This window comes from Alosa pseudoharengus, unplaced genomic scaffold (genome assembly GCF_046254945.1).
Source record: "Alosa pseudoharengus isolate Yale_2024_CS ecotype anadromous, Long Island Sound unplaced genomic scaffold, YU_APseudo_1.1 YU_APseudo_1.1_scf_6, whole genome shotgun sequence".
Taxonomy (NCBI): domain Eukaryota; kingdom Metazoa; phylum Chordata; class Actinopteri; order Clupeiformes; family Clupeidae; genus Alosa; species Alosa pseudoharengus.
In genome coordinates this window covers 40,083,531-40,145,379 of record NW_027468848.1, presented here as the reverse complement: position 1 = coordinate 40,145,379, position 61,849 = coordinate 40,083,531, and the positions used below count along the sequence as shown (strand labels likewise).

Here is a 61,849-nt window from a genome sequence, read left to right as displayed (position 1 = left end):
GATTCACTGATGTGGTACATGAAAATTTAGCTAAAAATTGGAGAATGCAATGCAATCAAGCATTTTGGACGACGTGGAGAGACAAGCCGGCAGCAGATTAAATGCTCGAGAGAGAAAAAGATGCTGTTTTAAAAGGACGTGCAGACCGAAGCTGCAGCAAGCAGGTGATATTTAGACATTTATTTCACAAAATCCAAGACTAAGAACAGACAGACTATGTAACTGGACACATTGAGGCCAAACATATTGAGAATTCTACAGGGAATGTTGAAGACGAAGGAGTGAATAGTGGCAAGAGGCAAGCCGAAGGCTGCTGACAAGGGCCCAACGCTATTGTAAAGCAATTTACAAAAGATTCACGGAACAAAAATGCTGATGTGGTACATGAAAATTTAGCTAAAAATGTGGAGAATGCAATGCAATCAAGCATTTTGGACGATAGGCTATATTGGCACACAGAATAGGCTAGGCAACAGGCCGATGTGCGTTTTATTTGGAGACTGTTTTGCGAGACAGAGACTGAGTTTGGAATATCGTCACGTTTCATGTTGTGTGACCTTACACATTTTTATCAACTACTTGTGCAACTGTATTTAAGTAGGGAAAACGTGGATGTGTTTGATTAATGCCATCTTACTCCCTCTACGGCTACGGCAGAGCCCGCTAGCATAGCAACATGCTAACACATTCGCGCCGCGCGTCAGAGCGTTTGAGTGCACATACGGACGCGGGAGAGGTATGACTCAACTCGTGAAAGTTAAGGTAAGAACATATATTACTACTGATTTTGGGTGGCGTGTTCCTTTAATGAAGTCACTGTTCAATTTAGCAGAATCAGCACCTTAATTAATGTCATTATTACCACCTGGGCCTGCTGTGAAAAAAATGGTCCTTCGTATAAGTATACTCTTTTGATCCCGTGAGGGAAATTTGGTCTCTGCATTTATCCCAGCCCTACATAAACCAATTATGCAATCAACATTAAATCCACCAAAAAATAAAAGATGTATTTCATTAATAGATAAAGAATAGGTTATGTTATACTGCCAATGCCATACCGAAGTCTAGCCTACTGATTGACTCATAGCCTATGAATCAACTCAACAATTATATTCAAAATATTAGGCTAATTTTACCGATGCAACTGACTTTAAGATTAAGCAAATAACAATAATAATACACACTAATAATAATACACAATAATAATAATACACATTACTTTACACAGTCAACACAAGCAGAGCACACACAGAGCAAGGTCATGAGATGAGCTTTGAAGAAAGGAGAGGAGGGACAGAGGAGGGATTGAGGGAATGAATACCAGAGCTTGGGGGCCATTCACCTTATTCACCCGGCTGCCATAACGAGGCTGAGGGGTACACTTGCCATTACACCTCAGTCCAGCAGATGGTGGTGGCCGCCAGGTGAATAAGGCGAATTGTGCTATGAAACCTGCCACCTAAGGTAGAGAGTCTGGTGAAGGGTACAGAAAGGAGATTCTGGTTAGAAGGAGAGGGATGGGGTTTAAGGGGTCAGAAGGTCACAGAGGTAGGGAGGGGCAAGGTAATGGAAGGCATTGGAAGTAAGAAGTAGAATTTTGAATTTGATTCGGGACAGAACCAGTAACTAGTGAAGCTGAGAAAGAATAGGGGTGATGTGAGCAGATTGCTTGGTGTGAGTGAGTAGTCTGGCTGCTGAGGTTTGATCATATTATAGTCTGAAGAGATTTAGTAGGGAGGTCAGTGAATAGGGATTTGCAATAGTCTAGACCAGGGGTCCCCAACCTTTTATGTACCATGGACCGGTTTGTTTCCTATTCTTTTTTCACGGACCGGCAGGGGGGGGGGGGGGGGGGGTCGAGGGTTCCATGTTCCATATGTGTTGTGCATGCATTACTTGAAAAGAACTAGCTCCAGTTATGTATGAACAGTGAAGGTAACAATCTCTTAAACATACGTGAACTTGAAGAAGTGAAAATTGAACAATATGAACTATGAATATTGAACAACTTGAAGCTACATCTATATAAGTGTGAACATGCTTAACAAAATATGGGAACAAAACATAACGTGCATTACGAATATAATCAGTGGGAGCCCTGTGCTTGTTTCCCTGCAACAAGAAGGTTCTATCTGGGGGTGATGGAAGACAGTGACATCCTCAGTGTGTTTGAAATGTCCAGTCGATTGCACAATTTGGTCTTAGTTGCAGTCATTGCCGAAAACCTGGCCTCGCATAGATACGTGTTGGGAAATGGTAGCAACGTTTTCAGCGCTTTTACGCCTATCTCGGGATATTCTGCTTTGGTTTTGATCCAAAAACCCGCCAGAGAGGTTTCCTTATACACACTAGGTAAGCGAGTTTTGACACCCAGTCCACATCACTAAAATGTTCAGCTAACGGTGACTTTTTTTCTGTAAGAAATCTCTGCAGCGGCTCTCGCAACTCAAACACTCTGGCCAGTGACCTGCTAAAGATGCTTGTTTTTTGTTGCTCATTCTAGCAGTTTAGCTAACTTCGTGTGACACTACCGTTTGCTAAGAAGGTGAAGTGAGCTGACCTGAGGCTGCGCAGCGCTGAAGGCAATACTGTATGTAAAAGTGTTGAAGGCGGGACAGACAGACATAAGAAAATAGACCTTGCAAAATGCAAACATGCCTGCATATAGGCCTATGCCATGTAAAAACGTGACATTATTGCGAATGAAATTTAATTTAGTTTGCATGCATTTTTTTTTAAACTCATGTCGTAGGCTACGGCCCGGTTAGGAATGTCCCGCGGCCCGGTACCGGTCCGCAACCCGGTGGTTGGGGACCGCTGGTCTAGACAGAATGTAATGAAGAAGTGATACAGGGTCTGTGCATCAGTGGTACAAAGGAAGGGGCGGAGGTGGACAAGGTGTTCAGAAGTGAAAGAATGCAGATTAGTGAGGGACTTAATGTGGGGATCGAAACTAAGTGAGGGGTCAAGAAGTATGTTGAGGTTTCTTACAACAGAAGCGGATTTGACAAGTGTATTAATGATCAGAGTGAAATTGGATGTCATCAGCGTAGCAATGGAATTGAAGGCGATGTGTACGGATGACTTGGCCAAGGGTGAGAATATATAATATAATAAGGATATATAAGGAAGAGGAGGGGCCAAAGAACAGAACCCTTGGGGACAGACCCGGCGGCAAATTCACGGGCATTACACCTTTCCAGGGGGGGCACGGGAACTTAAATTGATCACGGTAGTTTAAGCTTACACTTGACAAAACATTCTAATATGAAAATGTAGATGCAATTGTTGTAAAATGGTGCAGCTCCTTTAAGCCCCTGCGCAGGGATGGAGAGAGAGAAAGCGAGAGGGGATATGTGTGTAACTGAGATGCGTGTGGAAAAAGTAGACGTGCTGTTGAGACTGGAGCTAGTCATATTCAAAATAATGCAAAAATAAATCCGCAGATAAAACCAAAATCCTCGTTCATTTGCTATAACCACTTTCAGATAGAGTGTTAGGGAGTTAGCCCCGAAGTTACGGATAACTTCGGCCCTGGAGTGGTAACAAGCTCCCTGTTCTCCGACTAGGTCAGAACAAAAAAACAGTAAAGGTTAACGCTATCAAACAAACACAGAAACTACTAGGCCTACTTCTACTAACTACGATATGAGATATAGCCTACCTGCGAGCCGATAAGCTATATTTGTCATCGGATGACAGGGGTTAGTGCAGAAGTGAGGTAGACTGCGCCACGTCACCTCATCTCCATTTAGGTGATGGGCTTACCTAATGTTCCTGATTGATTAGCTACGGAATAATACAGATTTTACAAGTTTTATTTGCTACTTGCTAGATTGATAAACGTATAATATAGGCCTACATTTAATAAGTGTTCAAAATCAATCTATGGGATTGGGGTTGGTTGGAGCAGCCAAGCTCGTCCAGGGCGGGCACAGATGACTTTCAGGACGGGCCTGGCCCCCCAAAGCCCCCCCATGCCGCCGGGACTGCTTGGGGACACCACGAGTGACAGGGGACGTGGAAGACTTGTGTGTACCCAAAGTGACAAACTGTCTGTTGGAGAGGTAGGACGGAAACCAGTGGAGGGCAATGTCTAAGATACCAAGAGCTGACAGGCAGCAGATGAGAACATTATGGTTGACCGTGTTAAATGCAGCACAAGAGCGTCATGTCCAGAAGGATGAGAATGTTTGGTGAAGCATTACCAACAGACAGGCGGAGGTCGTTTACTACTCGCAGGAGTGCAGTCTCTATGCTGTGATGTGTACGGAAACCAGATTGGAAGTGCTCATACAGTTTATTGTCAGTGAAAAAGGAGTGAATGTAGCCTATGGCTTTACCCCGAGTGAAGCATGCAGTCAAGCTGCATGATAAGGTGCATTCGGACATAACAGTTCTAGGAACACAGTTCTACTAATTGGAGAGGCTACACTTAAAAACTACACAGAATAAACCTATTAGAATTAGCCTGATGAGCCAAACCCACATCAAGATGTAGGGTCTGGGAACTCACCATTGGCAGTGCTCAATCCAAGGGCGGGATAAACGGTTGTCTTTCAAATTCCCTCTGCACGCAATATGATAGCGCTACATCTCATGAGTCCCATGCGTTTTCCCACCAGTGGAACTAGTTGGCTAGTTGTTCAAACTTTTGCCAACTTAACAAAAAGCTTAACTCGAGTCGCCATTCAAAGACCGCTGTTCGCCAGCAGCAGCATCCATCTTCTTTGTTTTCAAGTAGCAGGGAATTCATGCAGAACCGTCGCTACTCTGCCGTCATTATGCTAAGCCCATCCACCGACTCTATACACGATGTGATTGGCCTGACCGAAGTTTGTTTTTTCCAGCTCGCAAGCCAACGGAGAGTTTCTAGACTACCTGGCTGCAAATTACATTTGCTGCCGCTAGGGTACATCTAGATTTCTAGGCTATACTAGAATTTCTTGTTTATTGTTTTACCAAATTAATTGGCCTTTGGAGACAGAGAGGGTATTATAATAATTAATCCTTTGTTGTTGTTTTGTCAACAATATAAAAGTTTGCCTTAGGATTTGCTCTGACTCATGGGTTTGTCTGGAAGGGAAAGGTGTAGCAACATGACAACAGTATAGAGACTGACAGGTCTGGTGGTAGGGTAGGGCTAATGTTATGAGTAGGGCTGTCAAACTATTAAAAAAATTTATCTAATTAATTACATACTCTGTGATTAATTAATCTAAATTAATCACATATATGATTTTTGCTTTGAAAGTATTTTAAATATTTAAATTCAAATGAATCGTTAAATAATCAGCATTAGTGACATTAAAGTTAAAAACTCTTTTATTATTATTTTAATAATGGCCATAATAATCTATGATATGACCTAATATGCTGAGGAAATAAATTTTATCACATACATTGCAGAGGACTTTATTTTAATCAACACTTTATTTTTATCAACACCATCAGGCCGTTTTTGAAAAGTAAATGTTCCAATCAATGATCTAGGCAGCACATTTTCTTAAATTAAGGTAAATTACATTGCATGAAAAGTGGGATTTCCGTCCCCGTAAACACCCGGAAATCCTAATTTTCGGAAGTTAATGACAATTTACAGTCGCGTTCGTCTGTGCCACATATTGTCAGAAACGAACTATGACGTATGTGGAGAACAGTTCCCCCACCTCAGATAAATTAATAAATAAATAAATATTCTTTCATACCAACGATATAGACCCTTTCAACAAGAAAAACAAAAACAACAACAAAAAACGTTGAAATGTTCCCAATCTACTTCCGCTTCATTAAGATAACATATGTAATATTAAAATGGAAGCCTTGTGGGAACAACTATGATCAGTCAATCGGTCAATAACGCGATGATATTGTTAAACTAAATGGTGAGTTAATTTTTCGTGTGTAGGCTATCGTCAAATTGCAGCCTGGCTGTCCCTCAGGAACACGGTCCATAGCACGGTCCATAACAAATCAAAATATATCATCCCCTGGCCACGCCTTCGCTAACACCCGTTATCCATGTTGTTACTTCCCAACGTTAGGTTCTCACTTCTCATGGGTCTCCTGTCTGATTTGAGTGCACGTGTCAAACATGTCAAATGCAGGGCGGTATATGGCTCTAGCTGTTCATCAGCTGGTCAATGACGAACGCTAGGTTAACTGTAGCTGGCTAGCATTCAAGCTTGTCAAGCACATCTACTGCACCTAAAAAATAGTCCTAAAAAACGGATCTTACCCTCTTTCTTCTCGATCGACTCCAAGCTCGGAACTCCTAAGCTTCCGCCTGAGATGCAAGGTCTGGTTGTTAAGGCTACCTGAAGCTCCTGCGTACTGTCTCGTAATAGGTCTTACAGGCAGCTGGAAAACAATTAAACGAAAGTGGTATGAATGAAAAAACGGAAATCACAGTAAAAATAATCAAGCAAGGAGAAAACAGTAAAAGTTACTTATACGCAATACCGTCATGACTGGCAGACAGCTCCGAGCAAAGAGAAGTTCACTCAGAGGTTAGTCTGTGAAAACAAAATGTACGGTTAAGATCGGTAGGCTATCTATTAACATAGCCTATCTATTTCCTTATACCCTACAGCAGAATGAAAGCATATTCTTTAAATCTTACCCTTGCTCCGGTTCGTAGCGCCTACAATTAGTCTCCGAGTGAACCCTGGTAGGCTACGGCTGAAGGCCGGTCTCTGATTTCCCGACGGCTGATGTCCCTTCACTGGACCGACCTGAAGAGGTAACCGCTTGTCTGGCACTAGATGATCCAACGCTCACCATTCCTCCAAGCAAAGGGAAGTGTTCGTTTCAAGGTCCCTCTTCTAGAAGGAATGAGCGCCGACGATCGTGGATGGGTTGTTTACTGTATGGACCAAATTCTTACGGCTCCTACACACACGTGCGTTGCAGTGCTGGAGACGCATCCCGTCCACTTTACATGGGCTTAAGTCATCCGTTGCCGAACTGAATTGTGGGTCCGTTGCGTCGCGTTGCTCCCGTCGCTTGCGTTGAAAAGTTAAACTTTTGCTGCAACCACAACAGAAGGCACCAGCCAATAAAATTACGGATATACTTCATAAGTCATTTGCATAGCTATCGTCAGGAACACCCACTGGCATGCATTGACGGAACGCAACTGTGTGTGGGAGCCGTAACCAAACTGTAGGCTAGCCTTTCTGTTTCAATTTGCCGCCGGTGCTGGGCAAGCCCACACTGACTATTTGTTTACCCGATCAGCTGTTCTACTGCATATTTTTGTTGAATGAAAATAGTGATAAAGACAATCATTTATATATTTGCCTCTGAAATTCTCATTGTGTTGGTGTGAAGGGAAAATCCAAATCTAAACTTGAGTCTATCGACTGTTTTAAAGGGGAACTTGGCAACTATTTCAACGTAATAAACCCGTTTAGAAATCATTTGGATGGTTAAATGACCTGTTCCGGTGAAAATGGTGACTTTCCCGGAAAGAGAAGTGAGAAACAAGAAACTCGTTTTAAATCGTGTTTCTTACCTTGTAGCATCCACATAGTTCTGCCAAACTTATGCTAACCGTTCGCTAGCTTGTAAACAAATCCATGTGCTTTATCGTTACCTTTTCCCAGTTTGAAATAGCATAATGCACAATTTCTCCAGCAGAGGGGGAAATCCTGCCAAGTTTCCCTTTAAGTCGGGTTACATTATTGGAGCTTGCATGGAACTGACATGTCATACCCAGCATCATTTCTGCTGGTTGAGCATATTGCTGGGAGTTGTGTAGTTAACACATCCACTGTGCATTTAAGACCAAAGAATAGGTCACAGTCATGCCACCATGCACAGTGGTTGAGCTCTAGGAGACTGTGATGTTTGCATGGAAAGCACCTTTTGCCTTTGTGACAAAACCTGATTAAAACCAATTGTTGAAATAAATAGTTTTGTGTATCTTTTTTACATAACATTGCCATGGCTAATGACACAGTAATTAATCTAGCATACTTTCATTAAATAGATCAATTCAAGCTAAAAGAGTCTACTGTATAATTAGGCTATACTGAACCTGATCTATTTATACCAGAGCTTATCTTAAAATGAAGTTAATACCTTTTAGAAAAATGTCACCTGTGGTAAAACTCCCCCTGCTACCCTGATTCGCATTTGTATAGCTCCCCTAGAATTAGAAGGAGGGGGTCATGGGTGGAAGACAAGGAAGGCCCACGTCAATTTCAGACAATTCACGGCAGTTTTTGGTGTTGCCTGCAAATTGCCGTATACGGTCTTAAACCTGAACTTCCACAACAATCTACAGTGACTTACAGTGACAACAATCTACAGTCTACTTACTGACAAAAATCCCACTTTTCATGCAGTTAAGCTAAAACATCTGCATAGTTCTCCTTTAAAATACGTGAGAAACCCAGAACAGGAGGGTTGACAGCTATGCTTAATACTAGCCTAAAGCCTACAGTGGGGATATTTTGGTTTTTGGAACCTGCGTGTCTTTTTTATGAGAACGGGAAAACACACTTCACCAACCTTAGCCTACAGAGCACAGCAGTAGTCCATGTTTGTACATAATGTAATTTTAGCATTTAATTCACACATTCAAATAAACTTTATTAAATGAATAACATACAAGCTTGTCAATTGTGTAGAGGGGATAATATGTGTATTTCTGGGATAACACCGCTCTGATCTTTCCTTAAACTTCATCTGTGTCAAGACTAAACTAATACAGACATAAAGTGCCCTCTAGTGGTTAATACAAAACCTTTTGAAGACACAGCAACTGAGATCACGGTAAAACCTATTTTATACATATGGGTAAAACGCAGGAGCAGATTAAACCGGAGGTGCTGATGACAGCAATTAGGTGGTCACGTGACTTATTCGTTTTAACTTATTTTATACAGTCTGTGGTTTTAACATGAGTTTTAACACTTTGTTAAACACTAGAAAGTGGCTAAGCTAGCCACAGAGCAATTGCCCCTATACAGGTGGGTCTAAAAAATTAGAATATCATGGAAAATCTAGACGCACCCTAGCGGCAGACAATTACATTTGCTGCCAGGGCTAGTCTAGCAACTCTCCGTTGGCTTGGAAGCTCGAAAAATTAATTTTAATACATTTTAATGTGGGTCTGGCTCATCAGGCTAGATCTTTCATATATTCTAAGTATAAGTATACATACTCTTTTGATCCCGTGAGGGAAATTTGGTGTCTGCATTTATCCCAATCCGTGAATTAGTGAAACACACTCAGCACACAGTGAACACACAGTGAGGTGAAGCACACACTAATCCCGGCGCAGTGAGCTGCCTGCAACAACAGCGGCGCTCGGGGAGCAGTGAGGGGTTAGGTGCCTTGTTCAAGGGCACTTCAGCCGTGCCTACTGGTCGGGGTTCGACCCTCCGGTTACAAGTCCGAAGCGCTAACCAGCAGGCCACGGCTGCCCAATATATGACCAGCACCTGTAATAGCTACCAGTTTGCTACCCATATGACCTAAGAAATGGGTGACAGTGGAGTTACTAATTTGACCAGGTACAAGTTTTATATTTTGCAAAGTCCTGCATATACTGTATGTCAATGGTATGCCACTGTCAAGGTGTAGACATGATTGACAAATCAGTCATTGTGTGCACCAACAGTTAAATTGCACGATCACACGCCATCCTGTTTTCAACTGTCTTGAATGACATACTTTTGTAAATCCTGCAAACTGTGTTTTCCCTCAGACACTAAAAACCGCAGTTATCAGCCCTCTCTTAAAGAAAAGCACTTTAGACCCTGCAGTCCTGAATAACTACAGGCCAATATCAAACCACCCCTTTTAAGAAAATTTTTAGAGAAAATTGTTAAACAGCTGCATTCTGGAGAGGTTCCAATAGGGCAGGGCTATTCAATTTGTAATGGGTCAGTTCATGAAATATCACAACTGAGGGGCCAGAGAACAGCTTGAAATCTGGGCTTAATCACATTAACAATTGTAGATACAATGAAGTAAAATAAGAGTTAATATGTTGTATTTTGGATATGTGTAACATCATTAGCCAGTTGTTGGTGGTTACTTGCATTTGGTATTTGTTTTGGGAATATTTCAGCCACTGGTTACATTTGTGAAGGTGAATTGACTCTATTCATACTTTGCACGTGACGTCACAACCACTGGCTGGCGGGCAAGAACGTCGTTCTCCAGCTAGGAAATCCAGTAAATTAGTCTAGGATCTGGCCAGGACGTCGCCAGTTTTACTATACAAAAGTTGTTTTTTTGAGGTGTAAATAACATGGCAGATAGTTGTTGTGCGATTGGATGCACTAACCGCCGAGGAGATAAGCCGGGGTTATGTTTTTACCGGATCTGATAAGGAGAATTCAGAGAGAAGTCTTCTCTCACACCCCTGCCACCAAAAGGAGGAAAAGGGAGAAAGACATGGAAAGCTTGTCCCATCATTTTTATTTTGGCCACAGAGAAAAGAGCTTCGGCTGTCAATGATATTTAGACAAACTTACCCTAGATGTGCCTGCATAATTGATTGTTTCGAAATTTTTATAGAAAAACCCAAAGACTTAGAAGCAAGAGCACAAACATATTCAACCTATAAACATCATCACACTATGAAATACCTAATAGGCATATCCCCACAAGGAACAGTCATATTCATATCTAAGGGATGGGGAGGCCGAACAACAGTTTTAGACAAAGTAGCCTAGTCCATGTGTGTTGTTCCCTTACAAATGTGGCACCCTCAATCATTCCTTCTGGTTAAATACTACAATAATACAATGTAAATATGCAATGATTTATTTATACAAACACACACTGTAAATAATAATAATAATGAATATATGACATTTTATATATTACAATAATACATGTATTACATTTTCACTTTAAATACCTTTGTGCATTGTATTTATTTGTATTCATCTGTTTTATTTATCTATGTATGTGCATTTTATTTATTTATTGAATAAATCTGTAATTGTCTGTCTAACAGTGCAATTCAAAATTTAGCACTTTTCATTTGTTTTCTTTGTGCACACTTGCGTTTTGCCAATTCCTGTTTGCAGACACCACCTCCAATTCAAAACACTAAGATCAGTAGTCTGCAAACAACTTCTGTGCATGTACAGTCTCTTACAGATTCCTGATGTACACTACATGTGAGCACACTTCACCCGGCGATACAGGTGCAGTGGCCAAATCGAATCAGTCCCTCCTTTTCCACAGCAACCCAAGTTGTCAGAGGCGATTCATTCAAGCTGTAGGAATGATGTACCTAACATATAAAAAGGTTTTAGTTAGATAAAGTATATCATTCACAAGCTACAACATATTTTTTAAAGCTACACATTTCTTTCCTTTTTTTAATTAGGTTACCATATATGTTTACATGTGGCAACACGTGGGTAGACAAATCAGACGAACTGCAAGCTGTGCGTCCAGCTGGGTTTCACTTCTAAGTGACGGTCATGAAGTCTCCTGTCATAGAAACAGTTGACATAATGGATCATTTCAGATTTATGATTCGCTGATGTTATGTTTCATGTCAATCGTGTAATCTTATCTAAACGTGCTTACACGTTCGCCAGTAGGTGGCGAGAACGCGTTATCATCTGTACGTGATTTGATATGATATGAGAAGAAGAGTACATGGTGAATGAATGACACGTTACTGTTCTACTGCGTCTACTTATTACTTACAGTTACTTTGCATGCATACTATCGTACACTTATTACTACTACATTACAGATTGCTAACAGGATTATACGCATTTCGCTGCCCCAACTGCTCTTGTCTGTTGTCTGATGCTATGTGGAGTGGATAAGCAGGTAGGCTACAATGTTGACATCCTGCTAGCCATATATGATACAGTTGGCATACGTTTTTTTTTTTTTTTTACTACTTATCAAGCTGTCATTCGCCGGCAGGCAGGGTGTACATATTCAGATGAAGACTTCCATCACACGATGAAACAGATGTCAGTTTGTGTAACTTATAGCTACAAACATGCAAACATTAGCAAACGGGTAATGTTAGCTAGCTAACTAGTAACACTCACCTTTTATGAAGATATTCCTGTTTTTCACCTCCCATAAGACAGCGTTGTTAACCCATCCACTCTTGATAAAAAGATAGTCATCTGTACTTTTGTAGGCTTTCATATTTTGTGCGGTGTAAGGTGACGGATTCTCTATAAGATATGTAGATCTAAATATCTCCAAACTCCAAGTCTGGTAGAGACTTTGCCAGCTTCAAAGCAATGAAAACATCAGCGGGTGCTGTGTAACGTTATGGATCACACGTTTCGAGTATGTTAATCTTTTCTTGATATCTATTTGAACATATGGTCTAAATAGTTAATTGATTGTAGTATTGGAAATCTGCAATTCCCCTGGCTGGCCACTGTTCGTCGCCATTTTGTTAGCGTTTCTTGCCCGCCAGGTATCCATGGTAATCACGTGACTGCAAAGTATGAATATTGCTAATATGGCTAATGAAATCTGATAACTGATCGACAGCAAAGAGTGCTTTGCGCAGTAACTGCTAGTTCCATAAGATTTCCAAAATGTGTGTAATCAATGCACCCTCATTCAAGAATTTTGGAAAGAGATTATTACAATTGGATCTATGTTCATCAATGAACTTCCACTATGTCCCAAACTTTTTATTTTTGGATGTTTCCCAGCAAGCTGTAACTTACATTAAACAACTGCAGGAAGAAGATGGTTTATTTTGTCATAAAATTTCACTGTCATGGGAATCTGTTTACAGCAAAGATGGGTTGAAGGACTACTGCAATGCCTTACTCTAGAGAAACCTACATATTTGTGAAGATTTGGGGCTCATTTTTGGAGGGGGAGGCTTTCATTGCGGCTTTGTAGTCTACTGTATTTTTTTTATATATATATATAACTTTTTTATTTATTTATTTTCAATAATATCACTGATCATATTTTGGACTGTGGGAACATTCTATATGCACACAATGCGTGTCCATCTATGTACATGTTTGTCACTCCTTAGTGTTATTCTTTTCTTTTCCCTAAACGCAATGATGAGAATCAGTCAGTTACCACAACAGTAAAACATACCACTAACATCTCTACATTTGGAATATCTGTACTTATTGATGTGCCTTGCTTTGTTCTGTTTCGTCTATTTGTATTGTAATTGAAAAAGTCAATAAAAGCACGTAAAAAATGTGTGTAATCGGTGGCATATGTACCATATTTTCCAGACTATGGGCCCTATCATGACAGTCAAAAGCGCATCATCACTCGTCAAAAGCTTATTCAAATTTAGTAGGATGTCCAGTCCACATTGGGATGGTTTTCGTTATCAAACGTCGAGCGCATGGCGCAACAAGGTGTTCCTAGGTTTTTTAATCAGTCATGGGTGTTTGGGGCGTATAACATCATTTAAACCAATGAGAATGACATCTGCCATTACCTTTAATGGCGCAAAGCGCGATGTCAAATAAATGCATCGGTATTTTGACATTCAACGGCGCATTTCAAGGAGGCTGCTTGCAAGACCGTATGGAATAGTCATTCCACTAAACCATGCTTTACTAAAACCTAGCATAGCCTTCACGCATTTGCACTCCTCTATTATTTGAACTCATTGGCAAAGTGAAACTAACTTCACCATGGTGTCAGTCAAGACTTGACGACAAGACAGTTATATGCAGTTACTTTCACTATTGACTGACAATGGGTTACCATCGAAAACTTAGGCTGGAAAAAGCAACACTTACCCTAATATTGCTCAAATGTCTGAATAAAAAAAAACATTTATCCTGCAGGAGTTGCTTATATCTTGTGACAGTGCGTCTTCAGCTGTGCTCCATACAGTATGTGTCTCTTGCCTCTCCCCTAATCACTTTTAACAGTCATTACCCATTTGCAAATGATGGTGAATAACTACTCATTATGAGATGTACAGTATTTCGGAATATCTTTACTCTAATTATGTTTCCCATTGTAATCGTGCAATTTGTAATGTTTTGCATGGACGTGCGCTGGTGTGCGTTCATGGATGATAGAAGGATGGTGCGTTGTGCCAATATGACTGTTGACAATGCGCTCTTAAAATAACATATAAACAACTCGCCATAGACTTCTGACCAGGTGTACAATAGCGATTTTTAGACAATGCGCTAAGCCACTCCCTAAGTTGTTAATTGCCACACCCCTGGGCGCATTGTTTAAAAAACAAACGTGCAAAATAAGAAAATATACTTTGCACTGGGTGGAAAACGAGTGTTGCGCCATGCGCCAGGGTGGAAAATATGGCCCTATAAGTCACACTTTTTTCATAGTTTTACGTATATGAAAAAATATATAATAAAATTCTGCGTACTTTCAGTCAGAGATTAGTGCTTGCACTATGCCTGAAACACGCATGCATTCCTAAATCCTCAAATTATGGCCGGGATTCTATTTATAGCCGGGCCTCAGATTCGGACAAATAAAGGCCAGTAATAATTGCCTACATTGTTTTGATTTAACTCATAAAAGAGCTCTTCTTAATATTTTATATTGTTGCTTGGTTTAACCCATTTACTCCTAAAATGCCTGCTAAAAACGCCTATAGAATCCTATGGCATTCTAGACTAAATAACCTTATTTCCTGAGGGTTTTCTGAAAACATACAAAAAATTGTCAACGTCTACCAAAATTTAATATCTAAGCCTCTGTAGCACCTAGAAACATGAAATAAAAAGCATGCTGCGCTACGCAGCATCCAGCGGGAGGGTCAATGTTGCGCTACGCAGCATCCAGCGGGAGGGTCAATGTTGCGTCATGCAGCATCCAGCGCAAATGGGTTAATACTGTTGCCAATGAAAAGTCGTTGTCTTACACCATGGGTCTCCAACACGTCGCTCTCAAGCTACCAATCGCTTGCCGCCCCCTTCTGAGCTTGCCAGAGGCTGAAGCAGTAGCCTTGGCTCGCAATAAACGGGTGGAATGACTATTATTACATGAAACTTAATAGTGAACCATCAAATACACCCCAGATTTCAGTGGCCATCAGTCTCAGCATTTAGCAATATAATCAAACAGTCCAAACGTAAATTAAATCCCAAACCAAACTGAACATCTGCTTTTTATAGCCTACCGGTATGCCGCTCCAAACAAAACGCATGTCTCACAATAAAACGCACCACCTGCCTCGAATACAAGTCTGCCCCAAATAAAGGTGCTGTGCTTTGCGCAGCCTAAGTAAATAAAAGACCCCAGCCATAATTTGAGAATTTACAATAGTCTGTCTCCTAAACATTCCTCACCCGTTATCAAGACATGCATGAAAACATTTGAAAACAAAACACAGCCATAGGTTATTTTGAGAATGATGACTTTCTCTTCTGCATTGTTCTAACCATTAAAACGAGGCATATGAAGAGGCATTGCAACAATGTCTACAGAGATGCACTGTAAGGTTGGCTGCAAAGATTAAATGCAGACTGTTACGATTGACTGACACGCGCGCACACACACATTATTGAAATCATACGCCGGACGCTTGATCGGTGTAAACCGGGACATTTTAGCGTCCCGACAGACTTTTGTCGGGACTCGGGACATGCAACTCAAAATAGGGACTGTCCAGTTAAACCAGGACGTCTGGTCACATTCTGTGTAAGTTGAATAACTTGCCTTTTCAGATTACCGTATTTTCCGGACTATAAGTCGCACCGGACTATAAGTCGCATCTATTTAGAAATGTATTTGGAGCAAAGACCCAGAGAGAAATATAAAACAAGTGGTGGAAAACCCTAAGCCTTTTTAGATCCAATTTTATCACCAAAAATGCCATTTATCAGTTCCGAAAAATATTGTAAAAGCATGAACCTTGGAGATTCAGAAGTTGGTTCATGTTTTTATCACTTGCAGGCTTTACTGTAATGCTTTCTTTTCTGGTCTTCCCAGAAAGCAGTATACAAGTTGCATACAATTCAGAATGTGTTTCAATCAAATCAAATCCTTTTACTGCAGTTAGGTGCAACAGTCGAGTGCATGTTTGATCGTAATTTCAGGTGTAAGGTATATGTTAAACCTTACGTTGAAACTTCCTATGCACTACAATAATTTTATAACATATCCTGAGATGCTTTTTTTAATGCTTTAGTTTATGAGCTGTTGTAGGTCATGTATGAGGTCACAAATGACAGACTATGAACTGTGAATTCCTGATGATCAGGCGATATTAAGAACTGAAGTAATGCATAACTCATGAATTAATTCATGCATGAATTCATGATAATTCATGTACCGTAAAGTGTTACCAATAAGGGTACAAACCAGTGTTTCCTCTATGTTGATTTGGTAGTGGCGGCCCCCCACGGTTTAATTTTCTTCCCCCACGGTATCAGAAATGGGGCAGACGTACAATAGTCACAGTTGCCTTTCAAAATTCATTGTGCAGACCTGTTGTAGATTCTCCAAATATACAGCTCAATCACAACTGAAAATAATTAAGCCTCATTGTGTGTGAATAGAGGTGAATACATATAATTGTTTGTGTTGCAGCGAAGTGTCAGTTGTCAGTTCCGTGGGGGGGGGGGGGGGGGGGGACAGGCCTGCCCCCACTGCTTAAAAAAATCCTAGAGGAAACACTGCAAACATTAAAAAAGGCATCTCAGGATATGTTATAAAATTATTGAGAAGTCTATGGCATGGTTCCTTTAAGACTACAGACATAGTAATGATAGAAAATAGAAATAGAATAGAATAGAAAAAAAGTGCATCACAACAACCAGATTTGAAATCCAAACTAGTTTTATTTGGTCAGAATAGATTACATGGTTTGAGAAAAGAAATGTGACAAGAAACAATATTCCAAATGAATAATTCAAACTTGATACAGATAATTATATTAAGGGAAAGAAAATGTTTTTCCCTAGAGTTTCCCCAGATCAACTCATACAATTACATTCTATATAAACACATCTCAGGCTCAAGCATCTCAAGTTGTATTGCCATTGCATTACAGCTGATGCACATTTACAAGAATTTTATTCACACAAAAGTTATGTGTTAATACAATGCTGATTTTGGTTTGCAAAAATACTTTCTCATGCCTGGTTTTCCAGAAGGGTTTGGAAATCAGGGGAACACACTAGCTTATGCTTGATGTGCCCCAGAACAGACATTGTCCCACTTCGGCCCTCAATGCCCACAGATACTAGCTCCTGAAAGATGAAAAAAGTAGAGAAGAGAAAAAAAGTACAATCAAGATCAAAACTGTCAACAGTTAAACATTGACTATGTACTAAAGTTCCACAAAATGTCGTCAGCTTGTGACTCACAAGCCAACGGAGAGTTGCTAGACTACCCTGGCAGAAAATTACATTTGCTGCCGCTAAGCAAGGGTGCGTCTAGATTTCTTGATACCATTAGTCAGGACACTGTTTCAATCACTCTCAGCAATTTTTCTGCATTGAACGCTCTAGCATCACCACCAGTTCAATGTTGCACATGCATTCATGCGTATGATCCTTGCCCCCCATTGTTACCGTGTGAAACTCAGACAAACATAGCAGACTTGATTAGAAATACATTATGGAGAATGGCAGCTGACAGAACATCAAAGCAGGCTTTGAAGACGTTTTGGTTGATAAAGGATTTAATTTCCTCCAGAAGCAATCAAAAGGGACTTAATTATGCTATGGAGGGGTATATTAAAAAATGTATACAAGGTGAGAAGCTTAAAGTGGAGACGAGTAGCCAGATCACCGCGCAAAAAACACTGATGTTAGCTACTTAAACTAGATTGAGACTGAGTGTTAGGCTATATTAACATTCGATGTAGTAAGAATATAGTAGTTGGCTAATGAGCATTTTCATCTTGGGATTTAACAGGGGACCTGGTTACTGTGCCCACATTGTTGGCTTAGTTAGGCTACATTACGTCGAGCTGTAGCAAATGCGAGAGACGTCCTGTAGGCTACTGTTGATGAAATATACCCTCGTTATAGCCACTCGGTGTACCGGCTATCGGTAGTACAGTGGGCATCGCTTTCAAATGACCACTTCAGTCGCGCATTACTAGGCGTGAAGTTGCGTGAAGCTTTAGTACCACTTTCAGCCACTGTGCGTCGCTCTGCCACTGTAGATCGCTCTGCCTGCCGCCCCCTTCTGAAAAAGCAGGAGACTTGCCGAGAGCAATCCCAGCCTACGAATTCAATAACAAAATAAATCATGCATAATTAAACATTACCTCGATTTAGGATACTTGGGTATGGCTTAAGGCTTGACTACACGGTGGTAACGAAAATCGAAATCGAAATTTGCTGTCTTTATTGTCAGTGTTGGGGGTAATGCAACTACGCAAATCAAAACAGTGGTGTGATAATTGAGCCAGTAGAGAAATAACTGTTCAGAATTAATCTGTAGCCTTGGGTAGGCTAGGCTTCTGCAGAAAACAATGTTGTTGCCGATTTAAAAACGTTGCCAGATAGTATTAACAGGCTACGCAATAGAGGCTTAGACAACTATGACCCACGTTTTGGTTTCGTAAATTAATTTGCCCTACTTCTTGACTGCAATGTAGTGAATTGACTGCTTGACAGGTCATTTTTATTTTTCTGTACAATAAACAAATACATCTGCTTTATGCCGCAGAATTACATTCATATTTGGCTGACTTCTGCAGACGCGCAAAAAACACTGCCAGGCCATCCTTAAAAATATTTTTGTTTGCCGTAACCCGACCGACCCTGTCAATTTAGAACCGACCCAAATATTTATTTTTTTCCCCTTTTAGTCCGACCGACTTGCCTGTTGTAAACTTGCGTTAAGACCGACCGATAATACAAATAAAATACTATTTATTTTAGTAGGCCCAAGTATTGTGAAAATACAAACGTAGGCTCTCTTAAATAAAACCCTGTGGCGTCATCTCTACACCATTGGTTTACGCATGTCACACTATGGCCTATACGCTTCGTTTCATTCACACAAACATCTCGACTCGACGCTTATTACTTGGCACGAAGCTCTGGAAGAACTGTGCCCAGATCTTTTCCCATTCTTTCTCCCCTCTAGTCTAACGGTGACCGTGTTGAAGAATTGAAATTGGTTGTGGTCTATTCAGCATTTCTCAAAATATGGGCTTAACCCAGATTCGAACTCTTGGACAGGGAACTGATAACTGCTGCGTAACCGCGGCTGTCATCAGCCGGCCTTAACGCACTGCGCCACAGAATTGACGGCGTGGGTGAATAGGGATAAATAACAATAGAGTACACAACTGTTTCACCAGCACATTTAAATGACTTGACTAAAACCGTGCATAACTGGAGGTACACCTGTTATCTGAGCAGTCTGTATGTCCTCATTTTGCGAATGCGAGGACGATATGAGTCTGTTGCATAGATGTCCGAGTCACGCATAATGTTTGAAAACCACTGGCTCGTAATCACAATAATTTAACACACGACAGTTGCGTTAAATTATACTTCATCATGTTCCCATGACTACATTTTGGTGAGTAGCATAGAGATCGTTAAAACAATTAAGTATGGCTCTCCGTTTGGGACATCGAAAACTTATATTTTTAATAGGGTAGACTACCGTCGGAGATGCTGACTTGCAAAGGCCTCGGGATAACACGTTATCTCCACTATCATCAGTCAATGCCTCCTTGATCAAAGTGGGGAATGAAAGAAAAAGTTTGAGAACCACTGGCTTACCTGCAGTACAGAACACACAGAATATTGCAACAGAAAGTTGCCTTTATAATCAACTACTATTTGTTCCAACAGCATTCAAACAAAGCCTTTATAAAAGTGAAAAAAAAAATATTCCATAAGTATAAGTAAAATAAAATACTGTTACTGTAGTAACTGTATCCCAAGCTTCAGCTCCCCACGTCTGTGACAGGCAGACGTGACACCGCTTAATTCTCAGCTTGTTTATAGGCTTCCCCACACTGAACGTATAACACCGCTAGGCCCATCACTGTGGGGTGCGGTAGCCTAGCCCACTCTCTGGGATTTAAGTCAAGCAATATAACCATACAAATGTTTCAAAATGAGTAATTTCGGCTTTGTCTGAACTGGCCATTGTAGGCTACGTATAAAAATAAACAAGTAGGCCTATTCTCTATCCAATGATATCGGCAAATGTTTGTTTTCCAAAGTAAGAATTTCACTTCACCATGCACCTTTGACAATGAATAGCTCATTACACTTATGTTACTGTTGAACGTAGGCCTAACTGGTATCATTACAAACATTATTCTGTGTCCTAAAAACTGGCATTTTATGGCATTGTGTCATGTAAGGTTGCAAAATCTAGAGAAATGTGTGCGGTGGTCAGCGGGGGACAATTGAGACACACATTGGATTGTGTTATTACTTGAACATTCCAAACTATCCACAGCTGTGGTATCGGGGGCAGGAGGATTACTGTTAGCGCAGGCTTTATATAAAATTCTTCAACAGAAGGCCTGCCTCGAATGCAGGCTTGCCCAACATAAAGGCCTGTGGTTTGCGCAGCCTACAGTAAGTAGGTTAAATAACAGACCCGCCACAATGTGCGGTATGAAGATTTTGACTGAAGTGACCACCTTGATTGGCTGATGATTGTAACGCGGGAATGATTCCAAACACCTCCCTTACGATGAGTGGCAGGTGACAGGTCTGAGAATGCGTGCGCTACACAAGGGCGGAAGATGATGAATAACTGAATAAAAAGGCCTAGACTAAATGAATCAAGAGTAAGGCAAAACAAATAGCCTAGTAGCCTAATGAAACATACGGATTGATGTAGTATCTTATTAAATTAATCTGTTACTATGCCTATGCCTACGTTTGCAAAAGAGAACAATTTGATTCACAATAATGTTACATTTAATTTACATGTTGACAATGAGTAGCCTAGTTTTGGTTGTTGTTGGTGGCGTTATTGCATGTTAGTTATGCCTACAATGCAAAATTGCTTCCTCACGATTGGAAGCTCCTGTAGCCGCATAGGATTTTAAAACAGGCGAAATGCCACAAAACCGGTTTGTGAATAGGTCTGTGAGTTAGGAGTCCTCGACTTCTTTTAAGCTGTCACAGCTGGTGGGAAGGTATGATTTGTTGGGGGCAGGGCCGGATTAACTGGGCACAACTGGCCCCCCCTGCCCCCCAGTCAACGTGAATCGGTCAGTTAATAGGCCTTTATCGTGAAGATTTGTCTTGCCATCTAAGGCAAGGGTGCATCTGTGAGGCCAAGCCTCACCAAGTAGCCTGTTTGTTTACAACATTACATTTAATTAAACTGCTTATAGGCTATGCCGAAATAGTTTTGAATATTAGTGTCGGGTGAATTAGGAAATGTCGGGTGAATTAGGAAATGTTCTCAAAGTAGCCTTATGGCTGAAAGCTGCTTGGGAGCCCCCCCTGTCAAGCAATATAACCATACAAACGTGCGCACTCATTGTTTCAAAAGGAGTAGCCTAATTTCGGCTTTGTCAAAACTGAGCTGTGGACGACACGGCACGGCATGCCCAATTGAAAATAAATTAACGCAACACAACACAGACCCCGCTTCTCTCGCGTCAGTCACTGACATGAACGAAACACAGAACCTGCTTCCCTCACGGCAGTCACTGACAGTAGCCTAGAATAAATGCATGGGGAAAAAAACTTCCCCATGACAAAGACATCGTAAAACACTGAAAGTTAATATTTTGTCACTATAACATACAGCTGTCCTTTGTCAAATGTGTTATGTTCCAAGTAGCCTAGTGCGTAATTCTGCTTCATAAAGTGGAACAAATACATTTGCTTATTTCACAGAAAAATATAAATAGCCAGTTAGGGTCTACAGTGCAAAGTTGGTAAGTTATAGGCCAACTTGGAGTGAACATAAAAACAGGGGAAATTCTTTCTCTAGTAGCTGAGTAGCCTCAGGTGCGCACATAGACATAAGGCCAAACATGCAAGCGCCAATGAATCGTGCTCTCACCACAATCACGCCGTTAAACTTAAATAGGTTAACATCACTCTAAGTTCGCCTTCAAGCAAGGAAAACGCTTGGCTAAAAAGGCGTCAGCCAAATGTAATGTAATGTAATGTAAAGACATCTGTTTAGTTGGAAAGGCAATGAGTAGCAACAGGGCAACACAGAGACAGGCCCGATGGCAGAGCTGTTATGAGAGTATTAAAATATGGGATATTCTACGGGTAAACATTAAAACGGCAAGACAGCGGGGGGAAGTTAAAATACGTGAGAAACACGGAAAAAGATGGCATGCATTGTTTCGGTCCCCGTGCACAGGGATTATTTGTCATATTATTAATCACATATGATTATTTGTGCTCACAGGAAAGATTGATTTAAGAACGTTATCACAGTGTGTGGCTGTGGCGCAAAGCAGCGCGGGCGGAAGACAGCGACAATTGGCAGGGGAGGGTCATGTCTTTTTTAACAATTCTTGGGTCATTGAACAATTTCTAGCAGGCAAGGGAGGGTCATGCAACTTTTGACTTTTGAGCATTCAAAATTCCTCCGGTGGCCCCTTCAATAAATAACGAACAGTCCCTAGATTGCTGCTGGGCTATATGTCTTGGTTCATGTCTGTTAACAACTCATTGCCGTCAAACGCGTAGCCTATCTCGCGGTTGCATCCATTACAAACAAACATGCAATGTGAACGTCTGGGATTGGGAAGAGCACTAAATGCTCTACTGAATAAGCACGAAGTCTAACCTTTAAATGAAAAACACTCTTTAATAATCAAAAAAAATAAACCGCTAATGAAGTAAACTTGTGACCATCAAAAATCTCTGTGATAACAGGACGTAACAGGAAGGCATTTGGCTGAGCAACAGAGGTTAATATGCTCTATATTTTGTCTAAATGATGTCTGTCTATCATCATTGCACTCGGAGAAAACCAGAATGTTTAATTTGTCCTGCGTTTCTTCTACGGCTGCAAACGGGATTCACTCGCAGTTAACCAAATATTTCTTTATTAGGGCAGGGCAGGCATATTTCTGGCTATTAAATTATTTCTAAACCAGTCTGCTAAAGTCTGTAGTGAAGTCTGTGTAGGGTCTTCCAGGCTCCATTTCTTTTTACGAGACACCCTGCTCACTTGAGCCATCTACCGGTTGTTTGGGTTGTTGCAGCGTCTCACTGGAAAAATACAAATCAAAGTCGCGTGATACCGCGTGATCCCACGCGCGGACCGCGAGTGAAGCTGGCCAAGTCGAAGCACCAGTGTTGGGCAAGTTACTTCAAAATCGTAATGTACTATGCATTACTTATTACTGTCATTTCAATTGTAAGGCATTACACTACTATTGCATTACTTTTAAGTTACTTTCACCAAAATATCTAGAAATATGGATTTGCCATTCTAAATGCAGTTTATTACGCTCAATGTAGCTTGCTCTTCCAATGGAGGGAGATGTGGTATAGCATAATGACTGAGCTAGGCTTAAGGCAACAGTAGAATGCAATACAGTAGGCGCAGTGCTCATAATGCAATACAAGGAACAATCATAGTCAGAATTTTGTTAAAAACCGACAAAAGGTCAAAGTCTGGTAAATTTTGATAGAAATACTGTAACTTTAAGGCCTAGGCCTACTCATTAAAATCAATAGAGAGCCTACTATATTGTAAATCAAAGCTTAAAGGAACCGTATGTGGGATTGTGGCCAAAACGGGTACTACAATCACTTTCAAATTACTGTAGAGCGGTGTATCCCCTTCCCCTCCCCTCTGACTGGCAGAGTTGGCAACCGGATGACAAAACACTACTGACTTTGTAATTAGTAGATAGGTGGAGGGTGGCGCATTAGGCCAAAACACAACATGACAACATCAACATCAGTTGAGGGCTGCAACTTCACTTTTTAAATGACAATATCCTGGCCAGACTACTGTTGTCAGTGATATAAGTATTTGAAATGAACATGATTTCTTAATGTCTAGTGACATATCAGGGCAATTTTATGATTAATTGAAATACAATTTTTACATACGGTTCCTTTAATAAAGACATGTCAAGATGGTGGCCTGCTGGCCATTTCGGTGCCCTAAGTGAGTGGCTTTGAGTGAGTGACATTTAAATGATAACTCAAACACCTAAAGTAAAATAAAAGGCCTATTATTTACAGACCATTACTGTGTATTTTTAAACATTAATTTCTGAAGAAATGCTGTTTTACTTATAAATGGTGCACTGTCACTTTAAGAGCATTGATCTTTACGTTGTCATAATGCCCTTTTGCCAGCTTTTGTTTACAAGCCTTATTTGTTTGAGTTACATTGATAGCACAATATTAACAATAAGTTATTTTAAGCAACCTTCATTGCTTTGGAAATGGAAGTATGCAATGACATGTTGCTTCACATTTCGTTTTGCGAATATAAGTGAATTATGAGCCTGGTATCCACCTAGCTATCTGAATGGAATGTGTTTCAGTCGACTCAGCATATCATGTGCTTCGTGTAGCCTAAATGCTTGGAAAACGAATGATTGAAGACCCACCAATTCTAGTACGTGGTGATTGAGAGAACCCAAAAGGTATCAAACTTGCATGTAACATCGTGTTAGTGCATTTTGACATTGTAAACGTTATTGATGAAGAGTGAAACGCAGTTTGCAGTAAAGCTACTATTCATTGGTTACATTTGGGTGCCCCCTCTGCCCTTTGGTGCCTAACGCAAAGTGCGTGATGCGCGTGGTGGGAGCGGTGGCACTGCCAGGCTACACAATCTTTTTCTGCATTTCTATCCCTTTATTCTCTTCAATTTAAGTTCACAGCACAAAGCTGACATGCACAACAGCATAGTTTGTGTTTTATCAAGAATCAAAAAGATTAGCGTGGCACTACTTTAGATGTTTCATTAATTTACTTGTGCTATTTCGCGAGCTGAGAGATCTTTCGGTTTCGCACACAAAGTGCACTAACTATTATGTTCTTCATAGCCTTGTCTCTGACAAGCTGAAAATAATGAGCGTAGGCTTATGTCCATCCCGCAAATAGAGTCTGCCTGCGAGTCTGCTGCAGCCACAGTCATATTCAACCAGTATCAGGAGATAACGTTCTACTATTTTGCACGGATTTTTTCTCCTCTGTTGTTCTCGCGTGGTGTTTGCGAATATGTATCAAAACAAAACAAGCGCTTAATTTTGGGTTAAACTGCATTGTAACGCGCGTTACTGAAGTTTGTACCGAGTAAATATTACCCAATTTTTTTTTTGTAATGCCTTACATTACCGCGTTACCGCAAACAGCAATATATTACAGTAATTACATTACTTTTGTAACACATTACTCCCAACACTGCGAAGCACTGCCCACTGTACACGCCCCCCATGCACAACGTTTGACCATGGTTATCCGTCGGGGTTTTTTGAGGAAATAAACTCCATAAATAACCTTTAATTTGTCATTTTATGCCTCCTCCCTAGCATGACACAGTCATACTCAATTCTAGTCAGAATTTGAGTCTGATACTGCTCCATTGGGACGTAATTATGGGGCTTGTTTCAACCGATACAGGGGGGGAATGCCTCTGCACTCAATTGGATAGACCTAACCAATCAGAGCAACAAAATAGCTTACCGTGAGGTGTAGGAAGAAAACACACGAACCATCCTTCTTCTCCACAAATGCCTTAACATTGTTTTCTGGTCTTTTGTAAAAGTTAGTGCCATCGTAGGGTAGGCTATTAGGAAAAAACTGATAGCCTATATCCCCTCCGTTTTTTAAAATAATTCCGTTAAACACTACAAAGATGTTAAACAGCTGGGAAAGGCTGTCGCAAATCCCTCGAACAGGTGGTCAATCAGAGATTTCAAACGAACGAGGGAACACGTCGCAATGCAACAGCGCTGTTTTCCCTTGATGAAAGTGAAACCACGAGTTTTCCCACATCTCAACTTTGGCCAAAGTTTTCAGAAATAATCGTTTTTAGTGATAAAACCTCATAAATAATATGCATTTTCCATATGGGGTCTTAAAAGCCATGTATCCTTCTAGCCACAGCGTTTTTGTTTCAAACATAAGCCTAATCTAAGCGTGCTCAGATGACGTGATAGACCAGGCGCTGTTGCTCACCTGTCCATCATCGTAAAGCGGAGATGATCTTTAGACCGAGCCACACAAACTCGTTTCACGTTTCACGTTTATTTGCCCGTGACAGCCAATCAAATATGGCAATGAAGCCGCCAAACAGGAAGTGAGCTCTTATCTCAGCAAGGCTTTGATGTATGAAGTCCAAAGACTTATTAACTGATTGTGATGACGCACTGGGAAATTGGCATCATTTGGCTCTACAGGGGGTGCTGCAATACAGGAAGTGAGCTCATATCTCAGCCATTCTTTATCCAATTGCCATGAAAGTTGCTTGCTCATGCCATGGCAATGCCATTCCTGCTAGTGTACTGCTAGGCCCCCACATTGCTGCTTGCAGCTATGTTTAACATGGGGTTCACTTCCCTCCATAACATCCATCACTACTGGGGAACCAAGTCTCTGCAGGGATCGTGGGCCAAATTGTTCATGTTCCAATACACTTTATATTCTCTATCTTGTAGAGAAATATGATGAAAATTCATTTTTATGTGAATAAACTGAAATTGAAAATCCTCTCCACATGTATTCAACATTTGTCAATGACTTCATTACTATATCAACATTACCATTAGGGCTGAACGATTTATTGCATTTGCGATTTTTTTCCAAAATCGTTCACCCCTAATTACCATATGTATTTTACATCATTTCATTTCAAATGGTATGTATATCCCATTGATGGTATGTGTCACGGGCCTTGCCTGGCTCCTCCTCCTGTCTGTGTGCTGCATCTGTGTCTCCTACAGGTGAGCTGGGCGCAGGTGTATGGAGTCGCACTAATTGCTTCCTGGTCTGGGCCTTTAAAACGCTTCAGAGAAAACCGGGTTGTCTACCACCGCCGCTACATCTCTCCCGCACCGTTTAGGATTTTGTTTTTGCTTATTCATTGCACATATACTGATTGCTTACACTTTTATTTTGCAAAGCCAACTCGATTACTAATTTTACTTAACCCATTCTGTTAAATTCTATTCATTTAATAAATCTAAGATATATATATATATATATATATTGCTATTCCATGTGAGGCCTTTCCCTACTCTGTTGCTTTCTTTGAGCCAGGCTTGTAACATATGTCATTTTTGAGAGATTATCGGCACAGGCGCAAAAGAGTTAATTTTAGTCATATTGTAATAAATTCACCCATTCTTCATCTGTGAAGTGAAGGTAATAATGTAAGCAAAGCACCCTAAGAAAGAAAGAAGAAAAGGTTTTATGTGGTGAGCTTTTTTAAATATTTAAAAATATCCATCCAGTGTACATTAATTTCATTTTGTACGCTGGCTTAGCCAATAATTTTAGCACTTTGAAAGCATTCAGCATAGAAGATTATTTAGTGGTTCAGAGCTCAGTTTTTGCTAGCCTGGAAGCCACCCCGAATTTAATCCTGCCCACAACATTTGAGATTGGGAAATTTGGTCTGGCATTGCTCCACTGACAAGCTTCTATGCCTGTATGAAAATCAGCCGACCAATCACATCATCCGGGCGGGCTTTATACAATGATACAGATGAGCAACGGTGTCTATTCATTCACATGACCTGAGCGCTCTTTGGTTGACAACAAAAGCTTGTCGTTAAAGAACCTAGATGTTTAGATTGTGTCTGTTGTCCAAGACGTTGACAGTGCAATAACTTTAAAAAACAAACAGAAAACAGCGATTAAGGCATTTGTAGAGAAGAAGGATGTTTCGGATGTTCTCCCTACAGGATTCAAGTTAGGCTATTTCATTGCTCTGATTGGTTAGATCTATCTACGACGGAGTATTAGGGCCACACATGAAGGAAAAAATATTTTTGCCATGACTAGATTAAACTCGCCATGTCGACATTAAACTCGACATTTCGAGAATAAAGTTGAAATGTAATGTCGACTTTAATCTCAATGTATCGACTTTAAAGTCGCCATGTCGACATTTCGAGAATAAAGTTGAAATATCATGTGTCACGTGTCGACATTAAACTCAACATTTTGAGAATAGGCTAAAGATAGTTTGGAGAGAGAACGACCGCTCGGGACGATTGAAAGGGAGGACGAATTAAACATTCCAGTTTTCTTCGATTCCAACAATGATTAGACATAGGCCTATGTGAACAAAACATAAAACATTAACCTCCGTTGCTCACCCAAATACTTTCCTTTAGGTCCTTGTCACGGAGTTACTGGCGATAAATGCGATGGTCAAAAGTAGCCTAAACGTCATTAGCGGTTTATTTATTTATTGTAGGCCTATTATTAAAGAGTGTTTTTCATCTAAAGGTTCAACTTCATGCTTATGCACTAGACTAGGCATACTAGGCGCTCTCCCCAATCCTAGAATTTCACATTGCTTGTTTGTAATGGATGCAAAACAGCCTATTGCTGAATGTCTAGGGACGAATGAAGCCGTCCTCCTCCCGACCACCCCATGTACTAGTAGCCTACATGCGCACATATGCACACATAGTGCATAAATAAAGTATACATGCACACATATTCCCTCACGGGATCAAAATAGTATATATGCTTAGGTTATACCTGTGTTTATAGCCTCCTATGTTTATTGCAGGTGAGACATGGAAAAGCAGTTTAAGAGAAATTAGTTAATGGAGAGTGACGGCCTGTGGTTCATGAAGGGCAGTTATTTGAATGTGCGGTGGCCTTACCCACGTAAAACAGAGTGAAATAGCATTTTGTATAGAAACATTATATCATTGGATACATGTATTAGGCTATTCTAGCTATAAAGCCTAAACGGCATGGTATTTCCAACCGCGAGATACAGCACTTCACGATGACGGCAATGAGTAGTTAACAGACAAGACGCAATCTATCTGAATATCTGCAATCTATAAATCTAAAAATATTTTTTTCTTCATGTGTGGCCCTAATACTCCGTCGTATCTATCACATTGTGTGCAGAGGCATTTTTCCCCGTGTTGGTTGAAACACGGCTCATAATCACATCCCAATGCTCCGGTTCCAGATTCAAATTCTGAATAGAATTGAGTTGGCTACGTCAGGCTGCGTTTCTGGACCTTTGTATAATACTTTCTGATTCAATGAGTAGCCAAATGAGATATCCATAACTTCGTCAGTAAAAAAAATAATTTAATCTAATATATCAACATGATAAAAGATTTGAACCTGACTTTATCCAATGCTCAGATTTTTTTTTTTTCAAATTCATTTTTTTTCATATCAAGTTATCAGCAAACAACAAAAAATTAGTATCAAATAATCAATCATGAAACACAATGAATAAAAGAGTAGACCTGGAGGAAGGAGCTGGTTGTTCCAAGATCAACATCGAGGGTAACGTTCCCAAGAACAAACTGCACCCGACCGGACTTCCTCACCAGAACACGCCCAACCAGACCCTCCTGCAAGTCCCTCAGATTACAGCTCCCGTCCTCCTCTGGTTCCTTATTAAACATCCAAATAAAATGATAGTGAAACACAACAAAAAGTTAATGTTTGCTGAGAAATTTTACACTTTTAGTCATGACTTGCCTGGCTGACTCGAGGCAGATTCTCAAAAGAAGATTGGTCTGGAAATCCTTGGTTCACATACGGTTTCCAAACTCTTGCCGAATGCTTACCGAAGTACAGTATACACATATTTCCAAAGTACAGTATACACATCTTTCCAACTATCCTCATCTGTCTGTAATTGTACAAAGCCTTCCCTATACCAGATAAGCAGTTGTAATTGATTCCTGGGTTTTTGGTCATTTGGAAGTAGACTCCAATGGGAGAATTACCAGACAGACCTGCAGAGCATACAAATGCACTAACAGGTTTGTTTAGGTTCACCGAGGCTAAGTTATGACCTCAGAGTGAGAAAGTGTGACAGCCATTGATCACTTGATTGCGCCTTGATTGGAAGAGGCTGCCATTATGTTTGAAATCATACCCACCTGTGACTCTGACTTTTGTAGGACTGATTGACCACACTCAGACTGGACTTCTGTTTTGGCTTGTCTTGTCTTGTCAGTTGTTGGTGGCTGGCCAGGAAGTGAATCAGGTAGTTGCATAAAAAACAACTCAACACCTTTAAGTTGATTGCAGGACTCCAGAAGCTTTGAAAGTACATCAGGTTGAGGAATAGGCGGAGGCCTAAAAGTGGGCTTCAGCTTTTTTGTTTCTGGAAGATCTGGCTCCTGCTTAACTGAGAAAAAAAAAGTGTATCACTAAACTCAGACCCAATTTAGACAAATTATCAATTTATTGATCAATGGCTTAGCATGTCTGTTTCTCTGACGTTTACCCCTCACTTTTAATAAGTGGTGAAGTTTCTGTACTTGGGTTTGTAGAATCTTCCTCAGAACTCTCGTGTTTTCTGACATCCTCAGCAATATCTTCATTAAACTCCTCCTTGAAAACCCAGCCAGATACAGACAAGGGAAGTTGCACAGGGCAGCTCTTTGCATCATTTTTCAGATGTGGGTCATCCAAGAACTGTGTTTAAAAAGAGAGATAAGTGATTATGTCAAAAACAACAAAGTTAACAGGCTACAATCACTTATATCGGCATAGAAAAGTTTCAAATCAACATTTATTGCTAGTGAATTTAAATGATTGTAAAGTACACTTCACAATTATTCACATCCCTGGTAAAGATGAGTGAATTAGGGACGCTGTGGCGCGACTGGCTACAGTGCCTGTACCACATTCGGGTCCAAGTGCCCACAGCAGGGGTGGGCAACTAATTTCCCCAAGGGGCCACATGACAAACTGGGACTGTTGAGGAGGGCCGGACCCAAAATACCGAACTCAAGTCTGAACTCAATTCTGTCCAATTCTATTCTTGTATAACATTAAGTAAATCATATGGTTTTGTTTACTACTCGTAAGAACAGATGAAAATGTGAGGGAGACCAAGGAAAAACAGAAATAGGCTATTTAATCTATGTCCAGTATTTAATCCTCATTCTCGAAAATGATTTTTTGACATTGACATTTTTTTTTCAGTTTTCAAAGGCTGATATAAAAAAGTACTACAATATCTATATAACTAGATGTACCGCAGAGCGGTACAAAATATGACCGCCGCCCAGTCCAGCACATTTTTTCCACAAAAATAAATCACGCTGAAAGGCCTATATGATTCTAACTGTCTCACTAAATTGCATTATCCACACTCAATTCTCACTGGTATCTGCTAGACAACAAGTACCAAAACATGATTAGTTCATAGATTTCACATGTAAAATTAATTTTATACAACCCCACCTCCATCTTGCCTGTTCATAATTCTGAGAAATTCTTGAATTGTGTGCATGTACATGTTTATGTTATGTGTGTGGGTGTGTGTGTGTGTGTGTGTGTGTGCGTGCTTTTGTGTGTGCCTGCGTACGTGCCTGTGCATGCAAGCGTACATATGCCTACTGTGTGGGTATGTGTCATACGTATGATTACTGTGAATGTATGTGTGTGTGTGTGTATCTGTTTGTGCACATGTGTGCACATGAAATGGGTTAACATGACCCCTGGAGGCAAACATACGGAAAAAAATGGCCATCCTAGTCCCTACAGTTCTCAAGATATTCACAGAGAACTGTGTCTGCCCTACCCTCCTTTCGGGGGGTCCAGTCCAGCGGGGGGGCTACAGATCAAAACGACGGTTCCATGCTATCCATGTGGGGTTACATGCCCACCAAGTTTTGTGTACCCCGGTCTTTCAGTGTCCCGGGAATCCTTGTTGGTGTACGTCACTAAATGTACACATACATTATTTTATTGTAAGGCCCCCCATGAACGAAAGTACACAAAACTTGGCATGCATTCGGAGGGTGTCATAATGATCCTACACTTTTAATTTCGTGCAGTTTTGACCTTGTCAGCCAGAGATATTGTGATGAAAACACCTAATTATTTGCTTTTTAATTTTTAACTAGGTGGCGCTATACATGAAATAAGTGGTAATGGGATGGGTTGACATGCCCCCTTAAGACAAACATATATACAAAAGGTGGACCTCCTAGGCCCTACAGTTCTCGAGATATTCACAGAAAACTGTGTCCGGCCACCTACAGGCCAGTTGGTGTATAGTAACATAAATTAATTTATTGTGTGGCCCCCCATTAACGGAATTCCACGAAACTTGGCGTGCATACAGAGGGTGTCATAATGATCCTACACTTCCAATTCTTCGTGCAGTTTTGACTATGTTAGGTCACAGATACCTGCGATTACAACACCTCATTTTTACTTTTTTGTGTTTAACTAGGTGGCGCTATACATGAAATGAGTGGTTATGGAATTCGCTGCGCGGCGGTCATAATTAGGCTAGGCCATTAAAATGTGAAGGAGTCAGTACAACCATAGGCCTGTGCCACCATTTTATTATCTCTAAAATAATTATATAATTATCTCTATGCTAGGCTCTTGACTATTGTTCTTTCACGGACCTTACGCGGGCCGGTCAGGGAAAGCCCACGGGCCGGATGTGGCCCGTGGGCCGTATGTTGCCCATGTATGGCCCACAGGGACCTGGGTTTGAGTCTGACCCAGGTCATTTCTCAATCCCACCCCATCTCTCTCTCCCATTCGGTTTCTGTAAGCCTCTTCAATGTCTTATCATAATAAAGGCAAAAAGGCCAACAAATATACAGTATAGGGATGGCGAAATTTAAAAAAAATCTTAACCGGCCACTGAGCCTCATTAACCCGTTAAAGCCGGTCACCGAAATGCTATAACTGCCATTTATGATACCCGTGTCCTGTCGCGCGTCTTTCTCTGCCCGTGAAACAAGTTATCCCCCCCATTTTAGAATGGTTAGGCTCCCGTCACACAATGTTAGTTCGTGCCCTTTGTATTATACATTTTCCCCAATCATTGTCCACTACTTGTGGAGGAATAAGGGTTTTGTTTTGGGGAGAAAAATAATTGCACCCACGCACAGACACACATTACGCACAACGTCGACCTTCCATGCAACGCGGCACCGAGCTCGGGCTATAAAAAGCTCACGTTACAAAGTCACAAACAGAGAACGCTACATTTGTTCAACTGTTTTCGGAATGGCTACGTGAGCTCTGCTGCGGCAGAGCCATGGCTCTGTGCTGTGGTTGCGCTTAATAAATTCCGCCGTGGGACGGCTCATGCTCACATTTATCATTTTTAGATATTGAGTGATCATATCGCCCCATACAATACAACACCAATAACACGTGTGTGCGCAGTGTAATAACAGACGCTGGCTGGCATTCGGGAGCTTTAAAAATAGTGTTTTGTTTTTGTTTTGTTTTTAACTGGCGGCAGAAAATTTTAACCGGTCAACGTTGATTCGGTCAACCACCGGTTAAACGGCTACCGGTTAAACTCCCTAATACAGTATCTCACAAAAGTGAGTAAACCCCTCACATTTTTGTAAATATTTTATATCTTTTCATGGGACACTTTGCTACAATGTAAAGTAGTCAGTGTACAACTTGTATAACTTTGTAAATTTACTGTCCCCTCAAAATAACTGAGACCAAAACACATGAGACCTTGTAACACTAACGAGTCACATGACACCAGGGAGGGAAAATGGCTAATTAGGCCAAATTTGGACATTTTCACTTAGGGGTGTACTCACTTTCGTTGCCAGCGGTTTAGACATTAATGGCTGTGTGATGAGTTATTTTGAGGGGACATCAAATGTACACTGTTATACAAGCTGTACACTCACAACTTTACTTTGTAGCAAAGTTTCATTTCTTCAGTGTTGTCCCTAGTGATGTAACAGTATGAAAATTTAACCTCACGGTTATAGTGACCAAAATTATCACGGTTTTCGGTATTATCACGGTATTTCTAAAAGTGTGTTCAATATGTTCAGAAAGCACTGATAGACCTACACAAGCTGAAATAGTTTCAAAAAGTGTCCCGTTCACGTTTTTCTTCATGTTTAATTGGCTATGTGCTTATAGCTTAACTTACCCTACCATAACTTGGAGTTTGCTATTTCTGTTATTTGGATGCAACGAGTGAGACCAAAGTAAGCGTTCAAAATAAAACTTTAGGCTACTGTAATCTCCTGATAACGTGAGTGGAATGGATTTAATGTGGACGCGAACATAAAAAGACGCAAGAGTGGCTACAGTACATGATACAGTGCACATTTTGCGGTGAAAAAGTTCCGCCTTTTAAAATCAGGTGTAGCCTAATCCGAATTGTAGTTAAAACCATCAATTAGACAACAGAATCAGTAGGGTACCTGTTTTGTTCCATTGTACCAGGCCTACTGTATGTCAAAAGCAGGCTCGGATGAAGCTGGGAAGGATTAAAAACTTGGTTTCCATACCGCGGTAATCAACAGTGATAATCATGATTTGAAATGAAAACGGTAATTATTATCGTCAACATTTTTATCGCGGTTTACCATTATACCGTTAATCGTTACAGCCCATGAAAAGATATTACTGATAGACATATATATCTAACAGGAGTGGTGGATCAGCGGGAACAACACCGACTGACAATCGGTCAATCCGGATTTGATTCCAACTGTTGCAAGTTTGTGTTGCTTTGGATAAAAGCTAAATACCAGTCAATGGAAATGTATCGGTTAAAATGTGTACGAACCCTGATAACAGTACATAAATCTATGAGTCTTTGTTCCTATCAAAGCCTACTATAAGGCAACAGCCTATATGTTATAACATGCCAAAACAGCAACCAGAGATACCAACAAAAAAAACATGACTGACTGTAAATAGTCATTGAAAAGAACCATTCCTGTAACAACACCATTTGGCTTGTTGGTGGCGCTATGCCAAAGATAAAAAGCAACTGAAAAACCCTCTGAAATGAACTAAATACATAACCATTAATGAAGCCATTTGTGCATAGCAGTTTCAGCATTCTGACGTAGCAAGGAAATTGCATAACTAAAGATATATCCTCCACAATACTGTCTTCATTTGCCCATGTTCATTGTTTTATAAAGAGAGGCAACACCACAAATAGAAGCTTACATTATCTTTTTCCAACTTCCGTAGAATTTCCTTGGTCTCCTCCTCAGTCTCCCTCTTTTCTTTTTTAATATTGATAATGGGACAAGGGGCAGAGTTTGGTGTTTCTCGAGCATCATCAAAGACAGCTGCAATGAGTAAGAGTAATCTTATTAAAACTTCAAAAAAGTTAATAAAGCATCACATCCCAAGTAACAGAATACAACCCTTAAGCAAATATGAAAATGAGAATAAAACAGGTAATACACTGGCAAAATTGGAGATAATGGCAATCTTCTGCAATTACAGCTTTTTTTGTTTTACGATAATTTACACAATCAGAACTAAGCTTGCCATAATAACTACATTTTGTCAGACAATACATTGTTCTAGAAATCCTTTAGATGTAAACAATACAGGTTTTCTTTGGTCTTTTTGCCTTTATTTAGATATGACAGGAAGTGAATGGGAGGGAAAGATATTCGACCCTTGGTCCCTGTGGGCATTTGGACCCAAAAGTGGTACATATGCTGCAGTGTCTTGCCCCACTGTCCTCCCTGCCTCCTCCATTAATGTATTTTTATAACAGTAACAGTAAACTTCCAAAAAGTAATGAACTTTCAATTTTCAAGCACAACTACCTCTAGGGTTTACAAAGAAAACATCCAGTGAGAGGCAGTTTGTAAATGCTTTGTTGATGCCAGAGGTCAGAGGAGAATGGCCAGACTGGATCAAGCTGACAGAAAGACAACAGTAACTCTAATAAAACCCAGCAAGCAGAGCAGACCGGGTGCCACTCCTGTCAGCTAAGAACAGGAAACTACACTAAGGAGGCTACAATTCCCACAGGCTCACCAAATTGGGAAAATAAAAGTCTGCTGCGACATTGAGATGGTTATTATCCAATAACATGGATTCATCCTGCCTTGTATTGATGGTTCAGGCTGGTGTTAGTGGTGTTATCGTGCATTTTCTTGGCACACTTTGGGCCTCTTAGTACCAATTGAGCATCCTTTAAATGGCACAGCCTACCCGAATCTTGCTGCTGACCATATTTTTATGAGCACAGTGTACCCATCTTCTGATGGCTACTTCCAGCAGGATAACGGACCATGTTATAAAGTTTGATAATCTCAATCTGGTTTCTTGAACATGACAATGAGTTCACTCTACTCAAAAGGCCCCCAGTCACCAGATATCATTCCGATAGAACACTTTTAGGATGTGGTGGAACAGGAGATTGGATGTGGCTGACAAAAAAATGCATGATGCTGTCAATATGGATCAAAATCTCTAAGGAATGCAGTACATTTTTAAGGTGTACTTGTGGCCGGTGAGTGTATGCAGGGGGCCATTGTTGTTAATCCTATTGTCCTCCAACATTCTCTAAGCTACTTACTGTATTCCTCAAAATAATGTCAGAGGATATGGATGTATTTCACCATTCTAACAAGATCTGTGGATCTGTGCAGCCCAAAATCCTCTCGTGAATGATCCTCCGTTTAACATAATAATAATAATTAGGGCTGTCAATCGATTAAAACAATTAATCTAATTAATTACATACTCTGTGATTAATTCATCTAAATTAATCGCATATATATTTTTTGCTGTGAAAGTATTTTAAATTTAAATAAATCATTGAATAATCAGCATTAGTGACATTAAAGTTCAAAAACTCTTGTATTATTATTTTAATAATGGCCATAATAATCTATGATATGACCTAATATGCTGAGGAAATAAATTCAAAAGTGCTTTGGGAAGAAGTTGTTTTTCACATACAAGGTATATCAGGCCACAGATATAACCTAGGGGACACAATGAAAATAAATTAACACTTCCCCTAATGTCAACACTATTTCTTTGCATTGATGTGCGACTTTAAAGTTGATGAACTCCGGTGATATGCAAATTCCTTGCTGCAGACATTGCAGAGGACTTTATTTTAATCAACACTTTATTTTGTTTGTTGTTTAAAAGTAAATGTTCCAATCAATGATCTAGTCAGCACATTTTCTTCTCTCTCCTTAATTTTACAGTCTAATGGTTACTGACTACAACGGCTCGGGGTCAAAGGTCATACGGAATCGATTAATCTGCGTTATTTTTCTCAAATTAATTAATCAGTTATTTTGACAGCCCTAATAATAATACAATATAGCCGCAAGCGGCAATGGCGGGCCCGAGCACCTGCGGGCCGCAACCCGTGACATTTCAGAATCCAACAAAGCAACGACGTGGTGCATTTGTAAAATGTACATATTTGATGTGTGTGCTATTTGTTTTTGCATGTTATTCTCTGGCACATTTACTTGCTTGGCCAGGTGGGGGCGCAATGCAAGGCTGGCCCATTGTGTGTCATCATAATCATAATATATATTAACCTGAGAAATTTCAGATTATTCATTTTAAGCAAAGAACATTTCTGATACACTTTTTGGCCAGATGGTGGCGCTATATTAGGCATGTGAATTACACATGTGAATATCATCACAATAATGATATCCAATATTTTGTAAAGTTTCAGATCAACCAATAAAGGCATTGGCAATTTCTGGCACATATTCCTGCTTGGCCAGGTGGCGGCGCTATGCTAGGCATGTGAATTACACATGTGAATATCGTCACAATAATGATATCTAATATTTTGTAAAGTTTCAGATCAATCAATAAAGGCATTGGCAATTTCTGGCACATATTCCTGCTTGGCCAGGTGGCGGCGCTATACCAGGCAGGCCCATTGGGTGTCTGGATATCACCATAATCATAATATCCATTAACCTGAGAAGTTTCAGACCATTCATTCAAAGCATAGAACATTTCTGGCACATTTCCTGCTTGGCCAGATGGTGGCGCTATGCTAGGCATGTGAATTACACGTGTGAATATCATCACAATAATATCCAATATTTTATAAAGTTTCAGATTAATCAGTTAAGGCATTGTCCATTTCTGGCACATTTCCTGGTTGGCCAGGTGGTGGCGCTATGCCAGGCAGGCCTGTTGGGTGTCTGGATATCATCATAATCATAATATCTATTAACCTGAGAAGTTTCAGACCATTCATTCAATGCACTGTGACTTTATGACACATTTCCTGTTTATGTGGTGAGATATTAAAACCATAATATATTACAACATATCAAAAATCCCTTCACAATTTAACATCAGCAACATCTTGGCATAATGTTTGCCAAATTTCACATAAATCTGACAAACCGTCTAGGAGCAGTATGTTAAAATTGATCATGTCCACAACGCACAAAATCTCAATTACCTCACTTCCTGTGGGCGTGGCTTATAGCATGTTAATACAAAAGTTGTTTGTTTTTGGGAGTTACATACACCCCCCAAATTTGGTGTGTGTATCTAAAACTATGCCAACCACAAGTCACAGTGACATAAGGGGGCGCTATGGAGTTCCTGGGCAACGCCCGGTGCCAAGCTTTTGTCCCTGTCTATGCACTATGGTACACTTGATGTCTGTGCCAAATTTCATGCGTTTTCACCCATGGGAAGCACCTTTTTTGGGATCACAATTCAGCACATATTTCATCACATATTAGTCTGCACAAAATCCCAAATACCTCACTTCCTGTTGGGTGTGGCTAATGCATTGTAAATACGAAAGTCGTTCATCTTGGGGAGATACAGACACCTACCAAATTTGGTGTGTGTAGCTGAAAGTATATGCCCACCACGGGATCAGTCACCTAAGGGGGCGTAAGGGGGCGTTAGCGAGTCCCTGGGCCATGCCTGGGGCCAAGCTTTTGTACCTAGCTGCTTTGTGTGACACCTGATGTGTGTGCCAAATTTCAAGACTTTTTTCGATTAAGTTAACCACCTCAAAATATATTCCAACCACGAGATCAGTCACCTAAGGGGGCGTAAGGGGGCGTTAGCGAGTCCCTGGGCCACGCCCGGGGTCAAGCTCTTGTACCTAACTGCGATGCATGACACCTGACGTGTGTGCCAAATTTCAAGAGTTTTCAACCATGTTAACCACTTCAAAAACAGCAAAAAAGTGGAACAACAATAATAATAGTGAAAAAAAATAATAACAATAACAATAATAATCCTTACAAAAACAATAGGGCCTTGCGCCCTTCGGTGCTCGGGCCCTAATAATCCTTACAAAAATAATAGGGCCTTGCGCCCTTCGGTGCTCGGGCCCTAATAATAATAATAATAATAATCCTTACAAAAACAATTGCGCCCTTCGGTGCTCGGGCCCTAATTATCATTATACATAAGCAGAGCGGAGCTCAGCCTAACTAGAGCGAATTGCCTTCTTGTGCTGGCGTGTCTGTACTTTACCACGCTAGTTGGGGAAACAAATAAACAAACCCTTTGGTGGGACCTTTGGTGGGAAATGTTGAAAATGAAAATGTTGACTATTTCATGAAAAATATATGTTCATTTTGAATTTGATGCCAGCAACAAGTTTCAAAAAAAGTTGGGACGAGTTTTTCAAGAGTAATATTATCGGTTATCGTATCAGTATCGGCCACAACAAACCAATAAAAATCGGTTAGCTCTTTCTGTCCTTAAATTCTATATTGGTACATCTCTAATTTTAAGAACAGAAATATATCCAATGCCTTCATGTGGACTTAAGGCAACTAACTCATATTGCTTAAAAAGTTCTTACTTCTCCTTTTTGCCATCATCTCTGCAGGGCCTTGTTCAAAGATGGAGTGTGACTGGATAACCTCTGGTCGCCCACGTCCTCTGCCACGCCCATCTCTTTGACGTCCTCTATCAAAGTCTTTCTTGTCCCGTCTATGTCCTCCATCAGTCTTCTGTCTGTCAAAGACAACTGATAAATCGATGTTCACCATTCAAGTCAGAACTAATATGAACAGGATATAAAGTGTGAGGTAAGGTTAAAGGTAGGTTTCCACACAATTAAAACACCTTGCAAATTTCGCTCTTCTAAATTTTGCCTTTGGGGCGTGGAAAAAGAAATAGCAAGCCGTTTGGCTGTAGTGGCGTACTTAAAGGAGAATTCCGGTGTGATATTGACCTAAAGTGTGTTGAAACATGATACCGAGTGGGAACGTATGTCTCATAGCTTCCAGTAGCAGCAACTGGAATCCATGCATTTTCACAGAATTATTTTTGGAATCTGATCCCTTATCATCAGCAAGACAGTCTTTCTTTTCTAACATTATCAGCAGAAGTTCAAATAACACTCGTATTCTATTTTCTACTGCTGATAAGTTAACAAATACCCCCTCACAATTAGCGCCTGAACTTCTCTCAACTAATAAATGCAATGAGTTTTCAGCTCTTTTCAAAGGTAAAATTGACAAAATCAGACTCAACATATCTGCTCAATTACTAATTCAACAACCGGAACTTCCAGCAACAAACAGAGGGAAACTTAACTTGATGTCAGAGTTCAGCTTGGTAGACTACCAAACACTTTAAAAAACAGTACAGAATCTCAGATCTTCCACATGTGTCTTAGACACTCTGTCTACCAATTCACCTTAGTTTTTCACCTTATAGCGGCAGATGTCCTTCAAATTGTAAATGTTATCACTGCTGTCTGGCACTTTTCCTAAGTCACTGAAAACAGCTGTTGTAAAGTCACTTCTCAAGAAGAATAACCTGGATGCATCCATGCTAAACAATTACAGGCCCATATCCAATCTACCTTTTATTGGCAAAATTATTGAAAAAGTAGTCTTTAATCAACTAACCACCTTCCTGACATCAAATGGGTATTTTGATTACTTTCAGTCTGGTTTTCGGGCAAATCACAGCACTGAAACAGCTCTTATTAAAGTTTTCAATGACATACGCCTCAACACAGATTCAGGTAAAAAAAATCAGTCCTAGTACTACTGGACCTTAGTGCAGCATTTCACACTGTTGATCACAATATTTTACTACACAGACTAGAACACTGGGTTGGATTTACAGTATCAAAGGGCTAACATCATATCTACAAGAAAGGAGCTTCTTTGTTGCCATCGGAAACTGTACCTCAACACCAACATCCTTGACCTGTGGTGTTCCCCAGGGGTCAATCTTGGGGCCACTATTATTCAACCTCTATGCTCCCACTTGGACAAATCATCCAAAATAATTTGATTTCATATCATAGCTATGCAGATGACACAGAACTTTACTTAGCTCTGTCACCAAACGACTATGGTCCCCTTGAATCTATGTGTCAGTGTATAGAACAAATCAACACCTTGATGTCTCAAAATTTTCTTCAGCTGAATAAAGAAAAAACTGAAGTAATTATATTTGGTAAAAAGGAGGAAAGACTTAGGGTTGCCACTCTCCTTGACACAAAAGGGTTGAAGGCAAAGGATACTGTTAAAAATCTTGGTGTATTAATTGACAGTGATCTAAATTTCAACAGCCACATGAAAGCGACTAAATCAGCTTTTTACCACCTCAAAAATATTGCCAAACTCAGAGGGCTAATGTCAAAACATGACTTAGAAAAACTCATTCATGCATTTATCTCCAGCAGGGTTGATTACTGCAATGGACTGTTCACAGGCCTTCCTAAAAAGACTATTAAACAGCTTCAGGTGATACAAAATGCAGCAGCTAGGATTTTAACAAAAACTAAAAGAACTGACCACATTACTCCAATTCTTAAGTCCCTGCACTGGCTTCCAGTAAGTCACAGAATTGACTTTAAAGCACTATTGTTTATAAATCAGTAAATGGAGCAGGACCTAAATCCTATCAGACATGCTTCAGCAGTACACACCTTCTCATCCTCTCAGGTCCCAGGTGAAAAACATGTTAGTAAAACCTACTGTTAGAACTAAACATGGTGAAGCAGCTTTGCGGTTCAGCTCTGGAACCAACTAAAGGCCCCAACTGTAGCCAGTTTTAAATCTAGACTAAAGCTGATTTACAAATTCTGAATCTGCCTTGAAAATCATTCTACCTTGTCTTTTATTACTTTTTTACTACTTTATTGCTTATTATTTACTCTGATTTTACCTTGTGCGTTTTATGTTTTCTTTTTATTATGATCTTTACCTTTTAGGGAGGTCACTTTTGTGAAAAAATCCCGTTCGATTTTTCAGACATAAGCGTTCATTGAATCGATTGTAAAATCGATTTTCCATGTCTAGATGTTTCCATTTTCGCAATGCCTACTGCACTTTCGGAATTCTTTATTTTCTTTTTCTGGTTGTTTGTGGGTTTTGTTACATCTACCTTTTTATTTGTTTAATTTGTTTAAAATGAAGTGTACATATTTGGTTAAAATTGATTCCCTATTTTAGTTTTCGAAACTTGTGTTGGTTGGTCCAATCAATTGGGCAATCGATTTTCGAAGGTAAAGTGACAGCCCTATTACCTTTTGAACTATTCTTTGACTATATTGCCCTTCTCTGCCTTTATTTGTCATTACTGTTTGCTTTTCTGTATGTAAAGCACATTGAATGACCTCTGTGTATGAAATGCGCTATATAAATAGACTTGACTTGACTTGAATTAAAGACCCACAGTGGCAAAAAGGTTTTTCTTGTTTTTGGTATGTTCATGTTTGTAGAAAATTAGTCTCGAAAATCTCAGGCTTTCCAGGATGTGTGGGAACCCTGAACTTTGTGCTGATTATCATTTATTTTCTGAACATCATACAATGGCAAAACATTCACTTACTCTTCCTTGACTTTCCGTCCAATGATGTTAGGTGTGAAGGTTTTCTGTGGAGTTTCAAAACAATGTTTCTGAGTTATTCACCTCAGTAAGACGTAGATGCAGGTAATAATAAAAACAATTCAATTCAATCAATTATTAAAAGTAATGAAATGACTTTGTACTGACTTAGGCAGTGTTTTTTTGTGATCAGAACAGCAGCTTAGAACGATTAAAAAAAAGGCAAGGATAAGATAAGAAGCTTTATTGTCATTGCACACAGGATACAATGAAATTTCATTTGGCAGCCATTCCTATAGCAGCTATGATCAGCCAGACGGCAGACTCAGTGGCTGAGGGCAGTGTGGAGGGCAGGTGGCTGAGGGCAATGGAGATAGCGTCTGTGGATCTGTTGGACCTGTAGGCGAACTGATGTTGGTCAAGGCTGGGCGGGATATGGGTGAAAAGAGAGTGACCTGGGTGAGTGGGATCACTCTGTATTTGTGTGGCCCGTTGGAGGAGATGGCTCGAGTACAACCCCTGGCATAAATTATGGAATCACCAGTCTTGGAGGATGTTCATTCAGTTGTTTAATTTTTTAGAAAAAAGCCAGATCACAGACATGACACAAAACTAAGTTCATTTAAAATGGCAACTTTCTAGCTTTAGGAAACATTAAAGGGATTAAAAAAAAACAAAAAAAAATCCGTAACAGTTGCTTGTTTTAGACCAACCAGAGGGAAAAAAAATATGGAATCCCTCAATTCCAAGGCAAAAACTATGGAATCATGAAAAACAAACTGACAAAAAAACACTTCAACACACCACTAGTACTTTGTTGCACCACCTCTGGCTTTTATAACAGCTTGCAGTCTCTGAGGCATGGACTTAATGAGTGACAAACAGTACTCTTCATCAATGTGGCTCCAACTTTCTCTGATTGAGGTGCCAGATCAGTTTTGTAGGTTGGAGCCTTGGGATGCACCATTTTCTTCAACTTCCACCACAGATTGAGATCCGGACTATTTGCAGGCCATGACATTGACCTTATGTGTCTTTCTTCAAGGATTTTTTTCAGTTTTTGCTCTATGACAAGATGCATTATCATCTTGAAAAATTATGTCATCATCCCCAAACATTATTTCAATTGATGGGTTAAGTAAAGGGTCCAAAATGTCAATATAAACTTTTGCATTTATTGAAGATGTAACGATCGCCATCTCCCCAATTCCTTTACCTGACATGCAGCCCCATATCATCAATGACTGAGGAAATTTGCATGTTTTCTTCAGGCAGTTGTCTTAAGTTTCAGGCAGTTGTCATAAATCTCATTGGAACGGCACCAAACAAAAGTTCCAGCATCATCACCTTGCCCAATGCAGTTACGCGATTCATCACTGAATATGACTTTCATCCAGTCATCCACAGTCCAAGGTTGCTTTTCCTTAGCCCACTGTAACCTTGTTTTTTTATGTTTAGGTGTTAATGATGGTTTTCGTTTAGCTTTTCTGTATGTAAATCCCATTTCCTTTAGGCGATTTCTCACAGTTCGGTCACCAACATCTTTTGCAACATTGCGTGTGATTTTCCCTCTTTGAGGAGTTTGATGATCCTCTCCTTTGTTTCAATTGACATCTCTCGTGTTGGAGCCATGATGCATGTCAGTCCACTTGGTGCAACAGCTCTCCAAGGTGTGATTGCTCCTTTTTAACTGCAGATTAACTGGTGATCTAATCTGGTGATCACCAGATCTAATCTGGTGCTGGTGGGAAAGGAAATTGACAGGGTGATTCCATAATTTCTTCCTTGGAATTGAGTGATTCCATATTTTTTTTCCTCTGCTTGGTCTAAAAAAAGCCACTGTTATGGACTAACTGATTTTTTTTTCTTGATTTCCTTTAATGTTTCCTAAAGCCAGAAAGTTGCCATTTGAAATGAATTTAGTTTTGTGTCATGTCTGTGATCTGGCTTTTTTCTAAAAAATGAAACAACTTAATGAACATCCTCCAAGACTGGTGATTCCATAATTTATGCCAGGGGTTGTAGATCTCATCCAGGCTTGGGAGTGGGGAGCCAACGATCCACTGAGCTGTCTTGGTGACTCTATTCAATCGTCTCCTCTCTGCTGCAGTGCAGCTGGCGTACCACACCGTGCATCCAAAAGTGAGGACACTCTATTGTGCAGTGGTAGACGTTCCTCAGCAAAGGTGGAGGGAGTTTGCTTCTCCTCAGCGTTCTCAGGAAGAAGAGACGCTGCTGGGCTTTTTTGATGATGTGGGTGGTGTTCACAGTCCAGCTCAGGTCCTTCGAGATGTACAATCTGCAATAAGTTTGTTGATCAGTCGGCTGGGACTGATGGAGTTGAATGCCGAGCTGAAGTCAACAAACAGCATCCTGATGTGTTAGGGCTTTCCAGGTGGCTGAGGGCAGTGTGGAGGGCGATGGAGTTGGCGTCGTCTGTGGATCTTTTGGACCTGTAGGCGAACTGATGTTTGTCAAGGCTGGGCGGGATATGGGTCTTAATATGCTGTAACCCTAGTCGCTCCATGCATTTTATGAACACTGGCGTCAGGGCCACAGGCCGGTAGTCATTCAACCCTGTGATGGCAGAGGTCACAGGAATTATGGTGGCAGTTTTCAGGCAGGCGGGGACTGTGGCTTGCTGCAGCGAGCGGTTGAACATGTTAGTAAATAATGCAGCAAGCTGATAAGCGCATGATTTCAGCACCCTCCCTGGTACTCCATCTGGTCCTGGTGCTTTGCTGATGTCGGTGCCACGCAGGACCACGCAGGACCGTGGATCGTGGGGGGCTGGTCATGCTCTGATGGTGTCAGCAGTATGTCCTCTGCCTGTCTGCTGTTGTCTTCCTCAAAGCGTGAGAAAAAGGTGTTGAGCTGGTCCAGTAGAGAGGAGCCAGCAGGAGAGGTGGTCTTGTGGCGTTGCTTGAAGTCTGTGATGTTCTGGATGCCTCGCCACATGGAGCGAGGGTTGTTATCTCTGAAGTTGGCATATAAGCAATATTCCCTGAGGTACAACACAGATTGTATGGGATTTCATGCGCTCTCGTATCTGGCTGAAGACACCTCTATTCACGGCTAAAAGGCAAATGACACGTGATGACGTATGGAGGCTCCATCCAGCCTACATAAACCATGTCACCACAGTCTACTCTTCAGTTCAATCCAGCGCTCTTCACCGAGCAACTGCTGCTGAGTCTGGCAAACCAGTGTTGTATCTCATACCTCCCTCCATTCCACAGCCGGATTGTGGCCACACTTATACCTTTACTTAATATAGTTATATATATATATATATATATATATAGATATAGTTTTTTTTTATATTACCTTGCCTACTCGCTTATATGTCCATATTTATTTTATGCTGGTTTCTAGACTTTATTCTTGCACTGTTGGACTTACTCATTTGCACCATCACCATGACACTCACTCTCACAGAGTACCTTACCTTACTATGCACAGAGAATCACAGGCTCAGTCCCTGCCTCAGTCATTGCAAGCATCTCATGCTTAATCACCCACTATGTGGTTACTGTTTTAGACTTCATTTAGATTCAGTGTTATTAGTATAATTTGTATTAGTATATTATCTTCTACTGTCCTTATTGCTTAGTTGTGTTTTTTTTAATATTATATACTTTTAATTACTTTTCTGCTGTTAGTGAATGTTGTGTGTGATGTCTGTATGCTACCGAGACCTTGAATTTCCCCTTGGGGATCAATAAAGTATCTATCTATCTATCTATCTATCTATCTATCTATCTCAGGGAACAGGGGATATGCATAACCTTACATTCCCTTTTAGTTGATTCACTCAGTACAACACAGATTGTATGGGGCATTTAAACACACCACACACAGCAAGACTGAATTACACACACTCTGCCCTTGAGGAAACGATGGAAGAAGCCACCAAAGGGGCCACGACGTCCAAACGGTAGAAGCTTACAAACTTGTGGGGTGACACCACCACGCCACAGAGCATACCTGTTCCGCTGGCATTCCTTTAAACAAAGGACATGAGGCTGCCATCCCCTTAGTGGAATAAGCACGCAATCCCTAGGGCAAAGGTAGGCCCTTGCAACTGTAAGCCAGTGTAATACCCTCCACAAGAGAGTGGGAGTGCTTAGACTGCACCCTGCCACAAACTGGTTTAGCGAAGCATACAAAGAGATGGTCACACTACAAGAACTAGAGTGCACGATACATATGTACGCAGTGCCCCCACAGGACACAGAGCCTGTAACCTTCTCTGCTCTTCAGAGGTAAATGGAGGCTGTGAAAAAGCAAGCAATTCAATGGCTATAAACTGGTATGAAATGGGTAAATCTTAGGTACATAAGCAGTGTTAGGATATAACCTGACCCTTGTATCACCAGAAGTGAACTGGGTGCATGACGGGTGTACAGATAAAGCATGAATATCAGACACACACTTTGCTGAAGCTAAAGAATAAGAACTTTATGTCCACTGAGTCCAGAGGTTTGAACCGAGGACCACACAATGCCTCCAGGACCGTGGGAAGGTTCCACGAGGGCTCAGAAGGCCTAGTGAAGGGTTTCAAGCGGTGCACCCCTCTAATAAAGCAAATAGCCTGCAGGTGTGCTCCTGGTGACACACTAGGGGTGTGCAAAAAAAAAAATCAATTCACATTCGTATAGCGATTCAAGCTCTACCAGTTCATAGAATGATTCGATTCATAGAATTCCAAAAAAAAAATCTTTTTTTTTTTCAGTTTTGTAATGATTTCACCGTCGATTTCACACTCTTGATGCCTGGGCACTTGTCATAATCAAAAGAATGAGTGCAGCAGTGGTAGCCTACGTTTCGCCAACGTTCAGAGGTCCTTTGCTATGTGTAGGAGAACAGACCGCCGTCAATGGCAACAGGTTATTTGTTTCCGATTCACGTCTTTAATACTCAGCAAGTAGCCCGCTCACTAATGGATTTCATTGAAAGTGAAAGCAGATGAGTTGATCAGCTGTATTCTAAAGAATGTTTGATTCTAGTTTAGAGTTGTGTGTGGCGAAATAGGCCTATTTGTTTCTCAGCAGAAGCCATGAAACGGTAAAGGTCAACAATTCTGTTTAAAAAGACATCATTTATGAAGTTTTCAATTATTTTTTTCTCTCGTTGTAGCTTTGCACCAGGTTCGCCCTGTCGGGATTTTCGATAATGATAACAATCTCATGATGCTGATATTGAATTTAAATTTCTGCCATGTGTAGGCTACTGTGCTTGAAGTTAGCTGTGCCAGACTACTGGTTTTCATATAGTTTTAACCACAAAGCCTGTCTACCTCAGGCCTACTATATAGTTTAGTTAAAGCCCCCTTGTGTAACGTTTTCATTTGTTTGTTCCAAATCAACATTTCCCATTCATAAATGTGGCCCCATTCCTGTTTAATTACCACCACCACCAATTCGAAGCATACCTATTGGCTTAGAAATCTTCAATTACATACTCATTGCTGAGGTCGACTTTTTATGTACGTGCGCCATTTTAAAATAACGGTGGCCAGCAGCAAGGGACATATGTGAAATACAGCTCTGTCTTCGGCGTCTGCATGCATAGAAAAAGCACTTTGGTAACATTAGCTTGACATGAGCTGACATTGAGTAAGGGTGTTCCATGTTGAACTATGATGAGTGCTGAAAAGGACAGTAAAGTTATGGTCTTGAAATTGCGTACAATCACTGACTGCACGCACCTTTTAACTACAATAGCTTAATTGAGCCACAAAACAGGCAACATATTGTTTGTTATTTTATCATTTTACTTTTTGATTTGATCATTTGAAAGATGACAGCTGGTCTAAATTGCAGGCATGGCCTTAATCGCTACACTTTTTGCAATATCTTTATTTGACAGTTAATTTCAAGGAAAATTGATGTGCATGCAATTACCGTTGCTTACTATTGAACTGGAATGAAACACACACAGTATACCTTTGTTTGGACCACTGAACTTAGCATATCAAAGTTACAAACTCTGAATTTATCGCCTGACATCAGACGTGCAACAGGTACCTACCTTTTTCACGCCTCCCAGCGTAAGGTCCCGAGAACGCATGGACGGCAGACGACCAGGGGAGAGAGAAGCAGGCAGCCTTCGCCCCATTGGAACACTTTTTCCTGCCCCATCTAAGCTTACAGTCGCCGTCTTGGAGTCTCCAGCATTAGGTGCAGCCATACTTTTCCGCAGTTGTGCCTAGGGACAGGCTGTGACAATGCCTATTAGTCAACATGTGTATTATACATTTACATTGTAACTTATTCGTGCTTTACCCAACATCAAACAACGTCTCCATGGACAGAAACGTTTGCCTAAATGTTCAAACAACGTTCATAGCTTCCATAGCCTGGACTGTGCCTGACCTTTCCATGAAACATAAGAGAACCAATTAGCTGTAACAGCTAATTCACTAACGTTAAACTATAAACTCACATCGTTATCAGTGATTGGAAATCAGGCTTAGTTAACGTTAATGCTCTACGGTAAGTAAGTTACATTAAGTTCACTAGCTAACTTAGCTGGTGGGCGAAATGAACTCAAATACAAATCACACCGGATAATCTACCAAATATTAGGACATTACATTTCATTCATCAACATTTACGTTACCGGTATTTAGTCCTACAGGAAAACCGACTTCCACTGTCCAGCATATGTCCACGTGGTAGACGAAAAAAAGGATTGACAGACCGTGATGTACACAAGTGCAGTAGGCTGGCTGGCTGGCTACCAGTAGTGTTTGGCTTGGTTGCTGCGTGAGTGGAGCCAGCAACAATAACGATTTCAATATGGCCGCAATTCAGATAGTTTTCAAAATAAAAGTCATGACAGCCAGTCTGAGAACTCCGGCCAATTTTAACACGGAGCGAAGTTGATCATATTCACAGAATACTGTCGGTCAGAAAAAACGTGAAAAAAATCAGTGCTGACGCAAGTTAGCCAGTGGCTAGCAGCCAAAGTGTCTATGCTATGAGGGCATGTAGTAAACTGTGCCTTTGTGCCTCCTTTAAGTAAATTGCATTAGAGGATTTTTGCACTGATACAGTTAATTAAATATGTAAGTTGAGTCAACTGAAATGTACAAGTTTGCAACAATAAATTACAAAAAAAAAAAAGTGTTTTTTCCTAGTTCACCATATCTTTCTGATTATTTGAGCTATATTTACAAACCTCAGGCTCATTTCTGACTTCACTAGACTATTGCATTTATTTATGTTGTAAGACGTGAAGAAATGAATGACACCGGCAATGGCCTACGCCCAATTTTATCATTCACTAAATGGACACAGAGACCTCCACTCTCCAAGTTTTTCTTTCGCTATTGTTTCGAAAAAAAAAAAAAATAGCCAGGCTACTATATAGTTATACTTTGAAATTCCCTTTGAGTCGGATCTGCTCCACCTTTCCACCACGTTTTGCGGAAATTGTACCCGTGTTTTTTGCAATATTGTTGACAGAAACTATTTGTGTGGTGCAACCTGTTAAATATTAGTAGTTCATAAACTCCAACGTAGTGGCAATTTAGGTTGACACTAAACTAAGATGGAACTTACATTCAACTTACATACAAGTGTAATGTAATGTAACTTGTGCAATGGGCTGAGGTGCAGTGGCTGCAGGACTACAGAGCGAGCGAGAGGTGCAAGAGTGGAGAACAGCTCATGCCCTTGCTAGAGATTACTTCTTTTTTTTTTAAAGGGCCAATAGAAATGACCTCGTGGGCTGCCAATTGAATAGCCCTGGACTAGTCTAAAATAACTTTGTGAAACTGGCCCCATATACTCTACCAACAACCAAGCAACTATGCTTCCATAGAGTGTGGTAGATACCGTCGTTTTGTATGCGTTCAATTAGCATTATTGCATGTTCCAGTTTGTAAGAAAAAATTGTGCGAATCGTGCGAATGAATGGGGTTTCGGGAATCATAAAAAAATGATGCCCCTCAATAGTTAATTAAATAGTCGCGAGTCCCCACGTTCATATCCATTTCATAAAATCAGCGTGTATGTTGTCTCCATGAGGACTAGATCTGCTACACTGTATATCACTAAATTATGAGTGATCGCTATGCCTCTGCTACCAAATTAAACTACAAACTGTCTCCCGCGCTGTGCGTCACAAGGCAAGCAGTAGCTTGTTAGCTTTACTAAGCAAGGATAATAACTTTTTTCACAACACTGTTAAATAAAATGAACATGTCTATTACAGAAGGCTTTGGCAGCAACAATCAGTTGGATAGTATAAATCAGATGAGAAGTCGAGGGGAGTGAGTGAAGAATCATCTGTAACTATGGATACCTCTCAACTGTGCACACCAGGCAAGCAGCGCGCTGTAGTCCACTTAATTTTTGCTGTAGCATTTTGGTAGCAACATCTTTATTTTTACGAAACAAAACTACAGCTTGTGGCAAAATACCGAAAAGTAAATACATTTTAACTTATCAAACTGAACGCCAATGTTTTCGACAGCCATTTTTTTCGACAGATTTTTTTTATGAACCAGGAAGTTTTAAAATGCTAACGCGAAAAACCGCAACCTTCCGGGTGACTACCACACTCTATTATCTGTTTTAACTATACATGATATTTTACGTACCATTTTTTGCATTTTTCATGCAATGGTAATTCCTTGGAATTGCTTTTCTAGTTGCACATGCTTAAATTAGTCTTTTGTGAAGGGGAAACAAAGGTGTAAGTGCTCTCCTTCTATCTCATAGGCTGTATAAAAAGAATACATAGAATGAATGCATCATAAATGGCTGGAATAATATATTTTATTTATTCATGACACTCAAGGTTGCAAACAAATACAAATAATAAAACGTAACAGAGTATTGTTGTACAATGATTTCACAATACCTGATGTGATAGAGAAGTGAATTACAGAGTTTGTATAGTCATTATAACATTGCTAAAACAACAAATCTAATGGTTATATAACACTTTTGCTCAATACTGCATGTTCTCCTCTTTAAGGGGGTTAAATAATTTTCCTTTAAGTCGTTAGTTCATGATTTGCAACACCAGAATCCTAACAAAAATTTCTACAAGTTATGTCACACATATGCATGGTCAACTGATGAACTGTGTAGCTATATAAAATAAACTGCACATATTTATAATCATTACATCACAATATTGATTGTCAGTTTATACTTTTAAGTTCAGTTTATATGCATTTCATCTGTGATTTACATCTTGATATATACTAAAGGAACATTTAGGAATAGGAATTAGAATCTATATGTCTATATCACCACTTCATAGCAAATGCATGGGCACCTTGAATGTCATGATGAAGCTAGGTTATGATGCAGAGTACAATGGCACATTTCTGTCAGTTTGTGTTCCCAGGACTGACACCCTGATATAAGCAAAACTGTAGATAAATTCCATTGGCTATTCATTTATTCATTCATTAATAAATAATAAATTGCGATGCACTACATCATACTGTACCATCTACTAACACCATTGGAGTTACGGAAGAGACTACATGTTGTACTATGTATGTGTATGTGACAAATAAAATTTGATTTGATTATCTGGTCATAGTCTTACCAGTTTAGCCATTCATTTAGAATGTTTCAGTTCTGCTGCTTTCTTCATTTCCTTTCAAGTGGGATGTTACCTGTATTAAATGTGATAACATCTCATCATTATACACAATATCACATGTTCCTGATCCACATGACCTGTCAAAATGAGTCAGTGACCCAAAATTAAAAACCGAGATGTTGGTATTATTGGAAAGAAGACACAATACGCTTTAACAGAAAACCCAACAGCTAAAGTTGCCATGCAGCTACAGTGCTACACTCCTGGGGCATGATTTTTAAAAAACTTATTTTTTCTTTTTTTACTGTACTGACAGTAATCTCAAGAAACAGAAATCTAATGTGAAAAATTTGATTAGATAATGTTTAAAATGATATACTAGTCATTCCCACCTGATGACCTCACTGTCTCGGGCTCACATCCTTGTATACTCATTGTAGAGGCCTCGCCCCAAGAATGTACGACATGAAGGTGCACAATACGTCCAAAAGAGAAACATTTCTAACCTGGAGATAGCCCAAGAGACATTGCAAGTCCACTTGAACTTTTTGACAGCTAGAAAAGTGTCATTCAGAAAGCCGGGAAACTATAGTGATTTAAGTGTAACAGACTTCATTTTTGCAGAGAGAACGCATCATACTACAAATACATACATTACAAAAACCATACACCTGCCATTCGCCCCTTGAAAAAAATATTTATTACTGTTGCACTTTCTAAAGCGAAAGTAATTCTCTCCACATATGGATAGGCGATTTTAGGCTATTTCTAGGAGTGTTCAATCCCCCTTAATTTCATCTCGGCACCTCTGAAAAATTAAGCAATTGTGTGACTTGCAATGAGTTTAGTTTCACATTTGAACTATTTATCATGGCATTCAATTTCAAAGAAATGCTACTTAAGCGCGACAAATATCTTAGCTCTAAACACCATAAACATAAACAAAAGAATCTTCTATTTTATTTCCTCTAAATGCACCTTGCTGCCTTTGAAACAAAGGAGCTAGTTCCTAGCAGTGTTGAAATAATATTTTTGCTCACCTGGTGGAGCTACAAAGTACTCATCAATTACACGTCTAGAAAGCTGGAGCAGCTCCTCTGCACGTTTTCCCTCAGTAATAATGTCATTCCGCAGGTGCATAGATCTGTTGAGAAACCACACATACATACTATACTTACATAGGTAACAAAGCTAGCAAGCTTATGCTTTTTACCACTTGATAGACTAAATGATACCGTAAATCTATTCACTTCCGTTCTGCTTACAGTATATAGTCAGGTGTGTATGTCTATTCTGTTCGAATTACCCTGTCGTTTCCGGGGGGCCCCACTGGGGGGGGGGGGGGGGATTCAACATCCAATAGATTATAATAAGGGTAGCCAGTTTATTAAAATGAAATCTATGACATTATGAAATTCAGCCTAATAACCAGTGGTGGAATGTAACGAAGTACAAATACTTCGTTACTGTACTTAAGTAAATTTTCCACGTATTTGTAGCCTACTTTACTTAAGTAGAATTTATAGTGCATACTTTTGACTTTTACTTCGTTACATTTTACAGCAATTATCTGTACTTTTACTCCGCTAAATTTCTACAACACCATCGTTCCTTTTTACGATACATTTTATGATCAGATTTTTTTTTCTCTCTGACAACACGTTTGTTTTACCAGGGGGCGGGGTTGCTATTCTGGAGCGCTACGTGCCCAGCTTCTAAATCTTTGAAACATAAGCTTCTAGTCTAGACCAGGCAAATCGTGAGCTTGTAGCCATCTGCATTCGGTAGGCTATATTCACCAGACCCATGGCTACACTGGACATGCAACTGTGTTCTGTGCCTTTTTCTCTGTCTGTTATCTGCAGCGTTAGGGCCGGTGAGATTGCTATCCGCGGATCAGCGAAGTTACACGCTATGCATGCTTTTGTCACACGTCTGATCATTTGCGGCACAAATGAATGGTAGACTATAGAACCGCTGGCCAAAAAAAACGTAGCATTTTCCAGATTAGGAAATATTTCTTAATTGTGTGTGATCAAATAAAAAGGCATAGCCTACAATTGGGGGGTAGAAATGTGAGCGCTCATTCAATGTCTATGTGCGTCTACGCAAGTGAAACTGAACCTAATCATAAAGACACCTTTCTCAGCAACTTTTCTGTTCAATCAGGCATTACGATCCACCCGACGTTTCCCTGGTCTACCCCGTTAAACTCAGGCTCTCGTGTTTTGCTGAATGATATACTCAGCAGATCACCCTAGTAGATAACCAGAATTACAGTCTCTAGAATTGTAGGTCAGAATGTAAACTGGGCCACAGATGGTAAGCACAATTGCATTAGCTTAAAACTACTGTATCTAGTCGAGTATAACCTAAAAATAGCTTAATTAAAATGCCACAACCCATACAAATTTTTCTTTTAGAATATAGATATTAAGAGAATAAATCATTATGCAAATACTTTTACTTTTAATACTTCAAGTACATTTAAAAGCAGGTACGTTTTTCCTTTATTTAAGTAGGGTTGTCATTGTGGTACTTTTACTTTTACTAAAGTAAATATTTCTCTGTGTATTTGTACTTTTACTTGTACTGAGATTCAGTACTTCCTCCACCACTGCTAATAACAAAGGCTATCGTCAAAAATGAATCTGAGCAGAGCTAATTGTCAAATATTTTACGTGCACAACTGAACATCGCACAACTGAAAAAACTGAAAGTTAACACAAAACAGCTGTCTTCATCACATCTCGGCTAAGCCTACTGGAGATAGTCCCAAAGTGGCCTATTGGTCTCTTTCTGGGCATTTTTTCCCGCTTTCCACACAGTTGATGGACGATGCCCAGCCTTGAGCCATGATTTCACGAATGGCTTAGGGCTGAACTGGACCAGGAGAGGCGCATTGGGGTCATTCCGTGTGAAATCACCCAATTTCAGCACAATTTGGCAGGTGACCCTCTCCGAAAAAATCTGAAAAAAATCACAGGTGTTTGTAGACCAAATCCATGCATAGATCTTAAATAGTATATCTGTATAACTAATCGTTGCAAAACTACAGCCCTTTGAAACTTCAAGTCATTTTAAGCATTGTGGTGAACAATCCTTTTTGTTCAACTTCCAGCATAATTGGCTCTTTTGGTATTTCACACACATTAGTGAAACTATGTGAATAGAAGTACATTTTCCTGTTGAATTAAAAAATCCAATCGGATCAGACGTATCTTGTATACTTTCCCCTCTGCAAAGCTCTGAAAATGGCTATAAATGCATAATGTGAAAAGACATCATCACCTTTGAGGGCTTCTCATTCAAAAAGTATGTGACACAAATTCATCAGATTTTTTCCTACACATATATTATAAGGTCCTGTCCATGCATTAACTTTGGTTGTTATCATTTTCATATTTTCAGAGCATTTTTTTAAAATTGGGCTTGATTTTCAAAAAGCCTGTTTTCATCTTCTCATTTCACCACGTGGACAGTTAACAGGATTTTTTTTAAATTTGACCATATATCATTCTGTATGTGAGGATCATCTGCCCAAAATGTGGGCTTGTTGCTGAGTTTGTTCATTGAGATAAGATTTTTTTTAAATATTGTCTATAAATCCACTGAATTTGTACTGGATCTGCAGTACCACTTTGCACCACATGTGGTGCTCTTTTAATACAATGGAAGTCAATGGAAGAGTAAGAGAGTCACTTGTTTGCTGCACATATCCAATCTAAACACACAGTAGGTAAAAACGTGTTGTAACAATTTTCTAATATCTAATTCTAATTAAATTATACATTCCTTTTAACTTTTTCCACTGCTGCTAATTGCTCAATCGCTAACAATGCTCTAGCAAAATTAATAACAACTCGATTCAAAGGATGGTGAGATCGGACAGGACAGGGGGATATTATGCGCAGCAGTGCCCCTGCAGTCTGGGGGGGGGGGGGGGGGGGGGGGGATACACATTGCAACCAACGGGGAAAATGTAGATTATCATAGTTACGGGTTGGCAACTTGACAATGAATGAGTGGGCCTCTTTTGAGCAGAACTAGTAGTGCCCTGGCCAGAACTAAAGGGGCTGGGCACTACCGGGCCCTATGGTAATTCGAACACTGTGTGTGTATATAAATAAAATAGAGTCTGCTTGTCCTCACTATCCGCAATGTATCCAAAATAGTTCCAGATTTCATTTCGACCATTTGTTTTATCCAAGGACTAACTGAACTTGTAGCAATGTCTGATGATGACTCTGCCTGCTCGCCACACCTATTAGTCTATGCGTGCAAGAGGAGCATGACAGACTGAGAGCAGTGAGTGCGCTCCACCCAGAAAAAATTCTCCCATCAACCGAACGCTATTTTAATAAAGTATGGATTAAAAAAACTTGCGAAGGGGGAGCTGTAATACAAGCGGCAGCACCATACCACATTTGAGTATCGGTGCCCGCGCGGACCCAGGTTAGATTTCGACCTGTGGTCGTTTCCCGATCCCTTCCCGGGAGGGCATAATGATACCTTAGTATCATAATAATGATACCTTAGTATCGGTATACTGTGAAACATTAAGACGATATCAGAGGATAGTGGATTCTAAGCTTACTTGTCATGTAATACAGAGTCCAATGGTTCCACAGCCACTGAATTCACAATGTGAAGCTGATCAGCAAAATGTATGGCTTTCTCCAAACAATCTATGCCCTCCTGATTACCGAAGTCCACCAGAGCAAGTCTCTCCAATTTGTCCACTACTTCACCACGTACTTCCATTGCCTAAAGGAAAAAAAAAAATATTTTTTCATTAATATCAAAACTTGTTGTTACATGAGGTGTATTTTTAATTATACATAGATAAATATCACCTCATATCATATCCTCATAGCTATCATATACGAGCATTCAAGGTTAAACTGCTGGTGAAAGCTTTGGCATCCTGGGCTCAGTGCCAATGACATCAACATCTCGGACACCTTTCTTTCGAGGTTCCTGCTTGTGGTGCTGTAACATGAACTTTTCCCATGCATATGGCATTAGGGTAGCCGAAATATGTAGATGATTCTGTGTGGTTTGAATATCATGCATAGATAACACTTGGCATACTTTGTGTTTTCGCATACTACATTAATAACAATCGACAAGACTTTTCTATTGTTGGCCTAGCTTACATCACCTTGGCTATGGTATCATCTTTTTCCTGCTTATGACACTAAAGTGTCAGAATCAGGACCAGTCTGTTCAGTCAATAACTTCTAACAAGGCTCAGCCTCCAATAAAAATGTCTGCTATAATGTTGAATAATCCTGAAAACATAAAAAATATGACATAGCACACAATAATGTACCGTAAAAACAAGATTAACATCCCAGTCTTTTATTTGCTTCAATCTCCAAACCTACCCTGCTTGTATGAGACATGCCTCTATATGGGCCAGGGCTTTAATTCATTTTCCACAAATCCCTTGCTCAGCAAAGATGGGAAATACTATCAAATTGATTATTTAAAACAGTCGGAATATTTGCCTACTTTACAAATATCAAATTGATGGGACCTGCTAATGTGAAGGTCTCTTCAACTGGCATCAAGGTCAGAGCAAAAAGAAAGTGGCGTGTACATGAGGCAGTTAAACGAGCTGCAGCACAACATGCTGGTGGGCACAGGGATGACCCGTCGGGATGGGCTAAGGAGCAGCATGTCATTTTGCGTCAGTAAAGCCAATAAGGTCAGTCACATGCACATACAGCAGGAGGTGCAAGCCGAAGAGGAGGAAGCTCGCTACTGCAGACTCGCCCACTTGCCAACTCTGCCAACAGAAGGGAACGCTGAAGCTTATTCTCAGCAGCTGCCCGAAGAGTTTGAGAACGGTCATGGAAACGGTATGTCACACTTCGGTACTCTATTGAGCGTTTGCTTGCAACCAAAGATCTCCCTCCAATACCTCTGCATTCAGCATCTTTGTTGAGGATCATGTAGAACAATAGCAACCCCATCCCACAAAAAGTGATTAGTTGTTTGCATGTCATCCATGTGCCTTTCATTATGAACCCTGACAAAAGAAATGTGCGTCATGTGCATGAAACTGAACTCCACTACAATGCTACATAGGTTTGTGCAATATTATCTCATTATAAAAGTAGTAAAAATTAGTCACCGAGGAGGGCTGAGTCTTCATAACTGGCTGCCATTTAGGTGCCCATGGTACCTGAAAAGATAAAAAGATGTAACTGTATTTTTCGCTTTTCTGTTAATATTCTGTTAAATATAAATAATATACTGTAATACCTTGAGTGACAAATTACTGTTGCTGGTTTATTTTAACACGTAAAGGAAAACTCTGGCCATTTTTTACATAGACTCTCTGTTTCTCAAAGTCACCGAGTACTGTCTGTGTGGAAAAAAAACAACAAAAATAATTGGTGCTACCTAGCTCGAGTTGCTGCAGTCAACAAGCTAGAGCAGCCAGGCAGCGACAGTGCTAAACTCTGGAGGTATGATTTTAAAGAAGACCCCAGAGTGTATGGATCAAGAAACAGAGATCTATGTGAAAAATGGCTGGAGTTCTCCATTAAGCTTAGCAGCAAATACATGAGGGTCTCCACAGGGATGGATTACTGCACGGGCCTACCGGGCCCAGGGGCCCATGGGGTCAGGGCAGCCTATACTGTTGCTAAAGTAAGGTTGCCCCAAAATTCAATCCCATAAGTTAATAATGAGCTGAATGGAGCAACAGTCGGCCCTGCTCACCGATCCGATCACTTGTGCGCCAACATTGTCGAGCACATTGCAGAACAGATGAAAAAGAAAATAATTTCTAATGTGAAAGCACTTTATTAGCGTTACACTTGATGAAAGCACAATTCATGGCCGTGCTTACATGATGTGAGATGCGATGTTACTGGGAATGGACAATTTGCTTTTTGACATTGTTGAGTTGGACCAGGGTACATTGTTTCTTTGGAACAATTTATTAAGCAGTGTTTCCCTTACAATGTATTCGCTCCTGGAATTCAAGCACCACTGCAAAAAAGTTGCCTAATTAAAAAAAAAGCAGTTTCAACACTGTTAAAGCTGTGCTCAAGGATTTTCCTGTGTTGGCACATCACTTTCGATCAGCTGAAGTGAAGATGAAGTCTCTAGGCACCTCTCCTCGCCGTGCTCACATTCCAGCTGACATTTCAGACGCATCTAGGCCTATCTGCGCTCACAAAAGGAGGCTATACCTGCGCGAGCGTTCTGTTCACGTTGCCTCTGCAGCAACAAGCTTCCACTGATGTTTAGAAAACGCACATAGCCTAACATTCGTTGCTGAAATTTTTAATGGCGCTCTGGCAACACCAAGAAGTGAAGGGTCACATTCTGGTGTAGAGAGAGCCAAGTAAACTGGTTTTCTAGAGCATCTTACATCCACCGGGATTGTTGAGGATTTAGCGACAATGAAAGACATGTTGCATGAGCTGCAAGGACTGTCCCTGAAATTACAGAGACGGGACACTTCTCTGGTTGATGTAAGCCTTTTTGAAAGGCCGAAGGGGGAAATTAAAGTCAAAACAGGCATAACCAGGGGACAGCTCACAGGGGTTGCTCTCACCGAATCGCAGCCCAAATAAATAAGACCCAGTTTTACCAGGTAATCATTGACAATCTCACCAAGAGTCTCCCCGACAGTGACCATGTTGAAGCCAATGGATCAACACTTTTGGCCGAAAGAGAGAACAGAACTAGTTCTCTTTGGAGAATGTAAGGTTGCAACATTTGCTATAGCCTACTTCTCAAGAGTCCCCCACTGAAGCAGTCAGTGAGTTCAGAGACTGGAAATTAAAGACATGTACATATTAAAATATTAAAAAATAAGTAGGAAAATAAGGATGAAAAGAACTAGCCTAGAACTTTCTCAATTGTGGTGCTGAACCCTAATCCTAACCTGATTGTCACTTAATAACAGCGTTATGTCATGAACGTTTATGACTTGTTTATGACACGTTCATGACATGCCACTCTTATGTCGATACTGTCAAGTAAAGTGAAACTGCAACATCTCCATGATATGATAAACTGATTAAACCACTACAAACCATCCTCAGGAAGGAAGAAGCAGACAAACTAACATAGAAGTAGAGCATTTCAAGAGAGAAAGAGCAGTATGACAACAGTACAGTACGTGTTTGCTCATAAGTGATATAATCAAACAACACTCTGATACCCATGCAGAAAAATGATAATGACCATATGACGGCCCCCCACGGGGTCTCCAACAAATCCGGCCCACTACCTAATATGAGTTTGACACCCCTGCTCTAGAATCTTTGGTGTTGAGCGAGGATGCCCAGACAAGGCTATGTCAAGAGACTATGTTAAGGCTACTTATCCTGGATTTCTTAACTCTGCCTTTGTGAAATACCCCTCTGGTTAGAAGGCTACACATAAACAAATACTCCTGCGCACGCACGTAGCTGCTACTAGTTAGGTCGGTAATTACCAAAACATACATTTTCAGCAAGTGGAGGTTGTCACGCTTGTGGGCAATAATATTTATTAGGCGTTTTGGGTCATACTGTAGCCTATGAAATACGTACGTTACTGACTAGCCTAAAGGAAGAAAAACACACGTTACGTGAAGATATCTTACCTTTTTATTGTGAACATATTTCACATGACTGAAATAAGGAGAAAACAACGTTAAGTTGGAACACTGCACCAATTTGCCTGATCCAGAAGTCACCAACGCATTGCGTTGATAATTGATAAACCTCAAATGAAACGGAATACGTCGCAAGCCTGGTTTAATAGTTTCTAAAAACATTGTCGTCAACACGTTAGAGGTTCTCAGGTTGAGCCACTGAGTAGGCTACTTGCCAGGAAGGAAATGGTAATCCACAGTTCTTCTTCTTCTTCTTCTTTTGAGTTTTATGGCGGTTGGCAAACCAACTTAACGGTGCATTACCGCCACCGACTGGGCTGGAGTGTGAATCAAGAGATATTGGAACTTAACTAAATGAATATATAGATTAAGAAGGAAATAAAAGAAATAAAAGGAAAAATAATTAAATAAACAAATAAAAAGAAAAGAAACCAAATAGATTAAATCCTTTTGGCTAAGTCTGTGTCTCTCAGAAATTTCATAACAAAATGATATATATTGCTAGATGATTTCCCAAGTAAACCTTGCATTGTAAAATTATTCTGTTTGACCATTCTGAGAGACTGAGCAAGCTGATTTCTTTCTTGGCTGTACTTTGGGCAATGAAATAAAATATGTTCTACAGTTTCTAAATGACTGCAATGTTGACATTTCCCTGTTGGATGTTTCCCTATTATCTTCAGTGAAGAATTAAGTCCTGTGTGTCCTATTCTTAACCTTGTAATTATACTTTCCTCTCTTCTACTCCTACACTCTGTCCTTCCTATATCCACTTCTGGTTGGATATTATATAAATGTCTCCCTTTGTCCTGATCCATCCAATATTCCTGCCATGTTGATCTTGCATATGTTTTAATGAACATTTTAGCTTCAGATTTGCTAAATGGGACTTATGGGTAATATTTTATTGAGTTTCAGTGTTTGTTTTGCAAGCTTATCAACCTCCTCATTCCCTTTCACTCCAACATGTGCAGGTACCCAAAGAAACCTGATTTTTAAATCC

At 40.2% G+C, this 61,849-nt stretch overlaps 2 protein-coding genes across 5 annotated transcripts; both read right to left on the bottom strand.

Annotated features, from left to right (window-relative positions):
- Positions 1–16,752: 16,752 nt before the first annotated feature.
- Positions 16,753–49,414, bottom strand: polr3d (polymerase (RNA) III (DNA directed) polypeptide D). 2 transcript variants are annotated; one of them, XM_076270400.1, is made up of 9 exons: positions 49,269–49,414; positions 48,678–48,865; positions 42,648–42,691; positions 39,652–39,806; positions 35,022–35,146; positions 30,332–30,515; positions 29,975–30,225; positions 29,330–29,479; positions 16,753–17,183 (listed from the first exon to the last, which is right to left on the bottom strand). In XM_076270400.1, exons 2-9 carry the CDS (start codon positions 48,834–48,836, stop codon positions 17,067–17,069), a joined length of 1,185 nt encoding a protein of 394 aa, XP_076126515.1. In that variant the 5' UTR covers positions 48,837–48,865; positions 49,269–49,414; the 3' UTR covers positions 16,753–17,066. The 2 variants fall into 2 exon arrangements, with proteins under 2 accessions (XP_076126515.1, XP_076126516.1); XM_076270401.1 differs by having other exon boundaries at positions 30,359–30,515.
- Positions 49,415–51,411: 1,997 nt separating this feature from the next.
- On the bottom strand, positions 51,412–61,057 carry gatc (glutamyl-tRNA amidotransferase subunit C). 3 transcript variants are annotated; one of them, XM_076269879.1, is made up of 6 exons: positions 60,835–61,057; positions 58,360–58,410; positions 56,815–56,984; positions 53,258–53,385; positions 52,221–52,290; positions 51,412–52,038 (listed from the first exon to the last, which is right to left on the bottom strand). In XM_076269879.1, the coding sequence occupies exons 1-5, from the start codon at positions 61,006–61,008 to the stop codon at positions 52,265–52,267; spliced, it is 549 nt and encodes a 182-aa protein (XP_076125994.1). In that variant the 5' UTR covers positions 61,009–61,057; the 3' UTR covers positions 51,412–52,038; positions 52,221–52,264. The 3 variants fall into 3 exon arrangements, with proteins under 3 accessions (XP_076125994.1, XP_076125993.1, XP_076125995.1); XM_076269878.1 differs by having other exon boundaries at positions 51,412–52,023; XM_076269880.1 differs by having other exon boundaries at positions 51,412–52,023; positions 53,258–53,361.
- Between the last annotated feature and the right edge of the window lie 792 nt (positions 61,058–61,849).

Coding starts and splice junctions, on each gene's coding strand:
- polr3d (XM_076270400.1), bottom strand. CDS start 48,836: ATGGCTGCACCTAATGCTGGAGACTCCAAGACGGCGACTGTAAGCTTA. Junction 35,147..39,651: donor GATGATGGCAAAAAGGAGAA/GTAAGAACTTTT, acceptor TACTCATTGCAG/CTGTCTTTGATGATGCTCGA. Junction 17,184..29,329: donor CAACCAGCTCCTTCCTCCAG/GTCTACTCTTTT, acceptor TTCATCTTTCAG/GAGCTAGTATCTGTGGGCAT.
- gatc (XM_076269879.1), bottom strand. CDS start 61,008: ATGTTTTTAGAAACTATTAAACCAGGCTTGCGACGTATTCCGTTTCAT. Junction 53,386..56,814: donor GACTCTGTATTACATGACAA/GTAAGCTTAGAA, acceptor ATGTAAGTATAG/TATGTATGTGTGGTTTCTCA. Junction 52,291..53,257: donor GTACTTTGTAGCTCCACCAG/GTGAGCAAAAAT, acceptor CATTTAATACAG/GTAACATCCCACTTGAAAGG.